Below are 64,575 nucleotides of genomic sequence, written 5' to 3'. Positions count from 1 at the left end.
TGTTAAAGTGAGGAAATCCCTTGTATCTACAGGTAAGTTTCTTCTTTTGGAGTGTTTCTCAGTGTAGTAAGGATGCTAAAAGCACCTCTCGCCAAAGTAAATGTTTTTTCTCAGTCATCAGTTTGAGTTTTCTAGAGGTTAAGTTAGTAGCACAGTAACAGAGCACTGTGGTGGCATGTGGTCTAACCTCCACTGAAAATGATTGCAACAGCTTTGCCTGGAAGGAGAAAAAGCATTACAGTTTTGCACCTTTAAATCAACTCTTCCCCATTCATTTACACGAAGATTTGCTTCACGGTACAGTTCCCAGCGTGTTTCTTCATAGCGTGTGATGGCAGGGCTGGAGTGCGCAGCCATGGGTGTTAATTACGGCCTGCCTACCTCCACCTCAAGGCAAAGCACATCCTAGAGTCAAATAGATATTTTGTTTTGATTTTTTTTCTTTGTAGTTTCACTCTCTAGCTGCAAAGGTGGGGGAGGCGGAGCCTGGAGGGAGAAGCATTGGAGCATGTAGCGAGGTTTGAGTTCGGTTGGCATCGCTGCGAATGATCTCCTTGGTGGCTTGCAGCAAGTCATGGCATGTGGAACCGTCTCATCTGCTGTAACACGGTGATCACAGTACTGCCCTGCCTTGTGGGAAGATAAATCAGCAGTTTATTGTGATAACGATGACATGCAACAGCTAAAGATACCGTAATCATCCAGTCGTGCTCTTCCTCCCTCCTCTGCCTTTCCTAGCAGGTAGTTATTAGGCTGTCAGGCGCTGCTCGCATGGGCGGCTGCAGAGAGCTTTGTGGCTGACGCCCTTTTGCTTGCTGGGCAAGGTGCTGCGCACGCAGACTGCAGAGCCCGGCCTGGGCAGTGAGTTGGAAGCTGTGAAGCCGAAAGGTTGCTGTGTCCTTCGTGTCACAGGGCGCACCTGTGGCAGGTGGGGCTGCAGCTTGAGGGGGTGGGTGGATCTGTCGGGTGAGGGGGGTTTCACACAGAGCGGTATGAGTTTGTGAATTGTTTTCAAGTGGCCGAGAATTCAAGGCTGATTATCATGAATTATAATTTATATTATAACTTATATTATAAAGTTATCCTCCGTTTGTTTGTGGCAAGATTGCAATGTGTTCTTAAGTTACTGCAACTTCAAAACCATCTTTGGTGGGTTTTAGTAGCCTGCTGGTCTTCCTGTGGTTGTATCGCAGCTTGCTGTTTCTCATGGCATCGTTGCCATTTGTGTCTCGGCTCTTCCCTATCTGTCAAAACCAGGGAGTAATCTGAGCAGATAGCTTTAGAAAAGGCTGATTGCTTTGTACCTTGGGTGAAAAGAAATGCAATATTAGAGTAACAAAAATCTCATGAAGATGAATCATGGTGAAGTTCATCTTCTGCTGTTATGTTGGATGGCTTTTGAACAGCTGTTTTGAGGCAGCCTTTGAATATCTTATAGGTGGATTTGCTGCAGACTGTTCTGGAAGGATTTGCTGGGTTTGGTGTTTGGGGGTTTTAAGGCTGCGTGTCCACAGGTAATTTGCTGTCCTGGCTAAGAGTAGATTTCTCTTTTTACCTGAATGTCTGCTTGTTCCTTACCTTCGGGCAGGGCTCTCGGTGTTTATATTGAGACGGAGTTACATAGTGAATCGTAAAGTATGGAAAAGACCCTCCGGGACAGGGGCTTGTCCCTCATCCCGGTTCTGCTGCTGGCCTCGGCGGGCTCCTGGCTGACGCTGGGGGAGGTTAGCCGGAGCCCAGCCGCTTTGCCAGTCGCCAGCGAGGGGAGCAGTAAGGGAGGAAGAAGGGCTCGTACTTCTTGCTTTTTCCTTTGGAGTAAGATCCATGGAACAGGGAGCCTGCACCATTACACAAGTTAGTAAGATTACATCGTTCCATTAGATGTCATTGGGGTAATGAAGAAATGGGGTGGGTGCTGTCCTGGGCGCATCTCCCTGCGTTGCTCAGGGGGGACGTGACCTGCACAACCCCAGTGAGTGTGCTGGCAGGGCTGTCCTACCTGCATCTCCTGGGGTCAGTAGGGTTTAGAAGGATCGCAACTTCAGACCTCTCCTCTGTTGTAACCCTCTGTGAAGTCCTGGCCAGCTGACCTACGGCTAACCCCCGGTGAAGCCCACAGTGCATCAGAAGTGTAATCCGCCTGCCACAACCCATGTAACACAAGGTGCCTACGCCGTGAGGGGGTGCGTGTGTGTTCTGTGTTTCCCCCAGTACCAAGTGTCGCTGGATGTTTATTAGAACTCTTTAAATAGTCGTTGAATTTCTCTCTAGGAACTGCCCTGGGATGCCAGGCTGGAGCTTAGGGCTTGACACATGGCCATGGATGTCCATCCTCTTGTGCCCTCTTTGGCTTGATGATGTGTCAGGGAGAGGGAGGTGGAGGCTGAACCCCCTGGTGAGGAGGGTCTCCCACACCCTGACATGGTTACTTAATCCCTTGGGGTTTGGGGATGCTGCGGTTACGTAGCAAAGCCACATGCTTTGCACAGGGAGCAGCAGCTCTGTAGTGTATTGGCATTAGACAATTAAATCGGAGGCAGATCTTGTGCCTCCAAGATACATCATCATGTTTCAGGGGGCGTATCGCAAGAGTTCATCAGTCTGATACGGTCACTTATCGGGTACCATGCGGAGGTAGGTAATGACGATGGAGCAAGCCGAGCGTGTGACAGCCTTTTCTCCTAGATGCTCTCTAGTGACAGGTTTCCTTCTGGATGCATGTGTGCCCTGGGTCCCCGGTTCTCCTGCTGCCCACGGGGAGGAGCAGCTCTGCTCCCTCTCGGCTTTGGGCAGGGTGAGTCAGTGGCTGTGCTTCGGCCCTTCGTGTTCCTGACAGACCTCTGCACTGCAGATACCTGCACCTGAGGTACCCCTGTGTGACTCGCCGAGAGAAAAAAAGGCAGCAATGTTCCCGTCCCATGTGAGAGGAGACTACCCGCCACGTGTAAGCTACCTTCCGGCTCCATGAGAGTCCTGAATTTCTGTAAAAGGCTCTGGAATTTATAGGTAGACTCTGACTTCCAAGTGTTACTTTCTTTCATCCCACCTGCTATTGCACTGAAGCATCTAGGCATCCTTGGCTATTTTTGATTGATGCTCCTCATTAAAAATTCAGTGGGTTTAGATTTAATTTCTGCAACACTTTAAGAGTAATTATATGACAACCTGCTGCCAAAATTCCTTGGGTTTGGCTTCTGCAGTAATTTTTCTCTGTGTTGGATTCCACTCTGGGCTTGTTTACTGTGTATAATGAGCATCTACTGCATTGCTGTAATCGCTGTATTTATTGCATGGTCTATGAAAATGAAGATCAGTTTGAAAGCTGACTGTTGGTGGGCGAGTCTCTGGGAGTTGTGATTGAATAACAATGGAAAAGTAAGAGTCAAGTTTAAGTTCCATATCCCAGCCTGTGCCTTCCCACAGCTTCCTCTTGTTATACACGGTTGTGCTTTTATTTTTTTAATCTCTCTGTTAGTGATTTTTTTAATTTAACCTTCATAGATGCTTCATTATTTTGAAAGGTGCTGCATCTGTTAAGTACTCTTTAATTACTGAAATTGGCTGTCTGTCTACTTTATTGTCCTTACTCTGGTCTCTACTTTTTTATAAAGTATTGATTAATGTGACTGTTGTAGTAGTTAGTAGTAATAGTAATTAGTAGTAATAATAATAGAAATAATAATAGTAATGAAAAATGGGGCCAGCATAGTCTCATAACCATTTCAAAAGGTGTAAGTCCACCTTTGGAATCAACCTATTTGTTTTACACACTGGTGTGTTATGATGCTCGAGACATGGATTTTGGGGAAAAACCAGCCCTGTTTTCAGCAGGAGACTCCAGCACAGTGACCTCTACAGCAAAACTGAGTTAAGATTTCAAGACACTACCTGTAGAGGTGGGAGCCCGAAAGGCTTCAGCTGCATAAAGCAGACTGCGGTGACACTTGCTTAGCAGAAATTACAAGTCCTGACTAATGAGCCGCTCCTGCCCCTGCCGTCCGCCCCATGTGCCTCTCCTCTCTGTACGTTTGGGGCCTGCTCGTGCTCAGAAATGTTTCTGTCCTAGTGGTGTGGACACTGCTCCGACCCAGACCAAGGTATCCTTCCTGCCACCAGCTTGCCTGATGCAGTGATCGCCCCTTGAGGAGACCAGGCAGATGGTTCTCCTGAGGCACAGGCCATTTGAGTTTTAAATGCATGAAACCTAAGCTTGCTTAAGCTTGACTGCACATATTTGCAGGACGCAGATCAAGACCTTTGCATGTACAAAAAATCAACATCTGGGATGCCCGTGTGCAGCGTGCAGCAAACTGCAGGTGGAGGCTGAGGTGGGGGTGGTGGACACAGTCTACCGACTGTGGCGAAAAGCTCTTTGCAGCTGTAGATGAAGTGGCGATTTGTGCTGTTGGGATGCTTGAAAAGGTCCGTGCCCCCAAGCAGGTGTGTAGAAGCAAGACTGGCATACAATTTAGGCAATAAATTATTAATTAACTGTGATCAGTTTGTTTAAATTACTTTCCTCTTCAGGACTCTCCCTTCTTCGAAATTACGTTTTTCAGCACGTCTTCCGTCAGCCTCCAACGCAGTGGTCTTAACTGTATCTCTGCCCGCTTGAGGTCACGAATTTGTCAAGACTGACAAATCCCTCCTTGGCTCGGTCTCGCTCGCCCAGCTGCACTAGATGGTCACAGCTGCCAGACGTGCCTCCGAGTGCTGCTCTTCCTGCTGGAGACTTGGCCTCAAGGAAGGGACATCTCTGAGCCTGCCTCTCCCTGGTGAACACCCTCACCGAGCCCCTCAAGCCTTGACCTTAGTATGTACCCTCGCCCTTCAAAGCGCCGTGCTCTTTCCTGAGCCCACATGCCGATCGATCAGTAAATTTAGTAAACGCAGAGCCAGGAACACCACCCGGACAGTACCAGGATAGGAGCGATCCTTTCCCCCCTTGGGTTTTACCACCCTGCCAAACCAACCCAAATTTAACAAAGCTTCTTCGCACGTCACCGAGCAGCCAGGCAGCCACCCCGAAGGACAGGGCCGCACGGCTTGTGCCTGCGTTACTCTGCAGCGGCACCTCCTCACAGTAAGTGGGGTTAACCCTGGGCAGTGAAGCGACGCCTGGCAGACAGCCCCCGGCCCGCAGGCTAGCACATGCTGAACTGCCACCGGGCTATTTTGTTGCAGTGCGCGCAGGACACAGCCTGGCTGGTTTGAGCTGTGCCCTTTTGGTCCACAGAGCAGGTTGTAGAACACACGCTGAGCCCCACAACTCGGCAGGAGGAGCCAGTCCCTGGAGTCACCAAGGCAGCGCCTGCAGTAAATGGACATACCGCTACCCCCATTTGTTTTGTTTTGGGGTTCTTGGTTTTTTTAAGCCTAGAGCATCTGCAAACAGGCAAGGCGGGGTGAAGACACGCCAGGTGAATGCAAACACGATGTGCAGGAGTGGGAGCCCAGACAACACGGAACAAGATTAAATATGCAAATGCATAGAAGTCACAGCAATAACATTGCTGTCTGAATTAAACCACTTGAGCCATAATCATTTAAGACCAAACACGGACTACTGCCAGCTTAGTGAAAAGAATTTATTAGAAACTGTTAAGGACTACACAAAACTAGTTTTTAGAGTATTTTTTTCAGTAGATGGCACTCCAGCCTTTTGCTACAAACAGCGTATTGTGGACTTTGGACAGCCACTGTGCTCGTAAGAGACATCTTCAGGATGAGACATTCAAGCAGCATGCACAGTGAGACAGTGGAAGGAGTGCAAGGAAAACCCTCTTGATTTGCATAAGTTCACAGAAGGTATACAGTTTCGTAACTGTTTTCCTCAAGGCAATTTGGATCAAATGAATTACCAATATCCTAGAGGTACCAAGGGGGCTTGGCCTCCCCATCGCTTTGCCTTCAGTGCTAGCGCACGTTGGGACTTTCAGTACAAGGAGTTTCAATAAATAAAAATACAGCTTTCATACTATTTTAACAAAAACTTGACTACGAGGTTAAAGTACAGGCCTTCTGGGGCAGTCGCCCCCACAGAGACCTTACTGCTTTTTGGGGAAAATAAGGAGGACAGTCTATGTTATTAAGGCAATTCATTTTTTTAATTCAACATAGAAATTGTAACAAACTGCATATTTTCTGGTAAGTTCTGAAGTAAAAAATCAAGTTACTGTTCACATGCTACTCTATCCGATATTCTTCATTATGTTTTGAAATACAGTGGAGCATCACTATAGTCACTGCCCCAACAATGTGGCAGCAAGTGACAGCTTATCTTCCAGCCAGGAGCTGCAAAACAAAAGATTAATGACCCCTCCCTCCCACCTTCCCAGTTTAAATCCTCCATTGTTCCTTCCCACCCAATTTCCACCTCTCCTCTAAAAGGGGAAAAAAACCCACAAAACATTTACCTGGCTCCTGAAAGGAGCTTTATAGCAAGGCTCAACTGTATAGAGTAAAAAGATATAAAAAGTTATTAAAATTCAGAGAAGGAAAATGTAATAAAAATAAGTACGCATGGCCTGATAGACATAGCAATTCGCTACAACGTTTTTCAAAAAGTGCTAACCAATTTTAGCTTAAAATAGTTCAAGAGAGCATACAAATGGCTACCACAGTGTAAAACTGAGTATTTACTTTGAAAAATCTAAAACCTGGCTTGAGTGTAGAAAATGTATTATATCTGTTTCTAATTTACATAGTCTTTTTATTTAGGCACACAAAAATAAATATAGACAGTCAAATGCTTCATTAAGTCTGAAGAAGGTTTAGTTAAACGAAGTGAGCATTTGTGACAAACACCACTTTTTTTTTTTACCACATAACATCTCTATATATAATCATGTGTGTGTACAGGGGTGTACACCCCTGATTTCATCCACAAGCTTCTGCGAAAGTTACTTACAGGGTAAGACTGTTTTCTGCCAAGACCAGTTAATTTGAGAACTACTGGCTAGGAAGAGGTAATTGCTCAGAAAACTCGACTGATACTTCCTGTCAGAATGGTTTATTCATGCTTTTGGGCCAGGAGATTTTGGGCTGGAGCAGAAGCCAGGCTCAGCCAACACCAAAGGTTGTTACTGCAGGGCAGACCTGGAGGAGGAGTGCTTAAATTTTAACAGCGCTGAGAGTAAAGGAACAAATGTTTCTATGTCAGAGCAAGGCTCCTTTTCCACTCACATCTGGAAGGATCCCAAGCTGTTCTTTCCAGTAACCCTCTGTGCTGCAACCTCAGCGCTGTCCTAGTACAGCCACTGACCCCACATCTCGTTTTAAAATGCTTGTGGTACCTCTACTAACCTCTCCACATAGAAGTGCTCAGGGAAGTAGAAAAGCTTTTGCACGTGACTTCAGACTGCACACATTCAGTGACACCAGCCTGATGCTCCACACTCCAGTCCCTAGTTAATGAAGTACTATGCAGCTCAGACTGGCACAACTGGTGGTCTCTGACCAACTGGGAGCCTACCAACCAATTCCAGCTTCCTTGATTTTACTTGAAGAATAAACTAGTTCATGTTTCTGAAGATCCAGCTCTAGCCTCTAACTCCATACTAGCTAAGGCAGGGTTAGACATGAACTGAGGTTGTCGGTGTGTGGTGAGTGAGGGCTTTCAGCACATAAAAATTATTCAAGTTCATCCCACTATCTTGAAACAAATTGAAAAACGTCACAAACAAACCCGAGCAGCATAATTTTTATTTGGTGTTACAACAGATGTGCAGCACCCGTGGTTCTGAGCACTGCATTTTACTGTTTGTTTTTCTTTTTAAAAATCTAAACAGTTCTTCTGTTCAGACAAGTCCATGTGCTTTTTTTATATACACATTGTGACCCCTGCATTCAGCCTGTCCAGTTAACGCTAGAAATATTTGTCAATGCAATACTTTATCTTTGCTATAATTAGGGAGAAATCAAAAGAAAAAAATTAATCTGGCTGATTACATGTACTGTACATACCTGTTCCAAAACCAATGTACTCAGAACTTTCTAATTTAACGCACTCTGTTATTCAAGTCAAAATGCTGTACATCTAAGTATCCACACAATCATACATTCCTAATGATTCTTCTTTACACCTTTATTTTTTTTAGACATCTGTTTTTAAAAAGGAATAAAGAAGTTGCCCTGTAGATCTATATTTCTTTAGAACAAAACATTATATACTACATTGAAAAATAATTTTATTAAACTCAGATTCAAATCACTGTCACGTACAATTTTCACTTAACTGGTCATGTTGAAATTGCACTTTGAAGATAGAATAAAATTAAAAACTGAAAACATATTCTACTTCTTTTCACAGGAGACTGCCTCTTCAGGATTTTTCTTCCGTGAATGTTTGTATTTGTCTACATACGCTTTCACTAGATTTGCCACTTTTGCAGAATTAACTTCTCCGCTCTTGCTATGACAAACCTACAGCAATTTTAAAGGAAAAAAAAAAGTGTTTGAAACATTTCTGTTGATTTGCCACTGTTTCACATTATTTATTTATTTTGCCAACACCCCCCCCCCAGGTTTCTCCATCTCGGGCAGAACAACTTTGGAAACTCCTAGTACTTCCCAATTGCTTACCAAATACTTCTGAATTCCCATTCAACTCTTTCAACAATGAGTTACGTTCTGAGGAGCTAAGAAGTCTCTTGTGGATGGATAAAGTTTTTTTATTTGTCCTGTTCCCCATTCCCAGCAGCTTCCAGTTGTTCCCACAAGATCAAGGAATCCACCCCAAACCCTACCGCAACTGCAATGTACGCATTTGAGATTACTAGATCAACTTACTTTATCTACAGCTTTCCGCACAATTTCTTTATATTCTTCCTTAGTGATGTCTTTATTTTGGTAGAAAGGTTTAATAGCCAGTTTGACCTCCTGTGCTGCTTTTTCTTGAATTAACAGTTTCTGATGAAAAAAAAAACCAAACAAGTGTTATTTTTCACTGTCTGCATAGGTATCTTAATCAATCATAAATTAAAACTCTACAGAAAAAAGTCACTACAAAGACTAGAAAACAATAGTCCCCTCACATTTCAGCTCTCATGAGAGCTGTCTGTGTTTTACTAACAACAGAATGCTGTCCCACAGCAATTAAAGCAATATTCATCAGTGCTGCTTTAAAGACTACATTAAAAAAAGTCAGCTTGCTGGTCTGTCCTACAGCCGCCACGGAAGTATCACATACACATTGGTATCAACTATATTACACAGAAGGTGTACTGCCACAGTTTGCTATTTTTTAGTATATTACATTTTATACGTATATAAAATGTATAAAAAAATTATATGTATTTTATATAAAAATATATGATAGTATATGTAAATACACTTTGAACTTGCCTGGTCCTTCTTTGAGCTATCTGCACTGGCTTCCACTGTTACACTTGCTTTGTTTTCTCCCAATTTTACAGCTGCATTACAGCTCTTGACGTGACTTGATGACGTTGCATTACCCGAACTTGGTCCCTGAACTGTCCCCACACTTCCCAGGACTGCTGTTGAGGCAGGCAGGGCTGGAGCACTCATATTATTACTTACATGAGCAGCATTTGGAATACCCTGTTTTAAAAAGTTATCAGCAGTTAATACATTATCCTTCAGTATGACAGCGTGCCTTTCTAGAAGTCTCAGCAACTATAGAAAGAGCATGAACACCACATTCTTTAGTTCATTAGCTAATCTCCACGCTGGCAGTTATTATGGAAGGTACACACATTATATCAGATCTACTCAAAGGAGAAAAAAAACCACCCCCAAACCATAAAGCTCGAAAAGTAAAGCATCCTCCATGTCATCACTGTGGCTGCCAGATTCCTTCTCTGATCCCACTAACAAAGTAAACAAAGCACCCTGCTAATAGGCAGGGAGGGTGTTAGCACAAGGGGAAGGAAAGCGATGGCTGCAGAACACCTCTCTATTTGTCGCGGGAGTTAGAGGAAGACCTGTTTTGTAAATCAGATTAACATTTTTTTTTACAAATCAGCGCCCAAGCAGACACGCATGAAGTTATTTTTAAACCACACTTGCATTCCTGCATCATAACAATATTGCTCTGAAAACATATATTTTCATGTTTCTTATCAGAAAATGTGAACTTGTGAATGAATTTCAAATGCAAACACAGCTCGAGGCTAGAGGTGAAATGCTGGTTGAAGCACCAGGATCTGTTCTTCAGGAAAAGCCACGTTCTGTACATTTCCAAACACCACCAAAAGACCGCAGACACTGTTGATACTTTGGAATTGCGAAATTAAGTAGCTCTCAGACCCCAGATGGAGGTCATTTTTAGCAAAAGCCAAGAACGCATCCTCCCGGCATGCTTCTGGCAGGCTACCCTAAATGCTACTTTTTTTTGCAGGCCATCACCATTACTTTTTTCACATCTACATTTATCCAGATGGAAAATAATGAAACAGGAATTTGAATGTCTTGGAAATGACACGGATACTAAGCTGTTATAATCAGCATGCTAACCCTTGCCAATGCGCTCTCTTCCTTTCAATAGGAAGGACAGGTGGAGTCCTGCAGTATTCTGTCATTTCTGTTGTGCTGCCACCAAGGACTTGTTCAATGAAAGCTCAAAGAAAACGCAGCAGTAGCTCCAAAAAGCAGCTCCACAAAAGCAAGTAAGAAAACCAAATACACCAGGGGCTTTACTAATATGTAACTGTATTATTCAGCAATACACAGACTTCATAGGAACGTATTTACTGCTGCACTAGATACTGTACTTTACATAGGTTTTGTATCCCGTGTTCTGACTTTTTAGAGGTTAAACCCACTGACTTCCCAATTGCAAAAATATTTTATTACAGACAGCAGGCATTAATCAAATCAGCAAGCAATCTACCAGCATTTTACTTCCAATAGTACCTTACTGTTTTACCTTGCAGAGTATTCATATGGCCTGTAACCCCCCCCACAGTACCTAACTCCTTTTGTTCTAAGTTAACGAACATGAATGTGTAACAGCAGCTGAAAGTGAAAAGAATCTAGGCCGTTTATCACTTCAAATATTTAGAGATGATGCAAGAAAACAGTGTTAAAAATCATTGATGTTCTAGAACATCACTTTTTCAACCTGGAATGCAAGGGAAAGGTTTTTAGGTTAGAGCAGGCAGCCTGCAACAGAAGAAAAGCACAGACCTCAGGTCAACCCCTAAAGAGCCCTTTCCGCCTCACAGAATGCAGTGTTACAGCTCCTTGCAGGATCATGCATCCTCCTGGAAGTTGTTCCTATTCCTTTTCCTGATATAAAAGCTCTTAATATTAACAGCTGGCTACAGGAGGAGCTTACGTACACAAAGATTATTTTAAAATATCATAAAACGCACAAAAAGATGGTCTGACCTGCCCCAAGCACAGCAAGTCTTTTTGAAACTGGAGAAATAAAGTGGGAGTTAGGTCTCAAACAGGGCATGCAAAAACAGGAAAATCACGCGAGGAGGAAGTAAAACACACCAAAGAAAGCTTGGAAATTATTAACAAAAAGGCTCAAAAGATTACACAGAATAGAAAAAAATGTGTGTGTGTGGGAAAGCGGCGAGATAGTGACAGCTGGAGAATGGAAGTATGGAACAAACAGGTGCCATGAAGTACTTGATAATTTTCCTCTGCTGATAACACCCCATGGGATGAGAACTGCAACAAGGACATTTAGGTCACTTCGTACACACTGCTGCAAGGGAATTCAAGCATTTCCTAATGCTTAAAAATCAGTTTTGAAGGGGAAACTTAGTTTTGGGAACAGGGCACTTCTACGGAGAAAAATGTAATGGACAATATTGATAATTTTTCAGTGTTCCATTACCAGCTGGAACACCTCGTGACCACAAAAACCCAGTTACGGTATTGTGTATTATTATTTAAAAGCTATAGCCCCAGAACAACCCATATTGTCATGGATACTTCCACTCTAAATTTGGTGTGGCGTGGAAGACGACAGGCAAGAGAGAAAGAAACTGCAAGTATATATATTTATCAAGACGATGGTATTCAATGTAAGAGACCCTTAACTGATGTTACATCAATACTGCTCTTGCCACGGCTTCTGATAAAGCATACCTGCAATTGTTTTCCATCTTGCTGTGAAGCAATGTAGCTGACTTGTTGAGATGGTGGGGGTGGAGGTGGAGGCGGAGGTAATCCCTGAGACAAATTTGTGGGAGCAGCTACCTGTATGAGAGGCACTCCGGTAGGGAGGTGCATGGGCATCGGAGGGTGGATGTTGAAAGGATTTTGTGGCATATTCATCATGGGAGGATGGACACCCACTGGATACGGAAAGATATTCATAGGTTGGTGCTGTGCATTCACTTGTGGCATTACATTCATTTGTTGCTGCTGCATCATATTTTTTGGTAACTGAGAACCATTACTTTGCTGGTTGCCTTGGTCTTTGAGGTTTGGATCTATCAAAAGAAAAAGACAACAATATATTAAGTAGAAGATCCTTACTTCATAAAGCAGAAGTGGATCCACGTGTCTAAACCCTTCATGGACTATCAAAAAGCTTTCTATAATCAGAATATTTTAAAGCTATTGCATTACATTATTACACAGCACTCATCGCCAGACAGGTCATGGAGCCAAATGCTAGTTTCTGAGTTTAAGTAGTTCAGGTTACTATGGAAGCCTGCATTTTGAATTCCTATTTTCTTTACTTGTTCCCATAGCACAGCTAATAAATTATTTCATCACAATGAAACAGTAACTTTCCACCAAAGAACAGGAAGGCAACGTAACTTATCCAGCTTCTGCAATTGCAGAAGGTTAGTCGTGCATTATCACATATACAGTTCTCTGCTCCCCTTTGCCTGATTCACACATACTCATTGGAACATTTCTGTTAATTATAGAAATACTCTGCTGGTTTTTTTCCCCACTGAATATTAAAATCACCCTCAACCAATTTCACCAATGTTCATATTTGGAAAGAGTTGTTCAACAACCCTGTAATGGTACAACAGGTAAAGCCTAAAAGTAAAAATAACTTCTTGGGGTGGCACTTTAAAAAAATTACTTCAATATCTCATTCTATCGTCAACAGAAGCCAAAAAGTTAAAATCCAGATACAAGCAAAAGTCAAGAAACTCATTCTGAGAAATAGCTGTTGGGTTATAGTTCAGATGTCCTCCCTTAGAATTCCTTTCTTGAACAACCCTGTCACCTAATTCATAGTGATTGGTATTTAAACCCTTACGATTCACCCCAAATAACCTTTTATAAGATGACGGGATAACAGAATGACTGAGGTTGGAAGGGACCTACCAAGATGGCCCAGTCCAAACCCCCTGCTCAAGCAGGGTCAGCAAAAGCAGGTTACCCTGGAGGACCATGTGGCCCGGGACCATGTCATGGTGCCAACCTAGCCCATTTTATCCAGTTTTGAGAGATCGTTGTACTATTCTCAGCTGAATTCAGGTTCCAAAAGTAAATATAACAGCATGATTGCTCCTCAACAATGTGAAATAAAGCCTGCAAACACCACCATACCTTCAGTTAAAGGCTTGATAAATTCTGCCTGCAGCAGACTGAAGGTTGACAAAGTTGCCTCAAAAGACACTGATGCAGTTGTCTTTGAAAAAAGGGAGAAAACTGCTGGCACATAGGATGAAAATGGACAAAAATGAAAGACAGAACAAGGAGACAATGGTAAAGTACAAATGTGGTTGACTTCAGAACTGGATCTAATAGTTTTTAAATACAATTCGTGTCTGTCTTATAAGATTATTAATGTTTCAGGGCATTAATAGTCTGTATGACTTCTTAGCTACTCAGAATCAATCTCATCCATAGTTAACTCACTTTCTACCAAAAAGCTTACTTCTGTTAGGGCAGTTATCTTTTAGATATAAAATACTCAAAAAATATTAGACTTCTATTGAGGCACTAGAAGAATTTTAATGAAGTACAGTAAAAGTACCAATTTTGCATTTATGAATCTCCCTAGTTTTTTGGGGTTTTTTTAAGATTTAAAGAGGAAAATTCTTCTTTAGAAGCAAGATAAATGTCAACATAGTGATTTGTCATCTCTAGAATCTACCATGTGTCTTCACAGGCAAATGCAAGTCTCCTTGAAAAAAAAATAAAATTCATTTTAAAAGGTGTGCAGATGCTAAAGAGTATATGCTTTCTCTTCAGCCGAACAGATTCACTTGACTAGCACTTTTCAGATGCAGTCCTTAAACCCTAACTTTGACTTCAAGCAAAACCAAAGAGCCATCAAAGCATAAGAAATTCCCGAACTCCACACTTAAACCCCTCCATATTCCAAAAAGAGTATGGATTCACCCCAAAAATCATTTTGAAGAACTAATCAGATTGAAGTAGGACAATGTGACTAGGATTTTACTCAGCTATTGCAGCCGTGACTAAGCTATTTATGTTTCAAAACTATAAATACCTTGTTCATGTGTCTCCTCTTCTTGTCTCATTCCCCATCCGGACTGTGGGCTTGATGAATTGCGTCCCCTCCTTGAATAATAATTCTGCACATCAGCAGGTAAAGTCTTTCTTACAGCCCAGCTGGATGCAGATGTCCACCCAGATCTGTCAGCAGGTGTATCAAAAGAATAATCTTGTTCATTCTTACGCTTGTATGGCTGATGTTCTGGGAACCTGGAAGTTTCATTCCCAGAACCATTTGAGTTCCCTGAGAGAGGTTTTCTATTTTGCCAGTGATTTTCACTCTGGTCTCTGTACATGAAACCACCTCTTCCACGCCCACCTCGGCCACGCTGACCTCTCCCTCGATTCGAAATCCAACCCGAACCAAAGTTTTTATTCCAAGAGTGTCCTGAATTATCATGCCTGCTGTCTTCCCAATGTGGTTTCTCTCTCTCTCTGATCCTGACTTCAGGAACGGAGTTTATCCTGTCCATTACCCAGTCTGGACAATCATTCCTGCGTTTCTCTGAAGAACACTGTTCATCATTGTTTTTTTCTGTATTGTCCTTTTCTTTTTTAAAACTTTCATTCTGTTTCTCTGGATCACTTCTTCTGTATCGATCATTTCCTCTGGGACTCCTCCAGCTGTCACTAGCCCACCTCTCTTTCCATCGAGGTGAGTGGCTGTCCCTCTCATTTCTAGAGAACGAAGAACCTTTATTTCTTGTCCTAGATCGTGATCTTGACCTAGATCGTGACCGTGACCTAGACCACCTCCTACTTCTTCTTTCTCTGTCACGATCTCTTCTTTGACTATCTCTATCACTGCTTCGAGATCTAGATTTTTGCCTTGGAGATGAATCCTTAGTTCTTGACTGAGAAGATGATCTCCTGCTTTCCCTGACAGTTTCCCTTTTGGGAGATCGAGATGGTGTTTTTTTCTCATCTTTGAGCGTGTCTCTCTTTGGAGAACGAGATAAGGATCTCCTTCCCTCCCTCACAGTTTCCTTTCTGGGTGATTGTAAGCTCCTGTCTCTGGCCATCTCCCTTTTAGGGGACGGTGACTGAGATTTCCTGCCCTCTCTCCTAGAAGGAGACCAAGTTGTCGACGGAGAGTGAAACCTAGATCTTCTAGTTCGAGTCTTTTTCTCTTTTTTGAGTTCTGACTGGCACTCTCTTTCTTGAAGAATAGTTTCACCTTTTTCATCAGAAAGTCCTGTAACTGGTGTACAGTTTCCCACATCACACTGTAAGTTCACTTCTCCTTGCTCTGTACTTTCAACTGGTGGTAACTGCTCAATCTGAGGCTCACTATGATCATTGCAAAATGAGTCACAATCCATCGGTATCATTTCATTGTTATCTTCACCAAAATGTTTATGCTCAGCATTCACCTGGGGTGACACTGAAGTTCTACCCTCTTCACTTTTTGGCATGGTGTTCTCGTTTAAAGATTGTTCTGATGTACTGTCCGTAGAAATACTGTGTATTAACGCATCTGGTTCTTCATCTTGAACAGTGTTTAAGTTTTGAATATTTGTACTTGCACAGTCTACCACTGTTTTTTCTTCAGCCTCAGAATCATCTACTTCTATGGCTTCTGGATGCTCAGGCAATTCACTTCTGGGGCTTTCTAATGGCTGATCTTTTACCATAGTTTCTGGATATTCCAACGATTCATTTTCTAGACCAGATTGATCTATTTTTGTCAAAGTTTCTACATTCTCCATTAATTCATTTTGAGGACTACACAATGTCTGATCTACTTTTTCAAAAGTTGTGCGGTCACATACTTCATCTTTGGGACTAGCTACTGTTTCAATTTGTTCAACAGTATTTTCACAGATGTCCTGACCCTTAAGTTCCACATTTTTTTCAGTAACACCTTTGGCTTCGAATTCCTGACTTTCACCTCCTAAAGTTAGGCTTGGAGGTTCTTGGACAGGAAAACTTACATCCGCATTGCCTAGAGCATCTTCATCTTTGTCACATTCTCCTCTAGTTTCCTCAATTTCTACATGTTCGCTACAGCTTTCCAATCCATTAGCAGATTCTGTTCCTGTGTTATTCTTTTGTGGAAGGCTCGTGTTATTGCTTTCGTTATCTGACTGATGGTCTTTATCTAATGTTAGAACTGCTTCAGACTCAGCAATGTCATCATCTTCCACTGAATCACTGGGCGATTTTTCAGAACGTGCAGAACTTCTCAGTTTCTTTTTAACCACAGGTGTTCGTTGTTTAAGTGTTCTTTTAGACTTCCGTTTTGGAGGAGCCTTCTCTGATTCTGAAGACTTATTCAGAGATAGGTTATTGCCATCAGGGGCACCACATACAGAACTGCTTGATCGCGGTGAGCTCCGAGATTGACCCAGAGTCTCATTTTTGCTGTTTCGTGCAGATCTTCTTCTAGGAGTAGTATTAACTGATTTCCTTCTAGTTCCTCTAGCGCCCGATGAACCAGAAGCTTGCTTTTTCTCTTCTCCTTCTTGGGTACATGCAACCACGTATCCTTTGCCTAAAGATTCTTAATAAAAGCAAAACACATTAAAGTTTGATAACAACCATTTATCCAAACACAGTGAAGAACATTAAGATGACCTTCTCCCATTTAACAGATATCCTCAAATAATGCAACTTAAAATTTAGTATAAAATGCTGCTACAACATAATTTTTTTAATGCAGACTTTCTTTTTTTAAAAAAAAAGAACAGCATCAAGCTCACAAGTGACTCATTTGACATCTGAACACACGTTTTGGCAGCACAGATATGGCTACCTGGCCAGTAATGGCATTCACAATTAAACTGCTATTGATATTGCTCTTCAAAGACAGTCAGCATTTAAGCTGTTAGAAAACAAGTAAGTTAACCACACAACACTGCTAACATATAGCAGATCCTGCCATTCTATAATGCAGGTCTACTGGCAGTGAAGCCTCAATACTACAGAAGTGAGCCTCAATACTACAGAAAGTGACATTTTTGAACAGCCATCAGTGGATGACCACACGGGAATCAGGTGATCAGAAGCGGCAATGACAGCATACTTCTCTACAAAATTGAATTTCAGACAGTGCAAACTCATTCACCAGTTATAAGACAGCTGCTGCATGTTCCATGGCAAGCTGGACTTAAACATTGTCACAATGCAGGAACCCAACCCACGGTGCCTGCAGCATCTAAGAAACTGAACAAGGACTGCAAGTTTTGGGGCAGCCTAGGATACATCAAAAACCTGAAGCTATAAGAAGAATGACACTAATTCATACATAGCAGCACAGGAGTTCTTGTGTTGATACTGCATTAATTTATTTCATGCTAGCCACAATTTGACAAAGTTTTTGTAGGGAAGCCAAGGATTATATTCGCTACAAAGGGAACAGACTGTACTCTTAATACCTATGAAAGCTTAAGAAGGACAACTCAGGAATTAAAGATTAATGATAATTAAGTAAACATACTTGAATGCAATGCTCACTTCAGACTAAAGTAATTTCTTGAGTTGTCCATTAATTTGTTTCATACTTTGTGTAGATTTCAGAAAGCATAAAAAAATGGGGTGTTTAAATAAATTCTTTTTACAGCTTCAATTTCATACACGAATAGTGGAAACTTGCTAAGAAAGATTAGTTGCTATGGATTTAACAATGGTTTTATCATATCACACTTAACACTTGATTCTAACTCTCTGTGCAGTGTTATTATTTCCCATGCTTTTACTGCACTAAAATATGTGTTTAATGTATTCTCAAACAAATCATATGAAAGTAAGATATGAATAAGACAAGTAACAGCACAAAAGCCTCTTTCTACCACTTGCTGCTTTGTTAGCAGAATGAGATACTATTAAATGCAAACATATAATCTGATAACCTTAGAGAATTAACTCTGCAAGCACCTTGCTAGCCTTAAAAAAAGCCAGAACAGAGCACAGAACTATAATCACATCCTCTGACCACTTTTGTAAACACACAATAATTTGCTTGAACATGAAAAAGATGTAGCTGTGGTGTTTGGGTGTCCACTGATCAAATTACCACTTAAGATAATGAAAACCAACAGTATCAGTTATAGAAGGTACCACATATTTAACAGAAAACAATGTGCATGGTGAAGAACTTCCAAAGAAGTTTTAGGTGACTAGCACTACTTAAGGTATCTACTGTTAACAGTCGCACCAATAATTGTGTTAGAAAGTGACTTCACAGTGCTTAATCAGCAGTTACTCAACCATATGTGGCTGTCCCAGACTACCTACGTCTTCAAACCTATTACAATAGCCAGAAAACCAAGTCAGATGCTACACATCATTACAGATTTTTAATATCCATGATTATTTTCCTCAAGTGGGAAGAAATCACTTTCCAATAAAAAAAAAAAATAAATCAGGATACCTGTGGAATGTGGAAATCCTGGCAGAATTAAAAGGCAAGTTATTTTTGTACAACTTTCAAAGTCTATTTGCAAAACACAAACCCCTTTTTAGCATTCTTTACTACTTGTAAAATATTAACAGACAAGCTTCACAAGCTTTGGACTTGAACCAAATACAAGGCATTTCAGCTCACTGAATCTTTATTTTAAAATATTTTAATGCCAGCCTAAATCATAATAGTACTGGTAGGTTCACTAATGCATTTTCAGGTCAAATTAGTAAAAAGACTGTTTAATGGTAAGAGAATCTAAAAAAACTGCAGCAGTTACAGGGAAGATTCAGGCAGTACAGTTACATGACTGTCACTGATATTCGTATACCTCCTTGCACAACTCTGGAAGCAACTGTCAACTACTACTCTGATAGAAAACTAGGTGTGGGCAGACGACAAAAATATTGTAAAAAAATTACAATGCTTATGTTACCATCTTTCAGGCACAGTTTAGAAAGAATCACAAGACCTAGTCTGCTTTTTTCCCCCCTTTTTTTGTATGCATTTATTATCACTATTTTTATCTTCCTCCTGTTCTCCACCTTTGCATAAAGCCCCAGTGTCCCATTTCCTCCATCTTCTGCCTTTTCCTTCATTTCCCATATTTCCTGTAAGAGAAGGCCTTGCTCACTTCTTTATAGATATTTGCCCTGCATCTCTTAACAGTATTCAGGTTAGGTTTCTCCTTGCTTTTGTCCTAACTTTTTGTTATGCATGTCTGTCTTTTCCCCAGTTGCTATATAAAAACTGAATGGGGAAGGAATACTCACTCAACAGAATGTAATCAAAAACCTCAAGGGACATCTTCATCTCAAACATCCCCTAGTTTCACTAGGAAATTCGAAGACACTGTGTCTTACTTTCTGCATGCTCTTTATCAGCAGGAAGTCTTTAAGTCAAACTGAAGATGACTTAAAACTTCAGTGTCAACATACTACAGTGTTTTAAGATTGAATCTTGATGACCATCTTCAACTTTGTCTACAGTGTAAGCAATATATTATGTTCAACATCTGAACTTTAGTTCAGGTGTAGCAAGAACATATGGAAACATACAAAAATAACTTCAGAATTTATTTGCTGTGTCTTCTTAGCTTGATGATTTCACATTGCAAAGTCACACCTTTAAGTGATTATGTGGAATACTTATAAGTATCAAAGTTCTAATCAAGCAGCAGATGAGAAAATTTAGTTCTACATATAAATTTTAAAACAACAATATCTGGAAAAAATAATTTCCTTTTCTTTCCCTGCTAAAGACTCAAACTCAAAATCTGCAGTTTCTCCCCAAAAACAGTGTTAAGGGATTTAGCTGCATGTTCTGCCTTAGGAGTCCACAATGTCATCAATATTTGTAGATCAGTTGCTGATACTGTGAACAGCAGTTGCGCACATGTTCTAAATAGTCTAATGTTGAAAAATAATCTGAGGTTTATTTAAATATTCTTCACTTTTCTGAGGAGATTTTTTTTTAATGCTTCTGGTGCATGCTAACAAAGAAGCCTGAATGTTAGAAATGTGAGTTAGAATGTAGAAAGGTGAGGGGAAGTCAAGAGATATGAGCTAGCATGTATACTCATGACTACCAGAAGCAGAAATGGTTACGGATCAGTTAAATTGCACTGCCAAATACCAGAGGCCTGAGGAAGCAACCTATCCATTTTTCACTGGGGAATGTGGAGGTGAAATACGCGTCATCAACAAGAATGAGGAATATGAATGAATAAAGCATCTTTTCCACAATCTTTCTACTGCTTAACTCTTCCCAGCAATTCACTTCCTCACAATTTTTGTAAGCCAAGAGACCCAAATCGTTATCAACTCTTTGCCTACTAGTCAAGTGAAAGTAGAGTAATTCCCAGTTCAAGAAGGTATTAACTCTAGCCTTAAAAAACAGCATTCCTTTGTTTTCACTTCTTTGAACTTGTGCAGCCTGCTGGAAGGGAAACTACACTCTTGCTGAGTATGGAGAGGCTGTTAAAGTAACTGGAGGAAGGTCATTCCTTCCACGTCTTGTCTTCTGCTAAATTCCTGCCGGATCCTGGAGCTTGAGCACTTCTGCGAACTTTTGCCCTGTAGAGCCTACAGGCATACTGAAAGAGATCAATTTTTTTGTTTCCTGACTACTCTTCCGCGGTCAGGAAACAGTTTGTTTCTCATACTGCACAATACAGCACTGAACTATGTCAAGCCATTCATAATGTATCAAAATGAGACTTATCCTTGAACAACAGGAAAAGAAGCTGTAACATGAAAGAAAGTGTTGAATTTAGAAATGGAATTAAGTTAAATAAAATATTATTTTGATCTTCAAGTGAAGAACAGTTATGCTGGTTTTAGGGTGGCTGGTTCATCTTCTATATTCTCATTTCAGAAATAAAACAGCTGGGTTTGAAATAGCACCAAAGTGCATCGAAACAGATTTATTTTCTGTTACCTGTTACTATATACTCCACTTGGATTTCAAAGAATCATATTTTAACAATATTCCACATGAGCTATAAATAAAACTTACAAAAAAAAAGTTTACCAAAGTTTTCCAAAGGCCTGATATTTATTGGAAGCGTTGTCCCTGCCACTGTGGCAGAAGTGAGAAGAAAGGTCTCAGCTTCAGCTCCATAAGACACTAAAGGAATTCTGGAAAAGTGAAAGCATTAACATCAGTTATTTCAGCTGTTTGTAGCGAGCTTTGGAAACAATGCACAAACCCAAAACATTAGGCCACCATGACACAACCTTATCACAGTTTGAGAGAAAGGCAAAGTTGACAACGAACAAAACTTTTCTTCTCACATTTAATTTCAGGCTTGTATTATTGCCTAGCTGGTAAAACAGTCTGAACAAGGTATGTTATGTTAAAGCAATAAACATTTGGCTTTCTTCAAAGCCAAACATAGCACTGTAACAAACAATCTAGTCCACATTTGTAGACTATACTACTGGAATACTGATTTAGTACTTCAGCAGAAGAATAATCTTTTCTGCAGAAAAATGATGAATTGTCTACACAGCAATTTAGTAAAGGCTTCTTTCCTTTTACCGAACTATATATATACTTATTCAGACTCGCTCAGCAAACCTTGGGTGAAACCAAGAGTTTAGTTATAGATCTACAATTTCAATTTACCACCGAGTAGGAATGAAATCTTCCATAAGGAAAAGTACATGTAAAAACCCTAAAATTTATTATTTAAATCCTAGGTACAACTTTTAATTATAGTTAAAAATCTCTTTACTTGCTCTTTTGTCTTTAGCCTTTGTATACATACCTAGAGTACAGAGGTATGTATTGAAATTAAGATTACAGACAGAAACAAGTTCTTACTGTGTTATTTTAAAACCAGTTATTTTTTATGCTTCTGCTTTATATTCATGAAAACATCCTTAGGGTATGTTTTAACATGCATCTGCTCTCTGACAAAAACCATAAATATTTTATGCTGTTTTGTTTGATAGAACCCCTCTTAACTCTTTCTAGATGCACTTGTCTGTAAACAATTGCAGAAAGTGTTAGAACCAACCTGTGGAGAAGGGGGTTCAAGGTGGAAAATCAGAATCTGACTGATGTTAAAGCAAACAATCTGATTTCTAGTGATAGAAATTATTTAAAGAGCACATTGAACTAACTTCCAAATAGAATATATATTTGAAGTCACGTTTCTGTGAAAAAGTGACATATTATGATGCACAAGTCATGGAGTTACTAAGCTTGTCTCAAGTACCAAAAAACCATGAAGATATACAGAAAAGAATCTATTGCCATAAGAACAGCCTGCAGCAAATACACAAAAATTTAACAAGTTACATGCGAACACTATTTAGTTTTATGATGAAATGGTACCGTTTTATGAGCAAACAATATTCTATCCAAAAAGCAATTTGAATTAATTGAATTCCAAACCTGAAGTATTTCATTAAGTTCCTTTGCACTATGAACCCAAAGCACATACCTTTCAACTCTAGGAATCACAGATGAACAGGACAATTCCAATTCCTGTCTCTTCTGTCTGATCACTGTATTGACCTCCATGAATTGTGTACTGAAATAATGAAAAGTTAAAAAGAATAACTTTGTACTATGGCAATTTTGTATTTCGGTATTGCTTCTATCAATGACTTTTTTAAAAAAAATTAACTGTATTACAACTTTCAGCAGTCATGATGAAACGATGCACGGTTACTGTTTAAAGGGAAGAAGCAGTCACGGTAAATATAACACAAGTCCTAAATAAACGAGGCAGGCAGAATGGAAAACAGGAGGGTAGATGTGTCTTCTGGGGAGTTGAAAGATGAAGAAACTTTGCATCCTTGACAAATTAATAATCTTGCATGCAGACTGCTGAAAACATTCAGACACAATGATTTTTTTATTAGGCCATATTATCCAAATAATGTTTTTCTAGACTGTTCTTTTTCTTCCATCTTCTCAACCAAAAAAAATACCTTTTTTTGTTTTTATTACAGCCATTCTGAAGTATTAGGCTCATTAAGCAAAATTGCTTCATGTATGTTTAAAGTATGCCTCCTGGAGTTTGGAGTCAAGAAAGAACAGAAAAAGACTGTTTCTGATATGAAACAGAATATTTATTGTTAACTGTTCTGCTAACTCCTGTTGTAGGTCTAACCTCTTCCTACCCAAGGCTTCAATTCAGCAAGGAGTTTAAATATGAGCTAAAAATAAAACTTATTTACTCCTATTAAATCAGTGAGATTAAAAACACACACTTCAGTAATTTAGTGCTGAACACATGACAAAAATTGGGGTGTGCCCTTAAAAATACTAATACAAAAATTTGTTTAAACCTTTAACTGCTCTTCATTAATGACTATAAACCCAGCCAAACTTCAAAATACTTTGAGGCAGAATATAAAGATAGAAACAGAAGGAACTACAGCATCTACAATAAAGCAACCCATCAGTTTATATTAAGCATTAGTATATACTAACCAGTCATTTCTACAGCTAAAAAAGGATTCTTCATTGCTACCACCAGCCAGAAGCATGCTGAAGAAATTAGTTCTGAAGCACTCATTCCAGCAGGTCTCTCTTCTGGGCTACAAAAAAAAAATAAAATAATTCTGAATTAAAGACATCCAAAATAAAACAATTAACATTTAATACATGAAGATGCACCAATGTGCATCTAATGTAAATAGCTGGGATTCTCCTTTGCCTTCAGGTAGGATTAAAAAATTGAAGACTCATTGGCACATGTGTTTACTCGGCCCTCACATAAAGGCACAATACTCAGTCCACTTCATATTTCAACAAATACACCACCTTCTATTTCAATTGTTAACAATGTCTAGCCACCCGCTGTATGCTAGTATATTGCCTTTTGCATGGTGTGCAGTGAACTCTGTTGCTGTGTACTGGGCTGGCTGCCGGGGCAGGGTGTGTGTGTGTGTAAGATCTAAACAATGAACCTCCAGACACTCTTCCCAGACTACCAGACTGACACACTCATCTACACTGACCCATTTTTGCCATTTATATCCTTTCACCTAAAGGGTTTATGCCACCTCAAATCTGACTAAAACATTCCTGTTCATTCCCCATGGCTGGTATTTTAAGATGAGAACTTACAGAGTCTTTCCGTCATTTTCTTTTGTATGCTATCTATATGTATTTACTCTGATGAAAAATAAACTTCATAATGGTTGACAATATATAGATATGTGTCAAGTATGCAGCCATTATCCATATGCTCCATCAAACCTGGGCAGAGAGCTGCTTTTGATGGGAACATGCCCTATTTAATCAGTGTGCACATTCAAAGTTTCTCCTAAAAAGCTGTTCAGTTTTATTTTTAAAATACTGTAATTCTGAACATTAAGATTCTTTCTCCATCTACAAAAGCTATCCAGATGTTCCACAAATATCCTTATAAATTGGTTGTTAGTAAATCAGTGCTTTCTTTTAAATTCTTCTGAACTTTATTGGAAAATTGAGTCCTGTACCTCCTCCTGAATGTTTTTAATGTCTCTACTTCTGTTTTTGCACTTTTTTTTTTTTTACAACATGTACCATTTGAGACATTAATGCTATTAAATAGTGCACCATAAATCAGTGAAACTAGATATGAAAGCATTCACCAAGCTTGAGGTCAAACTAGAGGTTTATCTATCATTAAGCTCTATCCTTCCAGTTCAAAACCTCCTCAATTCCACGGAAAATACCTTTAACTTTATGTGGTAACAGAACCAAAATTTCTGAATACCTGACTCGGAAGGGAAGGCTGGAGCCAAAGACAGCCTTGAGAAATATGGTGTATAAGCACTCAAACAAAAGTGACAACTTGGGCCACCAGCAACTGAAAAGACACAGGATGTAGTACGTGTCCATATACTACATGAAGCAAGGCAGCAGGCAAGAGAGGAACCTGAAGACAGTTTTTCCTCCAAATGTTTAAACTTTAGGTAAGAGAGAAGGATGAATAATGACGATGACATTTACACTTCAGAATGAAATTTATGGCCTAGAACTATTTCATGCAAACACATTTACGTGTACAACTATAAGAAAGAAAGCACTGACCACAAACTTGTCTCCCAGAGACAAAAGTATTTTTGAAAGAAGGGAAGGCAGAAATCAAACAAAAGAGCCTTTATAGCTCCTTATAAATTCTGCATATTATAAGCCTATGTTACAGGCTAAAATTTATGAACTAAACAAGAAACCTGGAAACACAAAGATTATTGGGAGTAATCTCCCATTAAAAAATAACAACTTGATGCAAGCTGTAATATCCATGGCTTATTCATACAACAAATTGCTTGGCTGATTATAACGATGTATTTTCATGAAAATAATGAAGACCTTCATATCCTTCATATAATAGTACTTGGCTAACAGCTTGTAGCTGATATAATCTTCTTTTGGTGAAGAAACATGAAAACAGAGTAGGTACAGTACCTTATAATGTAAAATTCTAATCTAAACAAAAATATTCACCACCACAAAATGTCGTTTAATCTGAGAGAGAAGCTAATATAACTGAGCACTATATTCTAGTTACTTCCTTCAAGACAAAGAGAGACAAAGTAACAGTTTGGATTATACTAAAATTAACAGAGAAGTTAAGCTTAAAAATAAGCAGAAAGGTAGTTTTAAAAATGCTTACGTGAAAAAAATGCTTACATATGTTTCATTCTCAAAACCAACCTTGTTTATCTTCACAGACAAAGCTTTCTTGTTTCGTTTGTCATACAAAATATTACCTGTATTGAATAAGAAAAAAGCCACTTTGATCTTAACTTTAGTAGCATATTAGTTTTTAATTGTTTGACAATATCATTAATGCAATGAGAGGTTAGTGAAAATGTCTCTCTCAAGTGTATTTACAACGTGTTTACATACAACCTGAGTAAAATTAAAATGCCTGCACCTTCACAATAGCAGTTTTCACCTCTTCAGGTATTTGCTTAGTTTTGTATGTTATGAACACACCTATTGAACAGTATCTATTAAACAAGCCTCTCAAAACAGCAGCCCCAAATACAACTAAGTGTGTCTTGTGTCTGAACTCTCACCAAAAAGCTTCCTGTAAATAAAAGCCAGTCATTAGCTGTGCACCGACTCTCTGATGCAGAGAATGACTTCAGGCTAAAACCAAATCCATTTCACTTGTGACTTGAAATTGAAGTGAAGAGGCAGTCTTTCTAGTAAAATAAGAACAGTAGTTTCACATACTGCTATTTTTCTCTGAACTTCCACGCCTCTATATTCCTTGCTATTTGGTTTTCATATGCAAATGTAAGCAATTAAAAAAAGAAAATACTGGCTCACCAAGAAAAATTCTAGAGTTCCTTAATAAAAAACTGCAATTCTAGCAAATGGAGGACAAATACCAACTTACTGTATTTTTTCTTCACAACTTTGCTTAATTTTGTTGTTAATGGCCCTCTGTCTGGACATACAGCTCTTCTGCAAGATTAAGAAAAGATATAAAAGTTATTTCTGGGCATATTTAAGTTAAGAGTACACACATCAAACAAAATCAGGTCTTATTTTAAGGAATTTTTATTTTGCACGCGTAAGTAACTTCTGACCACCACTAAAACTGAATTTGCAGCATGTGTATCATCTTCCATATACTAAAAGCCACAGTGCTTCAGAAAGCTTACAGATGTAAAAAAAAAAAAAAAAAACAAAAAAAAAGAAATCAATTTACACAATTTGTGTAAATTGATTGCTTGATTTCATGGCAAGATATGAAAGGTATTATAACCTGCTTCCATAAATACTTTCAAGAATATCAAAGTCAATGGCGATTCAGAACAGTGAGGCATGAAGATCAATTTATCTTACTTATTTTCTATTAAGAGCTAAAAAAGGTAATTTACATCCAGTTATCTTTTCTGTAGCGAGTATGTTTCAAATTCAGTCTGGAGAACTCTGTATATATTGTATATTCCATTAAACACTGACTTCAGATTATCACAATTTAGTGAAATTTGTCTGTAATTCTGAGCTTCCTCTCATACAATGCAGCAAATGTGACAAGATAAAGTTTCTCAAAACAGGAACAGTATTTTCGCAGTTCCATCTCAAACCAACTAGAATAAAATCAGTTCTTGACTACAACTGTGTTTTATAGTAAAATAGGAACACTACCAATGTTTATGATAACATGCAAGGAAGGGGATGTCTGTTTAGATAACCAAAGAAAAAGCTCTATATTGTTACAATATGATCTATCCATAAAATCTGAATTCAAATTAGTAAGAAATTGCTTGAAAAATGCAAATTTCAGAGCAAGATGCAAGAAATATGCTGTTCCTTACTTCTCACTTGCTGTTGTAAGTATTCAAGTGGTAATTATATCAGCGTTAAAAGTAAAGCTAAACTGCCACTGACAGAAAAAAGTTTTTTAGAATAAACTTGATTTTAAAGATTTTTCTAGGGTGTACACTTTAAAACAGTTCTTATATTTTTATATTTATATAAAATATATTTGATATTTATATAGTTTTAATATTCCATTAGAACAATGGACAACCAACCTCATAAAGCTTCTCATTTTTGCATGGCTATATTTTCCTTTGCTGCAGGCACAGTTTTCCTCCTCTTCCTTCCTCCTCAGTTGTTTTTTAATCTGAACCTGTATTGAAAAATAAAGTCAATCCAATCTAGAATCTCAATACATACGGGCTTTAAATTTGTTCAGGCTCTTAAGGTCTACAGAGAAAATAAATTCAGAAGGCCTTGAAACTGTTTCAAAGAATTACTTTAATGTCACAGTTTGAAGATTTTTTTTTTTCATTTGTTTTTCATGAAATGGAAAAAACCCCACCTTGATGTGTATATTGGCTATACCAAAGACACATACTAATTCCACAAGACCAAAAATCCCTGAACATTCAGACTGCCATGGCAAGTACCTCAAACCTACGCACTGTCTTCCACTGAGAATTTGGAAGCCACATTTTTTTTTAGACTAAATCGGTTGATCTGAATACACAAGGTTTAGCTTGGGAAAATGCTTGACTACCACTCAATTTCAAACACTTCCTCATAATTAAAAACACCTCATTTTCCTCCAGAGTAAAATAACTCAAGGATTTTATGTAACTTTCCCGCCCCCCATCCATCTTCAAAATTCTAAGCAAGCAATACAATTTTTACTACATACTATGAAGTTACCTCAATGGCTACACTGCAATTGTTTGTGTTAAGATATCTTGTATTTCCTCATTCTAGAATCTTGGCTTTACATGCAATTCCTCAAGCTATTAGCATCATAATTATGAACATCACACAGGAATAATGCCAGTCTCCTGTTAATGCCACTGCAAGTACTGACCACTGTGTCAGCATTTCTAATGGTACACATTCCACCTACCCCTACTGCTCCAGCGGCTGCTTTGCAGAGCAGGGCCCTTGTTCTCTGCCCACCTGTTTACACTGCAGTTCTACAAAGAAACTTTCAAACGGTATCACAATACAGCCTTCACACTCTTCCAAATGAAATCTTCAGTTTACCTAGTTTCAGCTACAACTTCCTTGATTCTTTAGAAATAAAGAAGGTAAAATATGCTAGCATAGTTTTCTATGAGAAGGAAGTATCTGTGGCTGGTCAGTGCGTTTCCTTTGCAGGTGACTACCTGGGCCTCTAGAAGCACAAGAAACCGATACTGGGAACCTGTTCTCTAAACATCTCAAAATGCAAACCCGACAGCTTCAGAATTACTTTTAACCATAATTTCACCAAAGAATTTCAAAATTGGATACAGAATTATCAGCATCTTTCTACATACATTTTCAAGATCGTTTATCAGAATCAAGTTTTATTTTCCTATTTCATAAACTACTCTCCACAGCAGTATTATTCAGAAAAACTGAAAAAAAAAAAAAATATCAGAAATTTACATTGAACAAAGCTTAACATTAACTAATTCCTCTTGCCTTCATGTGTTTTTGTCTGTGAATTAAGAGGCTGTTAACACACAAGATTCACCTTAGCTAAAATAAAATAAAACGCAAGATTGCATGCTAATTGATATAACACTTGTTTACAAAATCTAGTTAAAACCCACCATACTTCTGTTCTTGGATTTATTAGGAACATTCAAAGATAGTATAAAGTAGCAATAGTAGCTTTATCATTATTATTATTACTGTAAACGCTTGCTTTGAAAAAATAATTAAGAATAGTTCCTAGCTTCAAATATGTAATAGAAGCATCAAAGCAACAATTATTTTGTTAGGAAAGATTAATGACCGCAGACATATGAATAAAAGGCTGCAGCATAACTTGGGCATTCCTACAACTTAAGTTATTTAAGAAAATAAGTCTGGAACTTACCTTTATCTGCTTTTCTAATGCATCAAGCCTGCATACTGCTTGAAATGGTCTGCGATCAATAGGACATGAAGCCTGTGTCTGAAAAATTATTTTTCTTGTTACAAAATCTGTAGTAAGTTAGGAGCAGTCTTCTATACTTATATTTGCTACTACAGTAGCTTACAGAAACACACAAAATTACAACTTGTCCACAATAAGAATGTAATTGCACACATTATCCACACATTCAGTATTTTGTTTCATGTAAGTAGGTTTCTTCTTAGGGGAAAATCTAAAGGAAACAAGAATGTAACTCTGAAGTTGTGTTCAAACAAATAAAAGCATTTTGCATCACATTAGCTACCTTTTTTTAATCCCTGTTAGGTAACTGATTTTATACCAATATGAAAATGTTCTTTTCATTTCTTGTTCTTCTAATGTTTTATTTCTTAATGTTGTTCTCAACAAAAAGTGTGCTGGGTCATGCCCACAAAACTGGTAAGAACAACAGGAAACAGGGTAATACTTTCCTTCATCTTGCATATGTATTTGACTATACATTATTTTTTTTTGCAGCTAGCAGAGAGAACAGATTCCTATGTGTAAGACAACTACAGTTTTACAAATCACTTTGCAAGAAAATGGAATTGAAGATTATTTTATGCTCAGTTTGATGGAAATACAGATTTATTGTTTTTTCCCCAATCACCTAAATGCATTCTTACTGAGGCTGCACTAAGTCAGATAACATTTTATTGCTCTGTGCATGTGTGTTATCCACCATAGAAGAGGGAAACTTCAACTGAAGCTACACCCAACTGGATCATGTAGTGTTAACTTTCAGGGAAATCCCTATTAGATATTAATTTTTGCTGTTAGAGAACTATTTATTAGTTTTAATTCCAGATATGCGTTGGGGAGGGTGTTGGTGGGTTCTTTTGTTTGTTTGTTTTGGTTTTTTGTCATCCTTCCCCTCCCTCCCCTTCATTCCATTGGCCTTCACAGGCTCAGTTCAGAACCCTTCCAAAAGAAAGAAAAAAGCCCCCACACTCAGCCTCCAGTCCTAATTCATCCACAGAACAAGTAGATTAATTGTATGCCCTTCAGAGGCATGCAGTTTCTGCCCTTAAAAGAATATTAGGGTTTTACACTTTATATTTATGCAAGCAAGATGCAGTATTACAATCGCATAAGCAGCTATGAGAAACCTGCATATGAACTCTGCCCTGAAATTCAGTGTTGAACTTCATTCCTGTCTTTCTATTGGGGCTTTTAATTTTCCAGTTCATTCCATTCTTTTCTCAATTTCAAATAGTGCTCAACTTCTTTTTCACCTACGCAGCCCTCAAACCTTGAGGATTCAGGAAGCTTTTGATTTCAATTGAAGTAGACAGAACAGAAGTTAGATAATTAAAAAAAAAACAAACCACCCAACAAAACCAAAAAACCCCAGGCGTAGTTTCATGAACAAGTTGTTGAACAAGAACATACGCTAAAGCCATTACCTCTCCTTTTGATGCTCTGGTATTTTATCCTAACTAAAAACTTCCCCCTGTTGGGGGATACCATTGTTCCCTTCGGTGTCAGGGGCTTGTTTAAGAAAAGCATATTGGGTAATTAAGCCAGTTCCCTAAGGACTCTGATTATGAAGAGTTTTTGTCCTGTAGTCAACATAAAGTTAACTCACAGTAACATAGCAGTGTATTATTCAGCTGGGATATTTGATAGCATGCAGTGCACTCTAACTGCTGAATCAGCTGCAAGCTTCAAGGTAAATACTTTGATTCTTAGATATACCAGACTTTCAAAGATAGGTAGGAGCAAGTTAGTTTTCTTAGTAGTTTTCAGTCTCATTTCAGGATTCACCTTAGCTGAAAAGTAAGCTTTTCCAAGAATACAATCTGTTTCTATGTTACATTTACACTTGAATATTAAGTTATGTTCCCAAGTCTAAGTCACAGTAAGTTATGTGTATTTATTGCAATGAAGTATCATAGAGTACTAGCAGCAATCCACATGACAAGCGTTTTTGCTCCACTAGAAAAAGTATTCGCTCTTATATGTTCAGTTCTTCTGGACAAATGTTCAACAATTACATACAGTTATACATAGTAGCAGAAAAAGAGGAAAACATTCTGGAAGCATCAAAAGCTACCGTTAGGTTCAGGTATGTTCAGAAAAAGCAGATGCTCTTTCCACTCCTACTCAGTTGCTTTTCATAGCCCTAGCACTATCTGATAGTTTGTAACATATCTCAAGCAAAATTCCAGTAAGGACAGGACAGTCCAATGTGCACCCCCAGGCCCCCTAGCACAGTACAGTTGTTGGGTAGCCTGAGGAAAGCTAGAGGTTACTTCATCTATATAACACTTTTGTCTAAACATGCATCAGCTCTCATCTGTCTGCTAACATACAAGACCAAGCCTTTCAAATGGAAATGGAAGAAAAAAAGTTTCCCCTGTTGCTTTTTCTAATGACAAGACTGAATTTGCGCTGATACAGAAAGGAGTAAGGGTAAAAAAACCTGACTACATTTTTACAAGAAGCAGTCACGAGGAGTGGTGGCCTTTCACCATCTCTCTCATTTTTGAGACTATGGTTCAGTAACAAAGAAGGTGTTGAGTCTTTAATCCAAGGCAAGTTAGCAGTTCCTCCCTTCTGAGGCTTCTGTTCAGGCAGCATCGTAAGTAATAATGAATGTACACTGTCCTTTTTGGGGAAAAATATTTGAAACAAGAAAAAAAGCCGCTGAGGTGGGGTGAGTCCAAGCAGCAGCTATCAATTTTACTATGCACAAGGGAGGACTGTGTGGGACTGGTCACAACTTAGAAAGACCTTCTAAGTCTGCAGTATCTTCCTTTAACATAGCTGTTTATTTACATAGCTGCATGTTTACTACATGCAGAACACGTAGTATTTAATGTAATCATCAAAATCATGAGAACCTCACAGCGGGTATTTGTGACTTGCTTTGCTTTTGTTCCCAACAGTGCTTTTCTTGGAAAATCAGAGTAGTAGCTTAACACACTTCAAAATGTCTTAGATTGCTTTACTCTCCACAAGAAATTACACAGTTTTCACGTTAAAACTGGTAACTCCGCAGTGATTCATTCTTTCACCTATCCTGTAATATCCAGAGAAATCACATCATAAAATATGTAAAGCATTCATTACACCTGCAACCCCTGAAAAGCTATCCATGAGCACGTGTGTTTGTTCTGAAGTTTTCCAAAGTATCATTTTATAGTACTTGGTTTTGACTATCCTCTAGAAAAATCTTGCTTTAGCTCCACAGGCATAACCTAGCGTTCAATATTCTTGCAACTGCTACAGCACCACATAACTGTGATCTCTGAACTCAAGGAGAACTTATCCCTTATTTTAACTGCATCACTTCAGGCAGCACTTGACCAAAGTGAGGTAGACAAAAGGCTGAAGAGGTTACTATACACCAGCTGGGAATTTTCAGGAAGCTATACAAATAGGTGCAATCTAACCCCAAAACATATTTGGCTGGTAAAATAACTAGATATTCCCATCTCATCAAGTTCCATATTATGAGGTTTCATAACAAGTAGTAACAAGGTAGGAGTATGGAATTAAAGTTGCTGCAGTAAACCCGTTCCTCTGCATTTTTTTTTCCTTCAAGTGGCCCATAATATAGTCTGTTCAACTACTGTACTGAAAAGCTAATCCAAAAAGAAACATGATCCTGCACTCTTTACTGCTTTTTTATTAGAGAAGCTGTTAAACAACAGAAAAAATACCAGATTCTCCTAACTAAATTCAGGCTTAAAGGTGAGGTTTAGACTTTAAAGTAACATTTTTCTGTACATTTCACTCCACCTAGTAATAATAGTACACTAAAAAGCCCACAGTTTTACCTTGAACTTCAGTGAAAAGGGAGACTGTAACACACACAGTAGGAAATACCTGTCCACAGTTTGATGAAAGAAGAGAAGGAAGCATGTAAAAACAGTCTACTTAAGAAAAGCAAGTACATGTAAAGTTTTTTGAGTTATGCTTCAGGAAAGCACTGTTTCTGATAAGAGATGTTGGGTTTTTGGGTTTTTTGAAATATCATTCATGGGTAGTAAAGACACAGAATGCATAAGAATAGAGATTCTAGTCTGAACACCTAATCAACAGACTACCTAGTCACAATTCCAAACAGCTATCTTCTCTCTACCTACATCGTGTAGTTGGCTACCCCTTAACTTCCAATCCAAAATTGCCATAAAGCACTGACAAGTTGTGTCATTGTACGTACTTTGACACTGTATTATTGGAAGAATTATAGTCAAATGCAAAATCACTCATGCAGACATTTACACTACATTTCAGTGGCGTGAACATTGGTAGGCTGCTGCATGAATGTACTTGATAAATCACAGCATCACAAAATGGTTAAGGTTGGAAGGGACCTCTGGAGGTCATCTTGTCCAACTGCCCACCTTAAGCAGGGGAACATGTCAAGAACAACTGTATACCACAAACATGTAATTTGAAAAAAGGTATCTAAAGCCTAAATTTTCTGAAAGAATTTGAGTAATACAATTTTTCAGTGTAGCAGTTCTCAGATGCATTGTCTACATACACATTTCCTTGGATGCACTTGAACAAGAAGGTTTTTTTATTGTTGTTTTGGTTGTTAGGTTTAGTGTTTCTTTAAAAACACTGCATATTTGGTTCGTGATTGTAATCTTAATCTTGCCCACAGTGCTCTGTACCACAGATCACCGTGGAGCTTGTTGAAACATAAGCCAATTCCTTCCTATATACTTTAGGACAAAAGAAATCCAGATCAGAAAGGATACACATTAAGAATTCCAGTTACCATACAGGTTAAGTCTCTACCCTCAGGAGACTACACATGTGCAGTACACTCTACATAATCAATGATCCAAACCTTATACTAGCACAAAGGAAATTACTATTCTAATAACAGCACATCTGCTAGAAATGTAACACAAGACAGCCCTTTGTGCCAACTGCTTAGCTTTAAGTCAACAACTGATACTACACAGGGCCCTGCCTGAATATGCCCCAATGCTCTGGAGAACTTACAGCTGAACATACTCCACTTTCAAACCCTCCAGATGAGGCAAAATGAATGAGGGAAACCAGGTGCAGAGACAAAGAGATACAAGCTTAGTAAGGGAGGGTCACTGAAATCAAGGTCTCTTCCACAATCATTGTGTTAATGCAGATAGCACACAACCTTTTCTTTAGCACTCCCCTCTCATGATGGTTTATAAGAGGAATTAATAGATAGAGCAAGGATAGAAGTCTTCAGTATATTTATTAGCAGTCTGAAGAACAGAGGGGAAGTTAAAAAGCCTAGAGTAAAGCAGAGTAAATATTTAATCTCTAATTTAAGATGGTTTTCTTCGAATAGAACACAAAAAAAGTAGACAATTTTCCTCTAGTGCATACAGGCAAGATACTACTGCTGCTAAAGCAGTTGTCTTAGCTGAAGTGATTTTGGCTACTTGCCATTGATACCTAGGTTGACTTCCCTTCACATAAGCTTTACTGAAATGCTTCAGAACTGATTATTATAAAATAGAACATACGTGCTTACCAACTGCAATACAAAATACAAGCATACCAGAAAAAAAAGGGTAAAAAATTTAGTTTTGACCCAACTAGTTTTAATCTACTAGTGGTATTACAGACAAGAGAAACACATAATATAATTATTTCCCTTCATGTAACACAACAGGACCAATGTTTGAAGACTATCGGGGGGGGGGGGGGGGGGGGGTGAGTGTTGGGTGTTCTGTCTCTGGTCCCCCTGCCCCCCCTTTTTTTGTACACCCAGTAACAGCCAAAGCTCCCTCTGTTATGTGGGCAGAATAATGTTATGATGTACATGTTCTTTATACTGAAAGCAACCCTTCATGTAACTCTATCCTTCATCACTCCCATTGAAAGGTGTGCCCAACAACCTCAGCTCTAGATCTAGTGCCTTTTACTTTTTATGGTCTTCCAACATAGCCTCACTGAAATAGAAAGTCTCAAGCTTGAGAGTCTCCATTCATACATTCCACAACGTTGGTTTACAGAAGCAGTTGACAGCTAGCACAGGGCGAGTGACATTTATGTTAATCTTCACATGTCTACTGAAAACAGTCCCCAACAGTCTGCCTGTGCAGTGGTGCCCAGCAGTTCTTGGGGGAGCACTGGTTAGCATGGCCAAAGGCACGCAAGTTGACAGTCTAGTAGCACAGGAGAGTTTAGTAGTGTAGGCAACTGAATTTAGTGCACAGCAGTGCTCTCAGATGCTGCAATTAATTACAGTAAACATAGGCAAAGAGAGCAGAACGATTTAAGGGACATTTAGAAGTTAATCCAAAGACTAGTTTCTTAGTAAGGATTCTGCTCTCCCCTGCATTTTCCTTTTAGGAGTTGGACACCTTTGAGGAAAAGGGAAAGAAAATACAGCATGGATTCAACTGCAATGCTACTGAATTCTGAAACTAAATGCTCAGATTTAGCCATCAAGATCTGGTATTTTAGATGCTCTGTGGTAAATTTCCTATCCATTTTCAGCCCTTCAAGGAATGAACCGGAAGACACTTAAAAACAACCTTTTTATATAGCTTTTAAGTGCACTTTATCTATACTCTCCCTTAAAAACTGAGATCTTAAAAGTGTTATTGCTGGTGCTTTCAGACAGAAAACCTACAGGTACAACACACTTAATTGCAGTTGCAATGTTGAAACTCTCCTGTAGATAGAAGAGGGAGCAGAAGAGTAAACAAACTCTTACCATCTGCCTAAACTACCCCAGTTTTAATTAGAATATCAGTTACATATAGAAGTCAGAAACTCTCAGAAGAGCAATGATTATGTATAATTTGAAAACAAAAGTTTAAAGAAGTAGTTCCCATTATATTTTGAGGTCCAGATGCAACAGAGAAAGATAGAGGAAATATCCAACTTGAACACAGACTGCTGGCAAAGCTTTTAGGTGTATGGAGCACAACTGTAGATAAACAGAAGAGCACTTCCAGTAATGTGAACATTGGCTTATTTTTTTTTTTTTAAACTCAGTCTTAATTCTGAATTTTGTTATTCTACAGCACTTAAACAGGAAAACAATGGTTTTTAAGCCAATTTATTTATACCTAAAATACTTGATCTTCAAACAGAATCCAGCAGCATATTTTTTGAAAAGCAAATTAATTTTTGTATCTTCATTATTCAGAGTGCCTTAAATTTGACTACTTGTCAATTATTTAGTTTTTGTTAGTTCTGATCAATCAAGAACTAGCAGAGAAAGCTAAACCTTATGCTATACTTCTGAAAAAAGAACAAAATCATTTATTTACTAAATATTAATAGCAGACAAAACCCACATGGCATCAGCATGCTTCAGATGGCCACGTGCTTATAGTATGTTTCTATCATTCCAAACTATAAAACCTCATCTGCTTCCTACAGCTGAAGCCTCTGAACATCTGTCAGGCAGTTTCAACACTTCCCCCCCCCCCTTTACTTTTAATTAAAACTAATAGATTAGGCAATAGAGTTTCATGAACTCAACTGTCAAGTAGCCTCAGAAAAGGAAGACTGGCTGGTTTTACTCATCAGATGTCACTAATGGAAAGAAGCAGTAGAAGCCTTACTTAGCTTTAAAAACAACCCCCAACCATTTTTACAGCGTCACATCTACTTTACTTGTAAACTGTTAAGAGTAGAAGTTGCTTTTATTCTATTTGGATAGTACTTTGTGCTAAAAAAAAAAATCTGACATGACAAGAAAAAAATGTCATTCATTTCCCTCTTTAAAACAAGAAAATTTCCCTTCCTCATTGGGCTTAAAAGCATCTGTTAGATAATGTGAACAAACTGAAATCTAGCAGCAAGCCTTCCATCTACTGTACTGCTTCCCTGTGCTTGTCACTATTTATTGCCTTTCAGCTGCCATTATAATAACTAGCTAAGGAAGTCAGGATAAAATTGTGGATGAGAGTTTCCTGTTCCCTTATAAATAAAAGCACTGCAATTAGTCATTTGCAGACCACAGTATCTGGCAAAAAGAGACTCAGTTTATTATTCGGTTTGTGAATCTAAAGCAAGTTTTACCTAACAACCTTTTTTAAATACTCTTAAGTTCATACAAAATCTTCTGAAGTGATTTATGTTACTGTCTGCCTTCAGTAATAAATAACACAAAAATTAAGGTTAAAAATATAGCAAGTAAAAAATAATATAAGCATATTGTATATATGTGCGTATATATATATATACACACACACACTGTATATATTCATACATATAAGTTATACCAACCTTCTAAAGGATATACTGAAACCAAAATAATAATTTACTTCAAAAGAAAGTTATTACAGAGAAACTAAGCAGTGGTCTCTACTACAATGAGCAACCAATTTAGGTGCACAGAAGTAGGACAAAAAGCCAGCATCTCATTTCAGCACCCCTCCAATACAACATAAAGCAATTCTAATATGGTGTTTTATATTGGCAATTGAAAAAGTTACAGGAAAGGTACAGATACCAAAGACTTAATGCAATGATTACAGCACGTATGTGAGGACGAAGGGATTAAATAGAACAAATTAACAACAATTTGTTCAACAAGTCATTTTTCTTTAAGGTTCCAGAACAATCTACAAAAGGATTGACATAGAACAAGTAATAGCCATAATTAAAATGAAAATTTTACATTCAGAATAGCACTGAACCATTTAGCTAAATTCTCTTTAGAGTTAGAAAACTAAGGTTTTATCAGACTCATTTTGTAGACAAACATAAAAACATATTGGTCCCAGCCCTGAGCTGACAGTATGACAAACAGCATAACAGATAACAAAATAAGCAATATCAAACAGTATTATGTACATGTCATAATCTTCCAAACAGCCAACACCATTTTCTTTCTGATCCGTAATCTCTAGTAACCATTACTAAGTCAGGATGTCTAGTGAAAGTAAACACAAAGTATGTTACTGCACTAAGGAGAAAGTTTCCAATCATCTATTTATAAACTGGTCATTGAAATACTTCTGTGCAAAGCCAAAATGCGTAACTTTATTTTTCAGTGAAATCTGCCATATCTAATATGGATTTTTTTAAAAAAAAACCACACCCCTTGGTTCTTGGTCTTACCTCAGCCCATTTAAGAATACAAGTCATGCAGAAGGTATGACTGCAGTTTTCAGGAAAACCAATCTCTTGTTCTAGAAGGCAGTTCAGACAGATGGGGCATGTGTCACCATCATATGATAAAGCAGAACAGGAACAGCTTTCTTCATTTTCTTCACCTGGTATTATTAACATTGACATTTAGAGGTTATGACAGTTTTTGAAACAAAGTCTTTCTAGATTTGAATAATAAGGCAGTAAGATACAATTTTCTGTAGTTAAAAGCAAGTTAATCAAGTTTCCATGTGTAATGCAGTCAAAACACTGGCCAGAGGAGTAGCTAAAAGAATGCATTTCAGGTGAAAAACACTACACAACGTATTTCATAGACTACTGTACCAATATTTGCCATTAAAACAAAGGCAAGTTAGCTTTAGTGCTATTTAAAGAAAGCATCACACACCATTTCCTGTTGGCCATGTAGTCATTTAGACATTGTTCTCCCAAGTCCTTCCTCCTCAGATTTTTGTACTGTCTCCACAAAATAAATATAGAATGTGCTGGTTAATTTATGATCTTGTGTACACAGTCTACCTTCACTTCACTTTTCCAGTCTTAGGAATATTTTAATCTGAACATCCTCAAATATTTACCTTATCATGCTCTCAATTTTAGAAATTGTTTTCAGGATATAAAAATGCAAGAACTTTTCTTCAAGGAATTCTACTCTAAATCAATTGGTTTTTTCTGAATAATAATTGACATCTCCATTTTTGTTCTGCTACTAGAAGTCAACAAGTAAAAAACAGAAGAGACAAGAGAGGATTTGGGGACTCCATAAGCCAAAGAGAAATGTTATGCTGAGATAGTGCTTATGTTTACACAAACCCTCTCAAAACAAGCAGCACACTGATTGAGAGCGCAAATGTAAAATCTGACCCTCACAACTTGAACCTGAATAATATACTTGCCTATTTTCATACACACAGACTTTACCTTCCATGCCTTCATGCTTCTGACCCTCAGTATCTTGAATACAGTGCTTTCTGTTCTTCATCTTCTTACAAAATGTAGTCTGGAAGACATAGAAACAGTTTACACAACTTGTTTAGACTGCAATTTGAAAATAAAAATGACCGCTATGGATTTAATGAGTGCTATCCAGTGCTCTTCATTTCATTAGAACTTTGTAGAGTAGAAACACCTGACATTAAGATTTAGATACAGGTAATGTACAATCTATTTGCAATTTATGAGCATTGTGAATGCTGTCTAGCAACTGACACTTCCAACTTGAAAATGTTTTTGTTCAATAAATGCAAAGTTTTTGCAGTGTTTTAAAACTACCAATGGTGCTTCTATTTTTAAAAGTTAAATGTACTGCTAAGTTTCTATGCAAACCACCCCACACAACACTGCAGTAATTAACATCTGCAAATTGCCCTTCACAAATCGTTGAAGCAACAAAATTAAACACACAAGCACCAGAAGAGTTAGTTGCTTTCCACACCTACCATCACAGTAGTAGTGGCAAGCGAGAAAAGTTACATTTTTACTTTTGCTTGCATTTCGCTTTTGTCATCCAATGAGAACCATGAGCACTCTGAAAAAAATGCGGGGAAAGTTATATCATCAAAACAAGGGACAGGTCACAAGCACAGGTGCAGTTGGAGTATCATGAATGGGAAGGGTGCACCTTTTAATTTTAACTGTTCTGTAAAGCAGCAGTATGAGTAAGAACAACAAAGAAAGAGAATATCCTTGTGATCCACATCAAATAGTTCGAAAGAATTTGATCTCGCATAAGAAACAGCAAGCGTATGTTCTTTGGAGACTGTCCTACTACGTACAGAATGAAACACACTTGAAAAAACCAAAATGTTATCTACACCAAGGACTGAATCTTCTGTGTTGCAAACTCCTGCAATCACAGTAAAGATGGTGTAAGCACCTAAAGCTCCAACCCAACAGCCCTAGAAGGACCAGCAGTTTTCTTCAGAACTATATAAAGCTTTAAAAATTATTTAAATGTACAAATTACAACTCCACAAGAGACTGAAGAAACCAGAAATTACCAAGACCTACTACTTAAGCATTCAAACCTGAAGCAAACCGACTGAGGCTTCAAACCCCTTACTCTTTAATGCCTTTGCTAGACAAAGCAGCACAACAGAGCTGAGAATGCCACAATCGCACTCCTCAACTAAACATCCTCCTATTTCACCTACAAACGACACTAGCTTCCCTTTACCACCTGCACATCCAAGAGAGGGGAAAGACAGAATTTGCCTCCCAAAACTTTTCTTCTAATCAAGTCTTTATTGCTTGATCTTGGCAGCAGGAAGTGTTTTAATGATAATTTCTTTTTTTCTGAGAAAAGAAACACTGCCACAGATACCCATCACATAACATACTTCCCACTTTCTTAAGCAATCCAAGAAAGCAGGACTGATCTGTGAGTCTGGAACACAGACAGTTCATTAAAGAAATGGTCAAAACTGTGAAACTAATTAGAAATCTGTAAATAGAATTCTAAATGGCTTCAATGTTCCCATTAGAAATTACTTTTTAATTCCCCAAAAAGAACATGTGAATCAAGTCAACTGAGCGTGGCAAAAAGGGAAAGGAGAAGGTAACAAAAACGTAGTTATAAGGGAATTTTTTCCCTACACAGCTATCTTACCTTGATACAAAAAAATTACTTAAGAAGATATTATTAGGATAAATACTACCAACTGTAGAGCATTTACTAGCACTAATATTAATACGGACTGTGTTGCAGTGAATGCTCTAAGTTGTATTCAAGTTCTGTTAGGAAAACAACTACTGACCAGACCACCTGTTACCTTTTGCAGGCTAGGCAAGATGAAACCTTCAACAAAAGCCAAAGTGCTACTTTAAGATCTAATGCTTTGAACAAGCAATATCTGCATCAAATTAGGACAGGTAAGACCACCAAAGCCACATTTGAACGTAAAATATGAGTGTGAGGTCTGTTGCTTTCATTCTGCTTTGCAAGAGGACTTAAACCTCAGCAATGATTTACAGAAGCAGAAAAATCCACAAACTGTGCCCAAACTTGTCTCAACCCTAGAAGTCCCAGTACACTTCATAGTTGAGATAGTTTAAAGACAAGATCAAAAATTCTATACTCTGCATCCATTCACAGAAGAGGTGTTAAATAGACACAATCTAGATATCAAATTGTAGCTTAAGCAGCAGCTGTAAAGTTGACGCTTATTATAACAGAGGTCTTGAGTTCACTAAGACAGATTGCAGAGAACCCACAGGAGCTCTTTAGATGTGTTTCTCCCCAGAAAAAGGTGACCTTTTCTCCATTGTACTCTTTCTAGACACAACAACATCCCTGAAATTCTTGCACAGTTACAGTAAAATAGAGATCCTAAAATTTTGACAGACTATCAGTAAATCCAAGATGTGCAGCAACTGGAAAACATTTACGTAGTGTTACATCACTCATCTCACAAACCTATTAAACAGATACTGAGTGCTGCTAACACATTTCACTTTGCACAGCACAACTTTTTGTCAGTTTGACACCATGCATTTTAGCTGAGTCTAAACAGACACAGAGAAATTTAATATTACTGAAATATAAATATTTATAAACAAAAGACATCATCAAAATTTACATATTATTTAACAAATTAACTTTGGAAAGACTACTTTCTCCACTGCTTTAAAAGGGGCATCACAAGCACTGGAATAGCTGAAGAGTTAACACTGAAGACTGTCATTACATTTATAAAATTAAAACAGAGTTAGGAAAAAAGAACACAGTGGTTTAGGAGAAGCAGACAGCACAGAAAACAGAACTTCTTTTTGTCCCAAAATGTGACATATTCCTTTAGATATTTTTAAGCTTCAAGAAGATTTGGAAGTATTTATCAGACTTTGCCATTCCAACTACATGCCATACAAGAAATCTGTAGTCTTGTCTGGGGAGAGACAGTGAAAGAAGCGAGAATTATTTTTTTTTTGTCATTCTCACAGTTACCAAATCGTATCAGCTCTCATGAATACCATATTATGTCCATATCCATGACTAATCATGTCTGATTGGGCAAATATGTATTTGAATGCTAATATCCAAAGAGTACTTCTACCAGATTCCAGTGACTCATGACCAATAAGCTTTAGTCATCATCATTTAGTTGTCGATGTGAAATATTAGAAAATACCTCAAGACGCACACATGCAAGGCACTTGACAAGACAGCAACAAGCACTATACTATGCTAATACTGCTAAAAACAAAATCAATCCCCCTCCCAACTCTATAGATAAAATACTTTCTGAGAATGCCTAAAGACAGCATAGCACTGCAGCCAAGATGGTACTTTTCTAGTGCTTCTAAGTTTTCAATGGAATGACTTTGTAAAGATAAATACTTCATTTAATTTCATTTTTGAGATAAAGGCAAGAATAGTTTATTAGATGGAAAAGAGTGAACAAGGACATTACCACAAGTACACACCACCACTCCACCCCCCCATTATTTTTAAATTAGTTACATTTAAGTTTCTAGGTTTTTCTTCAAAGGAAATTCCTGTTCTTGTCTTCATAGGAGGCAGATGCCAAAGATATCTGCCAACAAACGTGCTTAATCAGAGTTAACTGTAGAACATGGGAATAGACTTGCCACTGTCTGAGAAACATAATTTCATGATGTACTTAAGCAATTCCGTAAAGCAGACTTACACACTAAACAACTTTCTATACCACAAAAATAATATAAAAGGTAAATCATACTTTTAACACAAACTACTTCATACAATTCATAACCTAAAAATACAGATGTATTTCAACACTAATTCATTGTGTATGCAGAAAGAAAAAACTTGGTCTGTTCAAAGTCATGCTACTGAATTTCTTACTAAACTAAAATTTACTACATTAAAACCTTAAAATCAAATAAGCACAGAAAAATCATAGGATGAAAATTTATAGTAGCTTAATTACAAGTGACACATGAAATTAGCACATGCCTCCTTTTTTACTAACTACAAGACAAAGTCTTTACAAGCATTCCTTATGGCCTGTAAAAAAAATGCACCAGCTGAATACATTTTGTCCAATACAGCAATGGTCTAGACACCTGTCTGCACAGAAGTAGACTTGTTCAATTGTAAAGGGAAAATCAAGAACACAGGCAACAAGATCTCCAGTAAGCAAGTGCAGAAGTTTGTCCAAGACTGGCTTATTCTTGTTCCCTTACTGGACTTAAATTAACCTTTCAACTTCTTAAGATACATGTTGCATCAATACTCACAGAACAGTCAAAATAAGTCACTACTGTTTCTATTAAAAGCATTTTCTTTCAAAAAGGATTTGTGGCACTTTTAGCTGTGTTTTGATTTCTTTACTAAGTTAAGAAACGATCAGTTTCAAATATGAAACAACAGTCAGCCATACATTTAGCGTAGTTTGTTTGTTTAATAAAACAATAACAACACTTTTTAGTCCTATCAAAATTTTGGGCAGCAGTAAGCAGGACTATTTTGTTCTACGCATTTTGATGCTCTTTAAGAAACCTCTGAAGAAGGTTTAAGACTCTCCCTTAGCAAGCATGTTTTTAAGGAAAACAGATATCAATAATTAGCCACATTTACAAAAACGGAGATTTTTTTTTCAGTAATTAATGGCAAAACACTGAGTCCCCTGGAGTTACCCATATGGATTCACTATAACCTCTGACCACGACTGCACAAATGTCCAGCTACTGATAAAAATTTTGAAAACTTCTGCCAGATGTCCTGTGCCATCTTGGAGATGGGCTGAGGAAATACTTAGCATTTCCAATGGCAGCTGAACATCCAAAAAGCTTTTGACCTACTTGTATCACTAAGCCTAATGAAACACATTAAGAAAAGAAAAAAACCCAAACACTAGCGGGTATTTCCAAAAGTACATCAAGAACCTTCACAGTTGTTCTTATTTTCAAAAACTTTTAACTTGTCCCAAGAGCCTGGAAGGTTGACTTGTTTCAAGTGACAATTCAGTGATGATGTTTGCCCTCCAATAAATGAGGGCTAAACTGAGGATCTGGAAGCACTTACCATGGATTTGCTCCTTTATGTAGTAAAATCTCATGGCCCAGAACATTAGTGAGAATAGAACCAAAAGGCAGACTCAAAAGAGGGCTTTTAAAGAGGATCTTTACTCTTTGTACACTCAAATTACACCTTGTCTGCATTGCCAAATGGAATGCCATAGAACCAACAAAGATTAAGAGAAAGAAAAAAGACCGGTGCTATGCTTTGGGGAATAGAAAGAGAAACCTTTTTTCTATAGGTGGTTTAAGCCTATTCATGTAGATTCAGTGACTTGGAAAGAATCAGTGCTATTCAGGCAAGGAGACACTGCTGATTTAAAGACTTTTTCCAGACCCTCTAAGGATGCAATTACCAAGAGAGCTAATCTAATCTAACAGCCTGCTGCCACCAAAAGCAGCAGCTCTGTTTCTCACCACTAGTAATGGTCAGCAGACTCAGCTAAAAGCCACACATGTGGCAATGAAATTGCAAGTGACAGAATGGGGGAAGGAAGACATAAAACGGGATTGCCCCTTTTGGCAGTGGCAAGGTGCTAGAATAGCTAACTAAGACTTTGTTGTCAAACTGCCCCCCTTCAAGGACATAGCAGTACCTAGGTTACCTATCAAGTCCATGAAAATGCAAAGTAAAACCACAGGAGAAAACTGTCAAAAGCCAAATGACTAGAACTGTACTATTCTAAACAGTACACTGCCCCTTCTGCCAACCTTCCCCTTCCCTACACAAAAGAAAAAAACCCCTCCAAAACAATACTGTGGATATCCCCCTCAGGGTTTTTTTCCACAGCAAGATGCTGACAAGCACACTTACGTTGCAGATGCTGTGGCTACAGCTATGTCCCTGCTACATCCAATACTTTAGTTTTTGTGGCCACCTCAACAATAACAAACTGAACAGCAGTTGCAGACACTCCAACACTTATGTCCAGCCAGCACTCACACAAGCATACAGGACAACGTCGTAACTGCCTCCTATGTGAGGAAGGCATGCACAACTCAATGGAATTGTGCAAACACAGCTTGAGGAACCACAGCAGTGGCTCAGATGCAGCAATTATGGTCTACTAACCTGTCTGACCATACAAAGAGCCAGTAGTTCAAGGAAGATTTAGAAACTTACAGTGGACACACACACAAGGTAATCAATTTCCTTCCTGTATAAAGCTTATAATCGTAAATGACTCAAAACCTGCCATACAAACCTTTTCATGTGAAGTCAAGGGAGTAGGCAGTGTTCCTCACTGTAGTTTAACAAAAGAGCACTTGCAAGACACGGGCAAAACATCGGGGCAGTAAGAAAGATGTTATTTTGCAAGACCTCACATATCATATTATAAACTGTGGAGGAGACATCATATCTTTTACAGGATGTTACGTGTTGAAGTGCTGTTACAAATCAGATTGAACTCTGGTCTAGCATTTAAAACATTTCCATTTACTAGACAGTATAAGAAGGTAGACAATGTCAGCAGTACCACTGCATGTACCCATACCGTAACAAGTCAGGCTGATCCAGAAGTTTCTTTAGTGTTTTACAGTTATTAACATAGCTGAAGAACACTTTATTCATCATCGTTACTCAGACACGTAAGGGTGAATAACCATGTTCTAGCTCTACTTAGAAAAGTCACTATCCAAAAAACTTAGCCAAAAGAAACTCAAAACCCAACAGATTTATGCATGTGAGAGACTGAAGACAGTAACAAAGTTCGCATCACCAACAGGTATCTATTAAGGAACCTCCCACCTCTGTACTGGGAAACTCGTGCGAGGGACAAGCATCCCTACACGTCAGAATCCTAGTCATGCAGCTGGCCCCCTGATCTACCAGCCTTCAAGGTCCTTTCCTTCCCAAAGTAACCAGTTGTCATTGGTTTTTAGTAAAGTAGTAGTAAGAAAACTAATGATGTAGTTTACAGAAGAACCATTAGCACTGGAAAGCAACCAGTAACAAAACAGCAAACTCAAAAATCTTGTGCTAAAATTCAACTGATAAAGCTATCACAATCTGCAGCAAAATTCCAAATCCTGTCCCAAGAAAACATCCAAAAGCGAGTCATTTTATCAGTCTTTAGTAGTAGATAACTTAAGACAACACAAAGCACCAAGGTTTGTGAAACACTGTTATATGGCCCCTCCTCCCTCGCAAAGGTGACACACGTGCAAGGGCCAATTTGCTCATCAGAATCAGGAGCATCCACATAACTACCGGGATAATCCACAGAAAGACTGATACTTCCACAAGCCATAAAAGGTATGATGTTTGGCCAAAATAGTTAAAGCATCACAGGGATATTAATTCTCTTTGTCAAAAACACACTGAAGAAAGTTTCCCTGCATATATCAGTTCTCACCATGCTATCACACCAGGCTGAGCCCTGTTTTCTGAGAAAGCTCACGAAGAGGCGAAGGAAAGCTGATTACAAGCTTGCACAGCAGCTAGTAGCTTTTAGACATGACAAATTTGAATTCGTTGCTGAACTAGTTACCTTACTGGCACTGATGGGTAATTACCTACAGAAGGCCAATTTCATTTCTCATCTTTCTGCACTGTCAACCATAAAACACTTTGTTACACCAGAATAGGTGGCAAAAGTTTAGGATGTCTCCTGAACTCATTTTAAGGGCTCATCAGACCACATGACATTACATGCCACAGTAGAGCAAAATTAGCGAAATGACAGCTCTATACTATCAATACATTCAGGGTAACCACTGACAACCAAGATGGTCCAGTGCTTTGGCAAATTCAGTTTGAAGACTGAGAACCAGGTGAAACTAAACTTGCTAGTCACCAAGGGGGGGGAAAAAAAAAAAAGCACTTTTCAGAGTTCATTGTCACAGTGCAGTCTCATTTGATTCAAAGTATATATTCACAGCTGATCAATCTAACCTGTAATTTAAAGTTATGCTTGCCTTCTTACCGGCTCTTTAGTGACATTTCTCAGATATCTGAGAAAACCCCTTTCTTCTCTGCCACAGGACAAACTAGGTTACTCAAGCTTCTGTCAGCTCTTGACAATGAGAAAGCACTGAAGACAAAGCCACATAGTTTCCCTGCACACTGAAGTAAGGTAATTTTGTAGAGTGGCTTCTCAGTAAAGCTGCCACTCGTAACACTGCTTTCCAAAGTGTTCTGAATTATATGAGTCAATCCTAGACCTATTCTTTACAGAAGTATAGTGGGGTTCATGATAGCCATAAGCAGGAACACTTATTGGAGCCATGGTTAACTCCCGCAGGAAAAATCAGCTTCATTTATACAGAAGACAGGGTGAATAGAACCTTCTAAAGACTGACACAAGGTGATGAAATGTATATTCACAGAAATTAAGAAACCACCCTATTTTGCTTTCCAGAACCAGTATTTTCAATAGAAGGCAATATGCACTGTGCTGCTGTTTCACGTATGCATGTGTTCGATAAGAATCCCAACAGAAGCAGCACTATACTACAACCACCCCCGCAGGGAGAACATGCATGTATGCCAGAGGCTGTCATGTCATTTCATACACTGCTGATAAAACACTGAAGTACCGTAGTGATTAACATATTACAAAGAAATATGGAACAGAAAACAATGTACATAACACTCTCACAAAATGTGTAATTCAGCACTTACTTGTTTCTTCTAAGTAGTCTGTGACTAAACTGGGTGAAATTGAGATTTACAAATAACAGGAACTAATTAGGGATTAGGTACTATTGTCGTGGTGCACATGGTTCAAGCAACTAAATTAAATCAGCATAAACGCATGACCTTGCCTTCCGCTGCTGAGGGTCCTTAGTCACATGCATACTTTTGCAGCTGGAAGGGATAGCATTACATACCTAAGTCAGCAAAAATGGCTCAGCCATTTCCAAGAACAGTTTTTTAAAAACAAACATACTTTTTTTCTAGCCACTTGGATGCACTAGTATTTTCATGCTCTCCACCAAAGAGCAGATATTTGGCAGTGGGTCACTGTGATCTAGAACACGCTTTCCACACAAGCAACCCTTTCAAATCTAGCCATCACAGATCTGAGAAAAGTTTGCATTTGCTCAAGAAATCTTTGCTAGACATTGCATTTATTCCGCCCCCCCCCCCCCCAACTGGATCTGTGCTTAGCATACACTAATAATTCGAAGTTTCTATCCCACTGCTACACTATACATGCAACATTCCCACAAGATGAATGAGCATACTTCAGCCAGTGCTATGGCAACACAGCAGGACTTGTTGCAATCATTTCTCTGATGCTAAAGAAATCAGGAAGACCATCTTTATTTTCCTGAACATGTCCAAATAGCTGGACTTAATACCAGCGATGCAGGAGCTGAACCAAAAGACCTTCCAGAGACAGAAGTGGAAAAGCCAAGCCCTTTTAACAGAGGAAGGAAAAATGACGGACAAAACTGATGAAGCAAAACTGAACTCAAATGAAAAGCTCAGGGGCACTAGCAATGGCAAGAAGCACAGTTTAAGATGCAAAAAATTAATGGGGCAACAAAACTAGAGTGGTAGGTGATTAGAAAGCTATATTGAGCCAAAGAAGAAAGGGCTGAATCCAGCAAAGGAAGAAACAGCATACCATTGTCCGATTACAAACTACCACTATTTTTTTCTTTCACATACATCATGGTAGTGTTATTTCACAGTTTCTAAATGTTGAAGCCCTACAAACTGAAGGGCATCCCTCTGACAAAATTTATGTAATGTATAGGCTTCCCTATAATTTTATGGATTTACTTAAATGGAAAAAAATGCACTACAGAAGATTGCATAGAACTATACGCACATGCTTGATAAAAATATACAGAATTTAAGCCCTCTATTAAAAGCATGCTGTTCATTTTGAGCATCAAGAGTTTAGCGATATGACAAGTTTTTTCAATATTAAAAAGGTTTCCACAAAAAGTAATTTCAGCTTACATGTAAAATAGACAGTGACTCAAAAACAAACAAAAAAAAGAAAATAACATAGCCATTTAAAAGTACATTTCGTCTCTCTGAGGCATATACTTTTAAATAAGCACTAGATAAAAGCTACAGTGTCAAAAATGTGGTCCTCAAGTTCCTTTTGACTGTGAATAACAGTATTTTATAAGCTCAGGTCAAAGACCTAGACTAACTTCTTACAAATCTTGGACAAAAAGAAATGCTTGTGTTTTTGGAAAATGGTAGAAACATAGAGAGTTTGCAAAGGCTTTATGACAACTGAAATAATTTTAAGTGCAACTGTATTGTGCACAAAATCTACAATATCTGTAGGATAGCACTGCATTACAGGACACTGCAGTAGTAGTAGACAGATAGGGAGTAAACATTTCAGTTACTGTTGATTTTGCTTTCACAGCTCTTACTCAGTGATAACTTTCAAGATAGCTAAAATAAAGCTGGAAAAACATGGCCAGGAACAGAAGACAGATATGTGAGAAGGTTTCCTTAACACCAACAGCAATACACAAAAGGTAACAGAAGCTATTAATCATGCAAGAGGGAAAAGCCAGATCTGAGCTTGCAAATACAATCTGAACTCCTTCACCTTTCCTTTAAACTTTATGAAGAGAGCCTACTAATAGAAAAACATGCCAATCACCATTTTGGGTTACTTTCACCATATAGATGACATGAAGAAATCACCTACAGAAAACCAGTACTTTACTGTAAATTCTTAAGCAACCAACCTGGTTTTTGTGATAACTGATTATTTCATTGCAAAGCTTCAAGGACTTAACCTCCCACATCAACAATACTATAAGCTCCTTACAGTGATGAACCCCATTCTCTTGTAAAGTTTCTTGCCAGTATAACAACCACAGAATAAGCACTAGTACCAACTAACTTATCCAAGAGTCACATAAAGGTGCCCTTCTTGCTTGTGCTGATGAAATTACATCTAAAAACCACAACTGCATAGGTTTAGGAAGAAGAATATACTTTACCTTCATTGTTACAGGTATCTTTATTTGGTACTGTTTCTAAAACAAAACTCCAATGAGCTAAAGATAGTCCTAACAGGCTACTTTTCTTCAACTGTTTCACGGAACTACCGTGACTTTTCGTTACACCTATCTATCCACAGAGGGCACTACCTTTTACATCACAAGTAACAAACTAAGAATGTTTAAAAAAAGCAAAACTGCGCTAAGAAGTGTGTATTCAGTGGCTGTATAGAAAGCAAAGAAGAATTTCGTTGTGCCTGCAATATCCAGAATTGCTGAAGTAATTTGCTGTGGGTATGAGCAGTCCAATTAAGACAGCCCATCTACCTTCAGATTCTACCTTAAAGCTCAAGTTTTGAGCATCAGTAGAGCTCAGTTTCATATAAGGGTCTCCACCTCTCCTGTGGCAACCAAGAAAGGTTAGAAGTCTTCACTGCTGCAGTTTTGGCCTGTGTTGCGATCTAAAGGTATGAACATACATAAAATTTCTATCAGACACTGATCTAATGGAATTTCATATTCCTTATTACTGCTGGCAGTCAAACAAAAGCCAGATAGTAAGCAGAGAGACAACAAATGTTAACTCACTTGATGTTTCCAAGCAATTTAATACTAGCTTGGAAAAGTTCCAAACATCATTAAATGCATCACTCAGGTTTACTCACAGATAGTACCTTTGAAGGCAGATCAGAGTTAAGCAGTACTTACAGACACAATAAAAGAGGAACAAAGATTGCATTTTAATGGGAGTTCACCAATCCTTAAATAAAAACTGCATTAAGACAAACACTATTATTAGTGTTTATTAGAAAAAGTGATCAGATACTGCAATTTACCATGGTATTAGGCCTTAGAAAACAACTTCTGGAAGACATACTTCTTCTTCCCAATTCTCTTTACATATTTATTTATTTATTTTAATATTTATACACACAGACATACATGTGAAATCTGAAATAACCTCAGGAAGTTAAGATGAAATACCACAGGCCACAGAACCATAATATTAAAATGTTACTTTTTTCATATTTGCTGCGATGGAGTATTTTTGAGTTATTAAAATTTTATGTTCTTATGGAGAAAAAAAAAGTAATGCTACTTTTTCCATCAAGACAATTTGTGAGACAGCATTAATTGTTTAAAAAAGGAATGGGTAAAAATTTTCATTTAGCACAACAACATACACAAATGTAAGGCACAGATGTACATATGCCTGCAGGGGTGTGTGCATGTGAATGTATTTGTTACCTAAATAAATGCATGCTATACAAAGTTTATTTCAATCTCGCCTACTTATACATAATTACATGCAGTACTTTGACCATCCTTTACCAAGTCAGTTAACAATTTCCCCAGCCTAGAAGTGACAACTTCCATATTTGGTTAAATTTAAGTTGTTTCTCCAACTAGAAGTCTTAATGAAAGCGATCTGATATGCTGTAAAAATAAGATGCAGGAAAGCTAAATGTTTCTAGAAGTAAGAGGCAACTTCCTTAGCTTTTCTTTTTTTTTTTTTTTTTTTTTTTTTCTTTCTAATTCCTGAGACAAAAACTACTTGTTGAAGCTGGTGTGGACCAGTGAAGTACAAATTGTACACATTCAACCTCCGAGACCCTTTCCAACGCAGTCACCATACCTTTGGCGCTCCACCAGACCCACATACAGAGGCGACTGACAACTGTTCAGGACAGCAGAGCCGCTGCTTTAGGGAACAGAAGGGCAGACACGCATTCACCTTCCATCTTCCAGCAACTACAGTCCTCCATTTGTTATTTCCTAACTGCAGCTAACTTCCTACACAAGAGAATCATCCTACTCAAGTGTTTCAGGGTGCCGAAACTATGCACCTTTCAAACCCAAACCAGAAATGTTCACAGCTTTCTTCTTGCACACTGTGCTCATATCCTCAACTGTTGGGTAAAAAGAGATCAAACAAGTAGGGAAGAGAAGATACAGTGTCACTGCACTCATATCCTCACAGATCAAGGTCACTGCACTTCAGGGGAAGGTGGACTAGTACATACAGATGAAACAAAATGTGCCTACACTGCTGAAAAGCCATGAACTAGCCCTAGTTTCAAAGCACTAAAGCACGTGCTTTTTTTAGCACTTGCAAGAAAAGGCAAAAAAACTGGGAAAAGATGAGATTTATAAAATCTACTTCAACTTTAAATGCTTTCAGAATTCATTCAGACAAACTGATAACCTTGGTTGGCAGCACCAAATAATCAGTTCAGCTATCAAGAGTAACAAGAACATGCAGTCCAGTTCCTGCTAACTGGAAGGACATTTTTTCTCCCTCACCTTAAGACTGCTAGCAAAGAAAATCCCAATACTGAACAGCAGACAGACAGACAGGCTTCAAAAATTTTGGTGTAGGTATGGCAAGTCAGTCCATCAAACTTCTTCTAGCAGCGTACTTTCCCCCCGTCAATATCATATACGTTTAAATATAGCATTAATTGAAATAAAAACCACCCTATAATTACCCACTAAAGCCAACTTTAAATAACTTAAGTTTTTGCACAGGTTTCTTAGCATTCAGGACAGTGGAAAACTGAGAAGATTCTGCAAAGAATCCCTGCAAAAGGGAAAAAAAAACAAACAAAAGAACAACAAACGTTTGTAACCAGAACAAAACCATCATGTACCATGAGCAGAATCATCCACAAGTTTTATAAAACCAGAGGCTAGAAGTCATACATCAACTGCATCAAACTACATTCAGTTGAGTGTACAAAAAAGCTCTTTATCATCTGGATGTTTCAAAAGCGACAGCTGTATAACTGGAGAGTAAGATAAACTTACATCTCCTTGCTGAGTCAAACTTAACCTTCACATACCATAAGCACTAAAAATTCATGATGAAAAAACTCACCAAATTCCTGGAGAAGTATTCCCAGTGTTAATCTGAATACGAGATAAACTAGCGAACTCAGTTTACTGCTATTAAAGAAGCTCTGAAAAACACTCACTTTCAAGACCATTATCCACATACACCCCGCCTGCCACAAAGCTGTGGTCTATTCTGGCTATTCACAAGCAGACTTTAAGGCAAGTGGGATATGAAAGAAAATGGATGTAATTCTTATTTGGGCCATTTACCACTGTGGAAACTGACATATCGTCAAACTTAAACTACTGAAAACGAAGCTGCAAAAGATTTAAAATTGTAACCAAAAGCCTAATTAATGCCCGCCTCTGCCTCCTCCTCTCCATTCCCCCCCCCCCCTTCAAGGAGGACAACAAACATTGTATTCCTAGAAATTCTAAAGGGAACATTTGAAAAAGTACATGGGATCATTTCCAAGTCTTTTCCAAGTGACTGAAGAGGATGCTATCCATTTTTTTAAATCGTGTGAACCTCTAAATACAACTTTCAAATTAAAAAGACATGGATTACCATGTATAATCAACCAAATAATAGCAAATTTTTGTCACCCTGTCATTTCATTTAAGAAGCTTAATATTTATTTCTGTTAAGATCGAAAGAAACCATGACAAAACGACTAAAGACTTCCCCCATTCTTCTCTCGTGTAAGAGTCTGAATACCCGCACAGTAACACTCTTAATTAGATTGCATTTCATACTATGATCCACTGAAAGAAAATTAAAACCCCCCAACAGGTTAGCGATATATAAACATAACATCAGACACTAAGTTAGCTAGATCTCCCTTTAAGACTACCAAAGCTATAAAATTACAATCTTAAAATAGCTGTTCAATAATCAAGGACGTTCCAACCTAATTATTATTTAGATATTAACAGCCTGAACTGTCTCTCGACATTTTAAACACGATTCTTTGCCAACAGTACCTAGTTACTGATACTAAACAGACAGCGACTACCTGGCCTTTCTCTCCGTTATCTCATTCTTCGTAAAAATTTAAAATTAAATAGCAGTCTAAAATTAAAACATTGTGAGAGGAAGGGGACCAATTTCAGTCCTACCAAAACTGTTTTGCTTTAAAGTCATAAACGTGAAGATAGGTTGTCAAAGATGAGTTACATTTGGGGCTCAGGCTAATAATACACTTTTAAGACTCACCAAAGGGAAAAAAAAAATAAATGGGACACAATGTACTCTAAAAGACAAGAAGAATTAGAAAGTCTCTCACTAGCTTGATAACCGTACCCCTTCCAGGCTCCAACATTACTATGTGTAACTTCACTGACGTTTAAGCCAGTCGCGACTCCACAACAGCACAAAACCAGAGCTGGGCTTTAAGCTGAGCCCCTCCGTGCGACTTACTCCACAACTGCCAAGTCTTCCAGCAACTCCTGCCGCTCCAAGCCGCTCCTCCAGCAAACGCTGCCGGCACGTACAGCCCCGGGGCGGGCAGGGGCAGAGGGACGGCCGCGCCGCCCCGGGCCGGGATCTTTGTTCAGGCCAGCGCCGCGGCCCCCGCTCACGGATCACCGGGCAGCGCTGCCGCTCCGCCGGGCGCGCCCTCACAAAAGCTGCCGGCGCGGAGGGGCCGGCGGTCTCCAGGGAACGGCGGCTCACGCCGCCCGCCCCCCTTTGTTTCCCCTATCGCCCCGGGAGACGAGGCGGGCGGTCGCGAGCCACCCCCCCCCCCCCCCCCCGCACCCCGCACCGGCCTGTCACGGCCGCCGAGCGCCAGCACCGGGCCGGGCCGGTCTCCCGGCCGGCGCCACGACGCGGGCGGCGAGAGAAGGGGAGGTCCGGAGGGGGGGGAACCCGAGGCCGGAGCCGGCAGCAAACCCCGCCCTCTGCCCGGCGGAGCGGAGGGAGGCAGGGACTCCGGCGGGCTGCGAGCGGAGGCGAAGGCCCCAGCCCGAGCGGGACGGCAGCACCGCCCGCCCGCCCGCCCCCCCCCTCCCTCCGCCCGTCCCCTCTCCCTCCGTCCGTCCCCTCTCCCTCCGTCCGTCCCTCCCGCCGGGCCCCCAGCCCCGGCCCGCGGCGGGCACGGCCCCGAGCACTTCCCCAGCCACACGGGAACTCCCAGGGGGGGCGCCCGCCGCCCCGCCATCCCCAGCTCCCGCCGCCCCCTCTCACCTGGCGCCGCGGCGTCCCCTCACACGGTCGCTGCTCCGCGGCCACTCGCACGAAACGCAGGCTCCGTTTCCCTCCGGCTCCCCGCGCCTCCCTCTGCCGCCTCGGGGCTTCCGGGAGCGGCGCCCGCCGCCCCGCTGCGGCCGAGTAGCGTCCGCCCGGGCGGGAGGCGCGGCGAGAGGGCGGGCTCGGCTGGGCTTGGTGGGGCCCCCGCTCAGCGGCCGCCGGGCCACATGTCCGTGCGCCGCCGGGGGTGCGCAGCGCCGCCGGGGGCCGCTGGGGGGCGCTGCTCTGCCGCCTTCCGCCGCGGAGGGGCTGAGGGGCGGTGGCGTGGCAGCGAGCGGGCGGTGCAACCCTCCAGCGAGACGCCTCCAAACCGCCCCGCGCCGCCGCCGGGAGCATTGTGGGATAGGTCCTCCGGTGCCGCCTTGAAGGGGGGAGGGGCGGGAGGTCACGAGAGGGCGGGGGAGGCGGGAAGGGGAGGGCACGTGACCAGCTGCCGTTGACGGTCGGCGAGGAGCCAATGGGATGAGGGCGGGCGGGCACGCGGGGCGGGGTGGGGCCGCGCGTCGCGGGCGGGGGCGCCCCCTGGTGGCGGCGCGGCGGCAGGGCGCGGTCGAGGGGGGGCGCGGGCAGTGACGTCATGTGGCCGCGACGCGGGGCGCCTGGCGTGCCGACTTTTTTTTTTTTTTTTCTTTTCTTCCCAATTATTTTAATAAAATCAGACCAAGGGCGCTTTGGGCGGGGCCCCGTGGCCGCAGCAGCGCGATCCGCCTGAGCAGGCGGCGAGGGCCGGTGAGCCGGCCTAGGCCTAGCCCGGGCCCGCTGACCGCTGTGGGGGCCGTGGGTCAGGAGGCCGGGGCAGGCCGGGCCCTGGCAGCCGCCGCTGCCGGGGCCCTGAGCTCGCAGGGCGGCGTGGGGCTCTCAGCTGCGTGCCCCTGTAGGGGTTCCTGGTACCGACCCTGCGGGTATGCGGCGCTGTGCAGGGCTTGGGGGGGCAGCCTGGGTCCTGGCCCGTGCCCCTCGGCTGTGTGGAACCAGGCAAGCACCTGAAGAGCCCTTCCAGATGCTGCTGGGGTCAGTGGCCATTGGTGCTGGATGGCACGCCACAGAAGTAGCGAGATTTAATCCATATCTGTTTGTATAGCCATTTTTTTCAAAGCAGTTTGCCATATTGTCACACATTCTCACCACAGCAAACAGAAAAGTTCAGTGCAGCAGGTTGTTGCACACAGGCCTGTCACGCCACTGCCGGACTCTGTGAGTCTGCCCATAGCTGGCACACACAGGCTCAGGACAGCAGGGAGCTGGGGGGAGCCAGGGAACGCCAAAACCCTCAGCTGAACCCCCAGGGCAAGGCACCTGCCATACCAACAACCGACGGGGAAGGGGAACCAGTTACCCCAAATACACAGGCCTGGTTGCGTGTTGCCTTGTGTCCACAATTAAGTTGTTGCAGACTGAGTGGAGTAAAATAGGTATCAGCATCAGTCTGTCAAGAATGATGACACCTTATTAGTTGCCACGATGATTGATGGGGTATTAATTTAGGATTGACTAAAGAACTTGAATTAACTAAGAGCAGCCTGTGGGGACAGCATGTAAGAAGAATCACAGGAAGAAAGGAAAAGACTGGGTTCGTTAGCAGGCTGCAGGGAAATGTAATGAGAAACAAAACTATAGCCACAGGTTGGAAAGCACAGACTTAAGAATGGAGATGAAGTGTTTGAGTTAAGTCTGACTTTGAAGTTATTAAAGTTAATGAACTCCCCAAATCTTCAAGGGGATCATCTAAAGAAAGGAATAAGCCGTTTCATCTAAAGAAAGGAATAACCTGTTTCAAAGTTTGGAATTAAAAGAAAGCCCTGTTATAAAGTAAGAAAGATGGGTTTCAGTGCTTTGTTTGTTTGAATAAACTGAAAATTTGAATGACCCTAGAACAAGACACTGAAGCAATTGAGAAGGGAGAACCATAGCAGAAAAACCTGTGTGCTTGACTAGCTGACCACAGGGGTAAGGTTTTTTTTGCAAGGAGTGCATACTATACAGAACTGCTGTATGTTATTATTTGTTAAATGTTGAGTCTTTTAATTAAAATGACTACTAAGTAACTTGGGACTCACAGATGGAGAGAAAACCTCGGTATTCGCTGTTTCTATTACAAGTCATGAAGACATTGCTGTCATCTACTCATGCTGCACAGATCATGTGGCGCAGGAGAGCCAGGCAAGCTGAAGAGAGGTGTCTGTGAAAGAGAGGAATGCAAAGAGAAACACTCATCACTTCTGAGGTGCTGTCTGCGCTTTTGTTTGATCCTCTGATTGAATATCTTGCATCCATTCCAGCACTGGCTTTTATAGCTACTCACACAGCTTCAAGATATGTAGTAACAGAAGAAGGGCTTTGACCCTTTCTCATCCACCTTTTGAGATGGGCATGTACAGTACACTGTTTGCAGTGGAGAGAAAAATCTGGGACTTCATTGCTGTCAACTCTGGCAAATAAGTCTTGAGTTTTCCTGTGTGTACATGAAGTTCCAGCCCACAGAAGTTTCTAGTCTGACCAGGGCTGAAGGATAGTACTGTCCAGTCAGGTGTCTGCTCCCAGAACCAGACTGTCAAGGATGAGTGGTTGGTCAGTTCTGTCAAAGGGGGAGGAGAGCATGAGATGTAGCTCCTTTGTCTGCTCAGAGCCTGGTGAAAGGAAGAGCGAGGAGTTCAGGTTTTGTACAGGGGTATAGAAGCAGGGGTTCATGAACTCCAATTTTTCACTAATCTGTGCAACCCCTATGATATAGGCACTTTCATAAATTTATCGGACTCCACTCATTCATGTACCCATTAGTGTTTTTCTCAAAAATCAAGAACAAAGGGCAGTTTGGCCTGAAGGGATAGATGAAATTCATTGGTAATCGAGGTGAATTAGGAAAAGACATATTAGACTAGGACAAAGTTGTTATGAATGGTTACAGAAATAATCTGTTATGATTTCTGGATCAGTGGACAAGTTGGGAGCACCAGCCAGTTTCGCTGAAAGGAGAATCTTACTATCAAAATCTTATGATTTGGGAGCCAAGCTTGTGATTTTTGACATTTGATTATTTTTTTTAATGCTTTAGGATAGTAAACCCATAATTTCTTTAGTCTGTTTAATTTGCTCTAAAGTCTTTAGCTTCTTCTAGTGTTCTTAAAGTGACTGATGGCAGAGGTTGTCCTTAGTCAAGGTGGACACTACAACCCATAAATCCTTTGTAGGTGAAGGATAAGACTAGTGAAAACAATTACTATTGCCTGTTGTCTTTTGTAGCTAGGCATAAGTAGGACTGTTTCTTCATTTTCTAGCTAGCTTAGAATGTTCTACTCAAAGATCGGGAGTAAACCCCAAGCTGTAGAAGACACGGGATTTTTAGCAGTAATTTGGAGGCCCTCTGTGTGCGCCCTGTGTTTTGTTTGGGGGATGTACTCTGCCCACGTTTTCAGAGTTTTCCCTTCTGCCACAAGAGGTGAAAACTTCCCTGAAGGTGAGCTTCTTGCTGACTCATGTGTCTCTTGGGAGGACACTGCTGGGTCAAGCCAGAAGCAGAGCTGTATTCGTGGTGCAGCTGTGACAACAAGCAGAAGCCAGATGTTTCAGAGGAAAACTGGAAGACATGCAGAGTGAATGGTGTGAATAAGGGCATGGTCATTTTGAGAGGGGAGCAAGAGGGAGCGTGATACTAGAAATAAGAGTGGTATTAAGGGGAGAGACAGAGCGAAATGATGGCAGAACAGACTTGAGATTTTGATCATAATATGGTACAGCGCAGAAGGGGATGTGGTGTGTGAAGAAAGCAGGGATGGGTCAGGACATGGTAAAGAGCGGGACTCCTGGAGGACAAAATGGTAGTTATCCACGAGTGCAGAAATCAGCATTGGCATAGAGCACGGCAGGGGAGATGTAGGTACTTGTGTATTTGTGCTGTGAATTTGAATTCTTAATTTGGAAGTATCCTGCACCATCCTAAGCCATTTACCATCTACACAACATTGCAGCAAAGGCGCAGGTAAGTAAGTGACTTTATTAGTAGTACTTTCTCAATGTAGTAAGCCTGAATGCACCTGAAGTGGTATTTTTGGAGTCTTGAAGCTGCCAATACTACATTCTGTCTCTGGAAAAGATAAGGTGAAAAAAAATTTAGTATAGTTGTGGTACTATGTGGAGTGATCAATTAAAGCCACCAAAATATCCTATGCCCAGGGAACAAAAGAACCATTGATCATATAATATTTTTGCTGTCTGGTTTCAGATGCTTGTTTGAGCAATGAACAGTTAATCTGTCTGGCTCTGGGATTCTGAGCTTCTGAAGATTGTAGAAATATTGAAATGACATAAAAGAAGTTTGGACTCTTGAGAGTTTATTCAGAGCTCATTCACCCTCTCTGCCCCCATACGGGGTCAGTCATGCATATATTGCTCCTTCATTTAGTCTGTTCTTCGAGCTCTCTGGTGATGGACTCTCTCTTCTAAAGCCTCCTCAACCAGTCTGTTTCTCTGGTTTAAAATTTATACTTCTGGAAAGCAGTTCTAATCCATAACTGGGATCCTTCCTGCTGCATCAGAAGCCAGTGCACTTGGTCCTGTCCACTGTGAGCACCGGAATCTGATTGTCATCTTTCTCCTTGCAACAGATTTTTATCTGCTTTTAACTTTTTTAATTCCTTCTCAATCTCCTTCTTAGGTTAAATAGCTTTGAAAGGCCAACTAAAATCAAATATACAGTAAGTGTTCTGTCTATCCTGTCCAAGGGGCCTGTCACTCTGCTATAAAAGGAAATGAGATTGGTTTGGCATCGGTTGTTCTTGCAAAATTAGTGTTGGACCTTATCTTCTTATCTTTGGAGTACTTACAAATTGGTTGCTTGATTGTTTTTTCCAAATTTTTATCTAAGGATCTCTCTCTCCCTCTTTCCAGCAATGAATTTTGATTATTGGTTTCATTTCAAGTTAAATTTTGGCTTGTGTTTATATATTATGCAAAAAATTAAAATAACTGGAAATAAAGTAGGTGGATTAGCTCATTGTTCCAATAATGTTGTGTTCTGAAGTCTCTGTCTTTGGTACTTGCATTCTCATTGCTTTTTAGGGAATTTTTGAAGTTCTGCCGTATGTATATGTATCCAAGTAAGTAGGTTGTGTAGTTTGTATCTCAAGATGCCTCAGATACTTGGCTGCACTGAGAATTTATTTTAGTGTTAGAGCTTTTCATTTTTCCCTGTTTTAAAAAATTGTTTGATTGAGATATTATGGTTTTTATTTACATACAGGATGTCTTTGCTTGCAGGCTTCATTGCTTGGAAATATAGCATGATATTCTATAAATAAAAGTAAGTGGGATGAGTTAAATCACACTAATGACGAATTCAAGACTTCTGTTTTTTAGCCAAAGGGAATGAAAAAGGTTGGTCTAACACCTAAAAAAAAAAATCTTTTTCGAGAGCATAGTCAGTTAGAGTATAGACAACTGGGGGTTTGTTTTGTTGGGGTTTTTTTGGGGGTGGGTGGGTGGGTGGAGTTTTTCCCTCCTTGTATTTGTTTAAATAAATGCTAGGGTTCATGTTGAAAACAAGGTTATCAAACTTCTGCTTTGTGTTTTTGGTTGCTTGCTTGCTTGGCTGGTTTATTTTGGTCTTCTAACTCATTAGAAGAGGTTAATCAGCTACTATTGGTTTTACTATTGGTGTTTGAACCAGTCATGTTTACCATTTAGTAAACTAAATACAAAAAACCTCTGTTGGCTTAATCTTTGGCAAAACTGTGCTTCAAAAGAATCTGATGGGTGGGATCAGATCAGATAAAATTTGGCAGTGCACATTACAGATTTACAGTATTTCCATATCCAGGAACATGCATCAGTTCCTGAGAGTTTCCTGTTCAATTAAAGTATGCTCTGGCTCTGAAGCTGAAGATCTTGGACAAAACCCTAGGAAATCAGACTTTCTCAGTTCTTTGTGGATAGCAGCAAGCCTTTTGTATAGGATCAGAGGAATTTTGTAATGATCTTGGCCGGAATTTTCCTCTCACCGTGCCAGGTCATGGTCACGCTTTGACTGAGCTCTGTGGAGATAGACTGGAATCCTCTGGAATACATCCCACTGTAGAAATGAAAGATGTTATTAACAGCAACATTGAATATCATGAAGAAGAAAAGGCTTCCTGTGTTTAGGGCTGTGAGGAAACAGGATGTGAGATAATTAGCCATAATTTATAATATATAACCATATTGTTTCCTCAGCAAGAAATGGGATGGGTGTTATCCTGTCATGGAGACACCATTCTTTAATTATTTCAAGAGTTCCCATGAGCATTTTGTAAATATTCTAGCAATGAGCTGTGAGCAACCACATTTATTCACAGTCTTAAGACAAAAAATTCTTGGAGCTTTTAACACCCGCATATAGTGTGTGCATACCTTGCAATTTCTAACAAAAACCCAACAGAGCACTCCTTAGCAAAACCAGCCCACATTCTTTTCTTGTTCCAAACTATGTGTTCTGATTTGTGGGATGGTGACCTGTCTAACCAATTTAGCACGTTGGACTTAAGCTGAACCACATTATGCAATGGTCCTCCTCACCACCCTGATCAGGCTCACTGGTTTCACTCAAACTGGCTGTAACGGGTTGTGATAAATATTATTGAAAGTGTTGGGTGTAACCGCTGCCCTTCATCTTAGGAGAACTGTGGGACATAGCTGTAGTTAAGCCAAGTTAAGCTCAACTCAAAGGCACACGCAGGCTTGAACTCTTTGGGCAGGGAGCTTTTGCTGTGCGTCTGTGAGTGTAACAGAACGAGAGGAGGATGAGAGGGAGTGGAGTTAACCGGTAACACCAAGAAAAAAACAGAGTACAGCTGAAATATTTAGGGAAGCTGAGTCTTTTACATTTGTGCAAATAACCAAAATTACCAAAAATACGATGAAAGATTCCTTACTCCTCTGTCAACCTCTTCTCACGCGGAGCTGTAGGATCTCACACTGCTAGCTACCCGCTTCCATCAAGTGATGTAACAGCAGTGCATAACATATGTGACTCAACCACACACGTGTGCTTCATGAATGCCTGGGACAAACCTGGCATGAAGCAGACATACAAGCTGCACATCATGAAGGTACAGAGTGTGCTAGGAGCTGGTGGCACTATGAGTACAGCTAGGGATTGCATGTTTCAGGCTGTAACTGTGGTTGTGATTACTTTCAGGTACTGCCCAAGGATGTGCTACATGATTGCAGCTGCATAGGTTGCTCCTTCAAAAACCTTGTAGTCTCAAAAAAACCCAAGGAATGGCAAAAAACCTAGTATCCATTTCCGCTTTTTGATGCTTTCCTTCCTAAAAGTACTAGTTTATGTTTTTTATTTCTCCTTTTTTATTTTTTGCATTAATCTCTGCATATTATTTACTTAAATAATGGCTGATTATGTTTTTAAGATAGATCAATGAATACCGTTATCTTTATAATTTAAAGTTGTCTAAATAGACAACTTGGCAAGACTCGACATTTGATACCTCCTTCTCAGCTAACACTGAAAGTGCTTTTGGTTCTCAGTCTCAGCCCATGCCTGCTGTAGATTCAGCCATCTCTTTGGAAAACTCGTTACTGTAATCCTCTTGATATATAAAGCATAAAAATGAAAATAATGTATACATTTCCCATGTGCCAGTAGGAAAAGCAACATTTAAAATTATATGCTGAATTTTTAAATGACTGATTCTTAATGTACTTGATGTAAGGTCTTGTCTTTTCTTTCCTTTTGGCATAAGAATAAACCCATTAATGTTCTTGATTAATGAGGTGATGGGTAAACTGCACCTTTTTGGTTATTTTATAGTGTTTCAGCTAAAGCAATTGTTCACTGCAAATTTATCAGTTTGACTTCTTTAGCTCTTGTCTCTATTACAAACGGGTAATAAATTAGGCATGCCTAGGTGTTATTGAGGAACTGAAGGAACCCTATGAAATTAAACTTTTCCAAGGCCTGTCACATAGGACCATTGATTGGTATTTCGTTATTTGCATGTTGACTCCTAATTTGTACCACTCAGCTGGACTCCATAGATGGAGGTACTGCTGCTATTGCATACCAGCACTCTTTTACATCGATAAACTTATAAAACAGTGCTCCTTCCTGATCTGTTTTTCTTCTTCTTGTTTACCCTAAGGGATGAAAATGTCTCATCTATCAAGAGCTTATGCAGTCTGAACCATACTGGAGAATACTATAACACTGCAACTTAATAGCTTTTTTTCATGTGAATCAATATTTTTGTACTCATGTGAATATCTAAAATATTTTATTTTTAAAACAGATGCAAACTGTCTATTAGTTGAGCTTTTACATGACAAATAAGGGTGGATTGATTTGTCTGATATTCCTTATTTAACCTCGAGAGGTGAAGAACACTCTTTTGCCTTTGCTGGTTCTACTGTAGAAGAGACCCATATATTTAATTTAAAATGCTGAATCTTTAGCACATACATAGTTTCTCCAAAGTATTGACTAACTATTACAGCTCAAAGGTGCACAGAAAAAAAATACTAAAAGAAGTCTGGCTTGAAATCTTTTTCTTCCTCAGTTGTCCAGCATTATGAGTCTTGCAGTGTCATTTGCCCTTCACTGAGGTTTTGAATATACCAGATTTCTCAGAATTTCCTGTAGTTGCCATTCCCCCTGTTGAGGAATTCTGTATCTGTAACTCTGTGGTTAGCATTGGCAGTAACTGGAGGATGATCAGGAGACTCTGAAATCCAGCCTACCATGTCACGTAGTCGTGACCCAGGGGAGATTAAAGACTGTGA

At 39.6% G+C, this 64,575-nt stretch overlaps 1 protein-coding gene across 4 annotated transcripts; it reads right to left on the bottom strand.

Annotated features, from left to right (window-relative positions):
- Positions 1–5,574: 5,574 nt before the first annotated feature.
- SCAF11 (SR-related CTD associated factor 11) lies at positions 5,575–56,104 on the bottom strand. Of its 4 annotated transcripts, none has more exons than XM_055808820.1 (15): positions 55,747–56,102; positions 39,717–39,795; positions 38,745–38,899; positions 29,628–29,705; positions 27,826–27,923; positions 26,679–26,746; positions 25,961–26,040; positions 23,768–23,874; positions 22,770–22,859; positions 21,350–21,456; positions 14,411–16,918; positions 12,070–12,416; positions 9,346–9,564; positions 8,791–8,910; positions 5,575–8,424 (listed from the first exon to the last, which is right to left on the bottom strand). In XM_055808820.1, the coding sequence occupies exons 2-15, from the start codon at positions 39,775–39,777 to the stop codon at positions 8,296–8,298; spliced, it is 4,167 nt and encodes a 1,388-aa protein (XP_055664795.1). In that variant the 5' UTR covers positions 39,778–39,795; positions 55,747–56,102; the 3' UTR covers positions 5,575–8,295. The 4 variants fall into 4 exon arrangements, with proteins under 4 accessions (XP_055664795.1, XP_055664796.1, XP_013158412.2 ...); XM_055808821.1 differs by having other exon boundaries at positions 25,985–26,040; positions 55,747–56,101; XM_013302958.3 differs by lacking the exon at positions 55,747–56,102 and adding an exon at positions 54,979–55,314.
- Between the last annotated feature and the right edge of the window lie 8,471 nt (positions 56,105–64,575).

This window comes from Falco peregrinus, chromosome 6 (assembly GCF_023634155.1).
Source record: "Falco peregrinus isolate bFalPer1 chromosome 6, bFalPer1.pri, whole genome shotgun sequence".
Taxonomy (NCBI): Eukaryota; Metazoa; Chordata; class Aves; order Falconiformes; family Falconidae; genus Falco; species Falco peregrinus.
Note: the sequence above shows the minus strand (reverse complement) of the source record. Positions and strands in the feature narration are given on the sequence as shown.

Bases quoted from the DNA above. Each gene is read 5' to 3' on its own strand.
- SCAF11 (XM_055808820.1), bottom strand. From the start codon at position 39,777: ATGAAGAACAGAAAGCACTGTATTCAAGATACTGAGGGTCAGAAGCAT. The intron at 29,706-38,744 runs GTAAGACCAAGA...ATAATTTTTCAG, and splicing joins GTATTCTTAAATGGGCTGAG to ACACAGGCTTCATGTCCTAT. The intron at 22,860-23,767 runs GTTAGTATATAC...TCATTATTTCAG, and splicing joins TTTAGCTGTAGAAATGACTG to TACACAATTCATGGAGGTCA.